General features: G+C 45.8%; 1 long non-coding RNA gene and 1 pseudogene across 1 annotated transcript; one reads left to right on the top strand and one right to left on the bottom strand.

Annotated features, from left to right (window-relative positions):
* The first annotated feature begins 3,853 nt into the window (after window positions 1-3,853).
* Window positions 3,854-23,339, top strand: LOC132001800 (uncharacterized). Its single transcript, XR_009399678.1, has 4 exons — window positions 3,854-3,981; window positions 4,076-4,158; window positions 20,112-20,297; window positions 22,206-23,339. It is a non-coding gene; the product is annotated as an uncharacterized LOC132001800 (long non-coding RNA).
* Window positions 23,340-60,241: 36,902 nt separating this feature from the next.
* On the bottom strand, window positions 60,242-60,415 carry LOC132002399 (U2 spliceosomal RNA; annotated as a pseudogene).
* Window positions 60,416-63,756: the final 3,341 nt, after the last annotated feature.

Here is a 63,756-nt window from a genome sequence, read left to right as displayed (position 1 = left end):
GCAGGCTTGGGAAAGTGGTTCTTTCACTTGGGAACCTGCAGGTGTTCAGTGTGAATAGAAGGGAGCGTGAGTGGCACCTTGGGGGAATTGAGACTAAGTTGGAAGGATTGGCAGAGGAATTTATTCACTCATGAACTAAATAATCAGTGGGCATCACTTTCAGTTTGCTGTTGGAGGGAAGTAGAAATAGTAGTGAGCAAAGTCCACATAATCCCCTGCCCTGGAGGAATGAATTTACATTCTAGTGAGATGATGGGCTTCTGGTGTCTATTACCGAATCAGAAGGGACCTTCCCTCTTGCACTGTATGTAATGAGAACTGGGAACTTTTGGATCATTCCTATGAATAAATATTTTAATTTTCATCTGTGTGGCCAAAACCACTGCTGACACATTTGGGGGCCTGTTCCTGACATCAGGCACCTACTTGATTGTACCTTGGAGCTGAAGTGACCTTTGGTTGTGATCACAGTACTAAAGGAACTATGACACTTTCCCACCATCTGCTGTCACTGCCCATCCTGATTTGGAAAGAAATTCTCTCCCTCTGGGTCAACTGAGCAGGCTAGGTGACCCGTGACTTTCCGGGGCCTGTATGGGAATTCATCGGCTCATCCTCAGGCTGTGACCACCTGCTGCGGTCAAAGGCTCTTTCTCTTCTGGCCGAAATACCAATGGAGTTGAGAGAGTCACTTAAAAATTATTAATGAAAGGGGAGCTCCATTTCTGGCATAGGGGTGGGCTGAGGGATTGCAAGAGCCTTGTCAGGTGGTCTACAGGTTGGAAGCTGTGTGGTCTGCTCAGTAGCTCTGATTCAGGTGATTGAAGCTGATTTTTAGGCCTGGGAACTTGGCTTCTTCCTCACTATGTGGTTGTGGGCAAGTCACTTCCTCTTTCGGGATACTAGTTCCTTCCTCTATTAACCAGAAGGTTTCACTTATTGAAATGTGAACAACAGAGTTCTTTGAACTCTTCTGTGGCCCCATAGTATATAATCCAGATGAAAATGGTGGTGCTGTGGTTGAGGCAGTTTGGGGGCCTGGAGTTCTCCTGATTTCAACTGCACCTTGGCTTTACCCTCTCAGGACTTTGGGCTCTACTAGATATTGCCCTGGAATCATAGTGGAATTTAGTTTGAAACAATTAGATTGAACATTTCCCCTCTCAATCGGCTCCTCTGGTCCGTGGGCTTAAGGTAGAGGTGAGGGCAATTAAAAAGTCTTGTGATCATTTTTATAATTTCACATATAAATTAAATGATTATCCAACTCTTTCCCCATTCAACATAAATATCATCCAGCTTATTTAGGTGACCCATCTTGACCCATCTTTCCATGGACAGACACGAGATTTTATATGAATGACTTTGGCAGCAGCCTGAAAACATCTAAAAGGTTCCTGATTTCACTTTCTATGTAGTATGTTTCCCAAACTGGGGAATATGTGATTTTTTTTTTTTCTTTTAAAGGGTTGTATCTGTTAGAAGATAGTGGCATAAACAAGTAGGAATTTATTTCTCTCATGTACAAAGTCCAGATAGGCACCCCAGGGCTAGAATGATGGATTCTCAAGTATCAGGATCTCAGATTTTTCCATCATGTTGCTCTATAGTCTTCAATACACACCTTCCATCTTGCGATCCAAGATTGTGGCCCTAGTTTCTGCCATCAAGTCTGTATTCCATCCAGCAGGAAGGAGGATAGGAGTAAAGGCAAGAGCCTACCATTTCCTTTTAAGGACAGAAGTTGCACATATCACTTCTTTTCACATCCCCCTGCCCATAATTTGGTCATGTGTGCATCCCTATGTTCAAGGGAGGCCAAGAAATCTCTTTAGCTGGGCATCCTTGAGACGAACTAAAAATTCTTTTGCTATGCAAAACAAAAGAGAACAGATAAAGGGGCCAAATAGAGATTGCTGCCATGGGATCTAGCCATTTCTCAAGCTTGAGAAAGACTAATTTCCACAGTCCTTTTTAGCTGTGAAATTCTGTGATGTGCGTAGACTCTAAGGACTTCAAGCTCTAACAGAGCTCAAGAGTTTAGCTAATCCACTCTCCTTCATCAAATGATTTTACAGATAAGGCCACTGGGAGTGTATAGAGGTTAGGCAATTTGCCCAGGGTTAACTCAGTAACAAAGGGAGAAGTCAGTTGTAGGAGTGGCAGGATTCTTTGGGCATGTAGAAGCGCTCTTGGCTCTGTTCTTTATATTCCTAAGTCTGTGATGTCCTGGCCCTTCAGACTATCCCTTTCCATTTATGCCATCATTTGAGGGATATAGTAGACTCTGCCACAGGCATCAGGTTACCCTGAAAGGAGGATGAGCTTTGGAGTCAGGTGTAGTTGGCTCTCAATCCTGCTTCTGCTTCTTATTGCTGTGTGGCCTTAGTCAGGACATTTCATCTGATGGCTTTCCTATCCTCATGTTTACAAAGAAGATACTATCCACCTTACAGGTTTCTTCTTTCCTTTCACTCTTCCTTCTTCTACCCCTGCCCTCCTCTTTTCTTCCACTCATGGAGTGAATTAGTAAAGTGTCCTGCTATGGGATTTCAGACATAGAAGGGAAACCAAAGGTAGTTTCCTTTCTCTTTCCTCCTCTTCTTTCATTTTCTTTCTTTTTTTCAGTCTCCTTTGATTTTATACTGCTTCCCACCAGCCTTAATAATCACAGAATCCAGAGGACTAAATACATGTAAGAGTTTGTATATGCCAGATACTCTTCAGAATCTGCGATGCCCAGAAATAGTTTGCCCTGGCTGGTGAACTTCTACTTCCTTTTACCATTTTCCCCCTTTATTTCCTATTTTTTAATCAGACAAGGAGAACTATAGTTCTTCTTGGGTTTCCCCCTTGACCATCTCATCACTGGCCCCTGATGTAGCTATTTCCTCTCCTTCTCCATGACTTCTGAGCTCTTCACAGTGTTGATGTAATATCATGCTTACTGTGGGTTTTTTCTCTTCCTTGTCTTTGGTTAGAGTCTTCTGTGAGCTCCTAGAGGACAGGAAAGGGACTTCTGTGTATCCCTGTAGCTTGGCCCACAGCCTGGTTACACAGTCATGTGGTGTCCCAGAAGTTGGTTAGGGAGCATGGGTCTGGAGAGGCCTTGTCTTCCCACCTTCGCGTTTTATTTTTATTTTTAAAAAATTTATTTATTTATTTGACAGCGATCACAAGTAGGCAGAGAGGCAGGCAGAGAGAGAGGAAGGGAAGCAGGCTCCCCACTGAGCAGAGAGCCTGACGTGGGGATTGATCCCAGGACCCTGGGATCACGACCTGAGCTGAAGGCAGAGGCTTTAACCCACTGAGCCACCCACGTGCCCCCACCTTCACGGTTTATAGGCACGGGAACTGAAGCTCAACTGGGGCTGAGCTTCCTCTGAGCAAATACCCTGTGCTCTACCTTGCATCTTTCACAGTACCTGTTAGGAACAAAGCTGGAAAGGAGTGGAGGGAATGGGGAAGAAGAGATAAGGTGGGAAATCACCTTTTATTCAGCACTAAAAATACCTGCTTTTAAGTAAATGCGTTACTTCATCTTGACAACAGGAATGTAAGGTAAATACCAGTATCCGTCCTGCGGAGGGTGAAATTAAAATGGAGGTCAAGAAAGGTAAAGATATTTGGTTGAGTTCACACGGTGCCTCGGAAGTGGAGTGAGAAATGAAACAAGGTCTGTGAAGCCAAGGCCATACTCTTATTCTTGAACCATGAGTCAGAGTTACTGACACGGTCAAGTGTGAGAATTAAATGGTCTGTGTAGGAAGCCAGATCACTTTAGGAAATTTCTCCTAACAACACTAATGAGGAGGTTCTGTGGCATTGACGGGACATGTGCTTTGTGCTATAAGACCCTTTCAGCTCTCGAGTGCTGGGATTCAGTCTGCCTCTCTGAACTCCTCCACCATGAGTGTGAGCTATTTAAGAAGGACAGATTCTTCCAGGAGCAGCGATGTCTCTTTAGCTTGAATCATCAAGGTCAGGCCAGGCATATTTGTTTGGGGTTTTTGATGGGATTTCTCTTAATTGATTGGGGTGAAGAGTTCAGAGCAATGTTGGATTGGCTTTTCAGCTCTAAGCTGCAAGAGACTGGGCTTGGCACGATTCGAGGCTGTCTGCTGAGGCTGCTCCTGACCCTGCTTCTTCAGCCCACTGGTAAGCACCTACCAGCACCCTCTATTCCCTGGTGCATATGGAGGTAGCTGCTACGCAAGGAATAAACATACTCTTAGTCTCCAGAGAAACCTGTCCAGTTTCTGGGGCTTTCCTGTTTGGATTCTACTCACTGTCTGGAGGGGTTTCTGTGTTGTTTTGCCATCTTTCTCTCTTTCTCTCTCTCTCCTCCCCACCACTCCCCCAGCATCCTCACTTTATCTTTCCCCCTCCTTACCCACCCCCTGCCCTTTTTTCCTTCTTTTCTTCCTTCCAGATATTTTATTATTCTGCTTTAAAAGTGTTTTAGGGCAGTAGGCAATTTTGAATTATAATGCTTCCCAGAGTCTAGCATACGGTAATTTTTGTCTTCCAAGTCTTGGTATATGTTCTTTCTCTTCCTTTTTCATTTAACTAAGATTCACTAATAACAGCAATAGTTTCAGTGGGAAAAGTTACTTACTGATGGGTACCAGGCACCAGTCTTTCAGGGACTAACAAATACTACCTTTATTCTGTCAGCAGTGTTGAACATCTAGCCATTTCAGGGCACCATCATGGACATGATCAGGGCTAGTCCCCTTTTTCACAGAGCATACCCTGTAGTTGGAAACACAGGTAGTGAACACATAAATATATAATATCCTTCCAGATTATCTAATTACATTTTCAAAAAGACCTCACACTGCAGTTGTTACAAGCCCATTTTAGATATGCAGAAATACTGAGGTGCAGGTAATGAACTTATCTGCCCACAAAGAAAGGAGAAGTTGTAATGCAGCCCAACCTGTGGTCTTTTTAGCATCTGGTGAGGCTTTGTATTATGAGCTTAACTCCAGGGTCCCTCACTTGCATGGGCCCTTTCTAAATTCATTCATACCTAATTGTTCACCCTTTTCTGAGGGCCTACCACATCTTATAAGACTCAGTCCTTGGGCTTATAAAACCTGGACTGGTCCTCACTGATGTAAGGATTCAGAGACCATTCTGAGTTTCCAAAAGACTTCCAGAGGAGACAGATATGAAAATAAATCATCCTAATTCATAGAGATAAGAACTGTCATAGAGGTGTTATGGCCTGAGATTTGTTCTCCTTTCCTAAGTTCATATATTGCTAAATGAGGTTAAATGGGGTTCATTAGGGTAAGGCCCAAGTCAATAGGATTGGTGTCCTTGTAAGAAGAGACAGAGTTGCTGGGGAGCTCCCTTCCCATGCACACACAGAGGAAATGCTGTGTAAAGTCGCTAGAGAAAGCAGCTGTCCCTAAGCAGGAAGAGGGTTCTCATGGTAAATTGAATTTGTTTACATCTTGATTATAGATTTTAGCCTTCAGAACTGTGAAAAAATAGAAGTCTGTTTTTTGTACCACTCAGTCTGTGGTATTTTGCACCTGGACCAGACAAATAAAGGAGGGATGTATGAGGCAGCTGGATTTGAGGAGGGGGGCACCTTCTGGACATAGACAACAGTCTCGGGTATGGAGACCCGAGAGAGCATGGAATATCTGCAGACCTACTAGTAATCCTCGTGTGCCTTGAGGCATGGGAGAGGCAGAATCCCAAAAGGTGTGGTATGCCATGCTGCAGAGTCTGGGTTTTATCTGGCAGGTGTGGGAGTGTCCCTGGCTTGCCCAGAACTGGGAGTGTCCCCAGAGTCATGGTGGCTGCAAAGAGGAAGATGCATTGCAGGGTGGGAGACCAGTTAGCCCACTAATGCAATAGCCCAGGGAGCTGAGGGTGTGGCTCTGGAACAGATCTGCAGTGGCACAAGGAGAGGGATGTGTTTTGGATCTGGCAGGAGACAACAGAAGGGAGAGGGAGGAGCTTGGATTGCACATGGGTTTCTGTTTGGGTGTCAGAATGGATAGTTTTAAAATATTTTGGTCACGTCTAAAGTAACTTGAATATATACATGGATTAAATTCGCTTCTGAGGAAAAGTGTTTGGAAGTCCCATATTTCAAAGAAATACCAGGTGAAGATGTGCTGTGATCCTAGATCTATAGTTTTGGTCAGCTGGCTGCTCTGCCATTACAGAGTTTTGGAAGGAATCAGGGTTAAACTTGGTTAATTACTTGGCTTGGTGCAAAGTACACTTCTCTCCTAACCTGAGTCTTGGTCCTGATCCAACTTGCTGTTTACCTTTGGGTGAATCATTTGCTCTGTCTGGTCCTTAGTCTCATGTTCTCAAAAAGGAACCACTTGGGTTAAGTGAGCCTTAATTTCCCTTTGAGTGCTAATATCTACACATCCATGTTTAATCGGCCTATGTACAAATCAAGACTTGGGCAAAGATTAAAGTCTAATTTCCAAGAACAATATCTCGTTCAGTCCTAAAGGACAAGCTTTGAGCCCCACATCATTTCAGCTCTGCTTAGACTCGTAGATTCATAGAGGACTCTAGAGGGAGGAGGATACTTGGAAGCTATCCAGTCCAGCTTCTTTATTCTGCACTTGAAGAGACTGAGAAATAGGAAGAGCACCGTCTAAGAGCACCATACAGCTAGTTAGAAGCAGAGCCAGGAATTGAAGCCAGGTCTCCTAACTAGGGGTGTGGGGGGCTGATAATGTGCCACATGACTGTAGGTTCTGATATGGTTGTAGCCCCTGAAATTATGGAAGTGGAGGTCCTGGTCATCACCCCCATTTTGCTACTGCTCTCACTCTATTTATCTGATTGTTTCAAATGCCTCCTACAGCCTCTGGATACCTGGTATCCCCTCTTCCTCCCTTTTACCTGCCTGGTGGTACTCTGTTAATCCTTTACAAACATCAGCTCTCTGATCACCATTCTTCCCTTTGTACATACCTCAATGGCTATATATAGTGAACACATTATGTGAAAATTGTTGTCCTTCTTATCTCCTTACAGTTGACCCAACAGGGGTGGAAACCATGTCTTATTTATCTCTGTACTTCTAACATCTAGCCCAGGTACTTAGTTAATGTCCATGGAAAGAATGAATACAACAGATAAATAATGATGTCATGAATGAATGAATGTAAACTGAGGTCTGCTGGAGAATATACAATCAGAAAAAGCTTAGGAAGCCGTGTCCCATGAGGGGTAAATGAGACTAGGGTTTTCCTCTCATCTGGTTATTTCTTAGACCTACAGGTCATCACCCTCATTAAGGATAGCTCCCCTAAGCTGTAAGCAGGAAATGCCTCGGTATCAGGTCCAATGGCCCATATTGAAGACATAATCCTTTGGCCCATGACTCACCAATGGATTCCAGAAGGCTCTGTGTGGGTGGCCTTCCTCAATCAATCAATGGTTGGGCGTCCTAGCTTGTGATTGGATCCCCTTTCTGCCACCCAAGCTTACAGGTCTCTCAGATGCAGCCTGTATGGAGACCTCTGGACATCAGGCCTGCTCAATTTCTAACCACCCACCAGGAGGCTAGGGAATCATCCATAAAAGCTAGGTTTTATGACCATTGACACCACTTGAGCATGGTCATTATGATTATTTAACATTTATGAGACACCCTCAGTGCACTGGGGGCAAGGGAAAGGCAGTTTGGCAGCCTCAGCACAAACGGATGTTTCTCTATAACCCCACAAAGGTGCTCCCTCCCACCCAGATTAGTTCATTTGCAACTATGTTCAGGAGCTCATATAGGCCAGGGCAGGATTCACTTAAAGCATCCTATGTACTTAACCCGGACATTTCCAAGAAAATGTCAGTTAGCCAAATCCCAACAAAGGAGAACTAATTAACCAGATTTTTGTTTTTGCAGTTCTCTTGCTTTGTTCTCTGAGAGATGTTGATGTGAAAAGTCCTTCATTCTTTCTCATTCAAAAAAATATATGGGCTTCTGACTTTATGCTAGACTATGTGTCTAGTCTTGGCATTATAGAAATAATGTAGGACAGCCTGTGGTCCTAGACAGCTCAAGCATGGAAAAAAAAATACAGTGCCACAGGTGATCTATGAGAGCCAGGTTGACGGAAGAGTGCAGGCCTACAGGAGGATGTAAGTGGTCAGCTCACTCTGTTGGCAGGGCACAGGCTAAGAAGGCTTTACAGGAGGAAAAGCTCAAGATAGCATTTGATTGATGATGATTTCAGAGTGGGTGGACATGGACCTCATAGGCAGAAGGAATGACTGAGCAAATGTATGGGAGGGTGAAATGGTAGAGCATAGTCAGGAAATTCTAAACCATACAGGCAAATTGGGATCTATGGTATGAGGGGATGAGATGGGAAATCTAGGCAAAGTCTAGATTATAAAGGGCCTTGCCCATTGCTGAAGAAGTGTGGTCATGACTGTTGCTTTGGGAAACTGTGTCACTCTCCTGGAAAGGCACTCCTCCTTTGGTTTGGTTGACATCACTCTGATGGAGCAGCTCCTGCCTCCCTGGTTGCTCCCCTCCGTCATTCGCATGGGGTTGTCTCTCTCTCTGCCCACCTTTTAATGCCAGTGTTGCTCAGTGTTCCTCCACTATTTGTCCTGCTCTGGACCTTCCTCTGGGGAATTTCCCATTGCAGTGATTCCCCACATGATCTCTCTCCCCAGACGCTTTCCTGAACTCCAGACGTATACATAGACCCCACTGCCTGGTGAAGTCTCTACCTGATGCAGGTGGCCATCTGCTCCCTAACTCTTCACTCATCCTCTGTTTCTTGTGCTTGCAGAAATCATCACGGTCTAGCTGCTCCAACTTGGAATTACACTAGACTCCTCATTTCTACTCATAAGTTACATCAAGTCCACTGAAGATTCATTCATTCAACACTACACAGTTTTTACTTTCTGCCAGGGCTGTGACTAGCGGGTGGTGTAGAGATGGGTATAACAGAGCTCTGGCCCTTGAGGAGCTCAGTCAGATGGGAAGAATGGCTCATGAGTAGCTGACTGTCATTCCGGGTGCACCACGTAACCAGAAAGGGCTGTGGGCTGATGACTTACCTGGGTTCTAGAAGGTGGTGTGGAAAAGGCACCTACCGTTGCCAGGTGGCTGGAGTGGGGTGAGGAAGGCCTGGCAAGGGTTCCTCAAGGGGATGATCCTTGTGCTGTGCCTCAAAGAATGAGTCGGAATAGGAGGCTGTGAGGGAGGGGAGATGTGCCCCAGGGAAAGGGAAAAACATGAGGAAGTGAGTGGTGATGATAAACGGTGGGATGCGGCTTTAAGCAGCTCACAGGTGCCTGAGAAAAAAGTGGAAGGCAGAAGTGGTAAGGAGGAGATGAAGCTGACCTCTGTGGGGCCTTGTGTTTCTTGATAAAGAGTTTGGATGTATCCCAAGGGAAATCGGGCGGGATTCAACAGTCAGAGCAGAGAACTGACTTGAACAAGGTAACTGTGCGGGAAGATCAGACCAGCAGGTAGGGTGGGTTGGCAGGTGGAGGAGGGCTGCTGTGGGGTTGACAGGTGGAGGAGGGCTGCTGTGGTGTGGAGGCCACGAGAGAGGCGTAAGACCTAGCCTGGGGCAGGTGCTCCAGGGGTGGAGTGGAAGGGATACTGGGGAGACATTTTTCAAGTATAATCAACCACCTCTGTTTATCGTTTGAATATGAGAATAATCTAGAGATGAAGTGAAGATGCTGAGTTGTCTTTCTAGCTCAATGGTAGGTGAATACTGGTGTATCCTGAGAACGCAGGAGTGGAAGTAAGCTTGCAGGGATAAGAGACCTCAGTCTTAGCCAGTTTTGAGATATTGTACACAAAAATGCTTTGTAAGCGTGAAAGATTCTTTTCACATGGGGACTCAGCGGCGACTGCTGCTCTGGGATCTGATCTTAACTTCTCCAGGTGGAAGCCATGTCTTTGACGTGGGCTCAGAGGCCCAACACAGAACAGAGGGCTGTTCTGTAATGTGGGCAGCAAGGATTGAAGTCCTGGTGATCTTCAGACTGAGGAGAAGCCTTAGTAACCTTCACTGACCCCCAGGCTGCTGGCCACATGGGGACTTGTGCTCTCTGCCATCTCCTGCTGGGAATGCTGGGCCATTTGGGACATGTGGTGAACCCCCATCCATGCCAGAGAGCCAGGAGCTTCTTGAGCTCTGGCCATCCCCGAGGTTATTACTCTAATCCACCTCCATGTGTTTCTCATGAAAGGGGTGATGGAGAGGGCTGCTTTGGTTGGTGGATGCATCTCCTCCAGCTCCATCCTCCAGGAAAGCCAGAGTCTTCCAGAGAAAGGGGCTTTGAAGAATAAAGTGCAGGGAAAAATGGATTTTAAGGTTCTGTCTAGATAATGGTTTTCCTTTTTCACTGTTTTGCTTTTATTTTGTTTTAAAGGGCAGGTGTTTCCTGCTGTCTTGGAACAGAGCAGCATTTCTCTGGTATTTGTTTGGAGTGAAGGGAATGAGGCTGGTCTTAAGGTGAGGGTGGTCAGCCTGGAGCCCACCCTTCTCCTTGTCTGTAGGAGGTTGGACTGGATGCAGCTGCAGGTCCTCTTACGTCTGAGCCTGTAAGATATGGTTCTCCTGGTCAGCGAGTTGTGGAGACTGCACCAGGAGTGGAAGGAGCAGGGGCTCCGGAGTCCTTATTCACCAGCGGCGAGACCCTTAGTAACCCCATACATCTCCCCAAGTCAAGATTTTCTTGTCTGTCCGATGAAGACAGTTAGCCTGTTTGCATGCTTTTCAGTGGTCAGAGGGTTACAGGCAGCTCTCACAGTGGAATCTGTAAAAGGCTGTGCACCCTCAAAGCAGCTTGAGCCTCCCTGGTGACTTTGCCCAGCCTGCTGTTTCACGGCTTGGGCCATGAGTGAGAATAGGCAGGCTCCCTCCTTGGGGACCCCCAGATTTGCTCCTCTGCTCCATGACTGTAGTAGTAAGTATCTTGTAAGGCTGTAGTGATGCATGACATGAATCCGCGTCGCTCTGCTTCTGTCCATGTATCCATCCAGCAAGCTTGTATCGCACACCTGTTCCACACAGTTCCTGTGCCACATGCTAGAGATACAGAAATGAGTAAGACTTGGGTGGCTCTGTTCTCCATGAAAGTACGGTGTGGGCACAGGGACACCAACTCTCAAGGCACACACTATACCCCCCCAAATTATGAAACAGTGTGGGAATTCAGGGAGAGCCCTGTCCTTGTGGGACATGGGAGCCCCGAGGGAAGCACATCTGGCCTAGCCTGCGGGTCAGCCGAGTCTCTGGAGGAGATGGCACCAGAACTGAGACTTGGAGGACAAGTCAGCCAGCTTGAGGGTGGGGGGCGGTGCAGGGGAGAGGCGGACCACTGTGCAGAGGGGCTGCCTATTCTTCTCATGCCACACTCCTTCTCCTCCTTCAGGCTTCTGCTCAAAATGTCCCCTCCTCACAGCCGTTCATTCTGAGCACCTTGGTCCCTGTCTATCCCTTTACCCTGCTTTAGTTTCCTTAACAACATGGTCATGAGCTGAAATGTCTTTCTGTGGATTTATAGTCTGTTCTCTGCGTCAGAATGTAAGCTCGCCATGGGCAGGGACCTTCTGTGTCATATTTAGCATGGTATCCCTGTGGCCTCGGGTCTGCTTGGACCACTATAACGAGAGACTACAGACTGCGCAGCTCAAACAATGGAAGCTTAGTTTCCCCTGTTTTTGAAGTCTAGTAGTCTCGGATTAAGCCATGGTCAGGGTTGGCTCCTTCCCACACCTGTGAGGAAGAAGCGGTTGCATGTCTTTCCCCAGTTTCTGGTGATTTGCCGGCGATCTGTCATGTTCCTCTCCTTATAAATATATACTCTGCTCCCTGCCTTCATCTTTGTGTGTCATTACCCCAAGAGTGTCTGGGTCCAAATTTTCCCTTTTTAGAAGGATACAATTCATATAAGATTAGGAGGCATCCATGCTATTTCAGTGTGACCTCATCTTAACGAATTGCTTCTGCAATGACCCTATTTCCAAATAAGATCATATTCTGAGATATTGGGGGTTAGGAATTCAAGACGTGAATTTTGGGTGGATGCAATTCATCCCACAAAAGGCATGTAATAGTCAAAATACATTTGTCGAATGAAGGAATGGTTGGATAAAGGCACAGAAGCAGGAATTAGCTTGCCGAGGGGCTGGTAGGGAGGCAGCCTGGAGGGAGGAAATCCCTGTTTGGGATTCTTGGAGCTTCAAGAGCAAGGCAGCAGCTGGTCAGAGCTGACACCCAAGAGGTATGCATACCTCCTCCTTAGTATGTGGGAAACACTCAATCCGAAGTAGCTTCTGTGATCTTAGTTTCTACTGGTCCTTAGGTGGATGCGTGAGTGTATCCAGCATCCCTGCTCCTGGAAGACTCCCTTCACAGGATAGTAGAGCTTCGTGTCAGCAGTTTGGGCTGGCACCATCCTGTTTACAGAGGGCCACATGGGCACCTGCTTAGTCAGCAGGTCCTGAAGGCCAAATCTCATATGAGACACTCTAACCCGGTCATCTTTCCTTTACATCTCCACAATAGGTTGCCTTCTGCCCCTCTGATAAACAGCCTGTCCTTCATGAACTGAGATCAGTGACGGGTTGGCGGGGGTTCTGGAACATTTCCTTCGAGGTCATAACCACTGAGACACAATTTCTGACTAATCAAGCCTTGTGATATAACATGGCAAGGTAACAGAACATAAATAGCATAGGAAACCAAGATTAATGTGGAAATGTCCCTGAGATATCAGGATAGGAAATTGCAAAGGAGCCATGGAGGCTCCTTGGAGAATGAGCTGGAAGTCAAAAGGAGATAAACTCATAGCAAAGTGGAAAAGGGCCCCGACATGAACCCAGCCTCTGCCACCCACCAGCTGTGGGATCTAAGGGAAGTCACCCTTCTGCTGTGAGTCTCCTTTCCACAGCCCAGAGGTGGGGATAATATGACCCATGGCATTGTAAGAAAGAGAGCACGTATACGGGACTGGAACACAGAGGCTGACATTTAGCAAGAGCTCAGTGCATGGCAACGATAATAATAGCTTACATAAACTGAGTGCTTACAAATGGGTGAGGCATTATTCTAAGTGATTTAACCTCATAAAGTAGGTGTGGTCATAAAACTCATTTTGTAGTTGAGGAAACTGAAGTTTAAATGGTTTAGGTAAATGCCCAAACCCACCTAGCTACCAGGTGATGAAGCTGAGCTTCACATTCAGGCAGTGTGTCCTAGAGCTTGTGCTTTTGACTATTAGGCTATAAAATTACTGGCATAATTATAACTGAGGTCAATATTCTGTAGCTAGAAAGTGAGAATTTGGGGCATTTTCCATTAAGAAAACTGGAGGGAACAGAAACAACAGAAGTCCAGGTGCCAGGTGATCAAATACTTATCTCAATCAGCCCTCATATGCAGTTTAGAAAAGATATATTGTCTGCTTGCATTTTAAAAATAAGTGAAAAGTGAACCAAGACTCAGAAAGCTCAAACAGCCTAGATTCAAACCCAAGTATCTCTGGGCCCAAAGCCCAGTCTCTGTCTACCACGCCCGCTGCCTCCAGGAAACTCACTCAAGTTAACATGGAATTAGCTGCAGGACATGGACAGTTCTGTCCCTAAGGGGTGACTAATACATGGAGGCTCTTTCTGAGACAGCTAGGTAAGGGAGACCATTAACCAGTTCACAGAACATCGGGTCCAAAATGAGTAACAAGCCAGACCACTGGAGGAAGTTAAGAGGTCAGTAGGAAAAATACTGCTGGTCTGATGGTCCGTGAAGTTCAGAGGAAACATTGGTGAATAAGGAAGATGGATAGGAGAGCCTATATTTAAAACTGGCTGGAGGAAGGGAAGGAAGCGATAAGCCTAATTTTAGAAAGCCTCACGCTCTCAGGCTCCTAAGGTAAGAGACAGGGAGTTCAGTGAGGATTACTTGTCCTTTGTCATCCATGGGTCTCTAGGGGAGGGGCTGGGGCTGATTTAGCTCTGAGGAACCCCCCAGGGAGTATAAAAAGGAATGCTACAATGCCAGATAGACCTAGTGTTGAGCTACATATGACCAAGTCATCTCTCTCAGGCTTGGTTTCCTCATCTATAAAATGGGACAGTAGTATCTGTCCAACAGAGTTTTTGTGAAGGATGAGGGGAGACAAGATTGAAAGAGCCTGTTAAATTGTCTGGCCCCTGCTAGGTACTCAACTAATGTTCACTGCGTGAATCTGATGGGGAGATGAAATGTTTGTTAACAAAAGCCCTTATTTAGTCACGGTACGAGTATACCAGTAGATTCTAATTTCTTTAGATCAGAAAAGAGATTTTCATGTCTACAGTGCTTGGCCTTTCCCTTATTCAGGCATATGATGTGCTGAAGTCTCTGAGAATGGTTAATAATGGCATGAATATAAACATATATACTCAAATCCTGGCCTGAGATATTCTTGCTAATCACATAGTGCACTCTGAAGTTCATATCATAACACCAATACCTCTTTTTTCCCCAATATTGAGGGATGTTTATGTTTTTTTTTTGATTCTAAAAATAAGTTGGTTGAAAAAATAATTTATTAATTCAGGATGATATGAAGTAGAAAGTGAAAGGATACTCTCCAGTTTGACTTCCTAGACATAACCATTTTTTGTTTTATGTATGTGCTTTTAGACTTAATTCAGATAAACATATATGTTGCATTCTATACACATGTAGACACACACACACCCCTTAGAGCAGAATCTTGATTTTTACTTTTTATTTATTTTTAAAGATTTTATTTATTAATTTTGTGTGAGAGAGAGAACAAGGACACAAGCAAGAATGGTGGAGGGGCAGAGGGAGAAGCAGACTCCCTGCTGAGCAGGGAGCCTGATGTAGGACTTACGACTCTGGGATCATGACTTGAGCCAAAGGCAGACACTTAACTGACTTGAGCCACCCAGGTGCCCAGAGTCTTGATTTTTAGCTGAGCACGTTGCCACCTGGAATAAAAACTACATTTCCCAGTCTCCATTCCAGCCAGCTGTGTGCCTGTGACTAATTTCTGCCCAGTAGCAGAGAAGCAGACAGATGGTGCAACACCAGTAAGATTGCTTAAAAAAGGCTAATTCAGGTAGGAGGTGTGGTTTTTTAGCTCTTTCCCTGCCTCCTTCTGGCCTACAAAACAGATGTAAAAGTAGAGTTCCAGCAGTCATCTTAGGCCACAAGGGGACCCTGAGGATGGGAGCCACACATTGGAGATCACAAGAAAGTGTCTGAGTCATTGACAACTTAAAGGAGTGCCATACCACTTCAGACTATCCTTCTGCCGGTTCTCTTTCACATTGGGGAATTATTTCCTCTGATTTCAAGCTACCGTGATGAGGTCTTCTGCAATTTCTAAATGATGCACAGTTCTCTCCTACCCTTTACACTTAACTTTATATTATAGGTATTTTCCCTTGTCAGTACATTGAAAAATCTACTCTACTCTTTTTCATGACTAAGTAAATATTCCCTTTTAAGGATTTACCATAATTTACTCAGTTCCTTATTGATAAATATCATAAGCTCTTGCTTCAATTTTTGAACATGATAAACAGTGTGAAACATAAATCTTTGTACACATTTGAGTATTTTCTTAAGATAAGAAGAGGAATTTTAGAGCTAAAATGTTTGTGCATCTCCAGTTGGCAATTTAGTTAATGAAATTGATAAATTGGTGCATTGTAATTGGTATGTCTTGCCAAATTATCTCTAGAAAGTTATTCTGAGTTATGCTTCTTTAAATAGAATTAAAGAAAAAAATTTTGGTGAATTTTTCATACAAGGCAAGGCACAAAGAATAGCATCAAAAGCACGTCTTCACTATCCAGTGGAAGGAGTCAAGCTTTTCCATGGTTCCCTGAAGTGCCTATGTGTCTCGCTCCAGTGGTATCCTCCAGCACTTTCCTCTCAACAGGCCAGGGGCTCACTTGATCTTTCACCAATGCTGGGAGCCAGTGGATGAATCTGTCGGGTTTTCTCACTTATAAGTGATAGACATTCTCCCGTACCCCAAAATAATGCCTTGGTTCATACACTTTCAATCCCTTGGGGGAGAGCTTGCTATAGGAAGGACTCAGAAGATGACATTGGGACCCCATGTGTCTTCCCTTCCTGGGCTTTTCTCTCCCTGCTGGCTTCATTCCCAGTTTCCACATAGTGCTAACATGGCAGCCAGCACCTCTACACCTGCATTCTCCATGTTCACATCAAACAGAAAAAACATAGTGCCTCTTCCCAGAAGCTCCCTCACAAAACCTGTATCCACTCTGATTAGATAAACCAGAGTGATGTGCCAATCCTGAGTATATCCAGTTCTCACTGTGACTGGAATCTGTCAAAGCCTTCTGATGCTCTTTTCTATTTGCTGCCTGTTTTGCGTCATCAAAACCCAGGGTTAACTACCTTTTTGGTAATGTGGTTCCTGGCCACAGAGGATGCAAGGATAATCATTGTTAACATCCCCTGAGTGCTGTAGTATGCTAAGCACTTTATCTCATTCAGTCTCCCCAACAAATCTGTGAGGCAGGTGTGATGTCCATTTAATAAATGAGGAAAATAGAGGCTTAGAGAAGATAAATAAGTGAGCTGAGCTCCTACAGTTTGTGTGTGTAGGGACTGGGATCCAGCCCTTGGTTTGTCTCACGCCGATGCCCGGTAGAGACACAGCAGACCATATTGTCTCTTACAAGAGGCTTGTGTTTACCTCACAAGTTGTTGGAAAATGAAAACATTGTATAAGCTGAAGACTCACAAACATTAGTTCATTAAACTCACTGATATGTCCTAAATTCACCTCCTTCAAGCCCCCCAGGGGAAGGAAGGGGACAGCTTGGTAACTGGCCCAGTCATCCTGAGTAAACAGATTAGGTAAGGGATGAGGGAGACAAGTTATTTCCTGAGCAATTTTTTTCTTTATTTCTACAGAAATGTTTTTGAGAAGATACCTACAACCGTTGAGGATTTTAAGAATAACGTAAGATGCTTTTGGTGAATATTTACTCTGGGCAAAGTGGTGTGATCCTACAGGGTGTGATGGAAAGTTGGATTCTGAGTGAACAGGTCGGGTTTCCAGTCTGCTTCTGGCTATTGTTGGCCCCACTGTGTGACTTGGAGCTGGCTCAGTCTCCTTTCTGGTCTCAGTTTCCCCATTGGTTCACTATGGGGTTTGGATAAAGACATCTCCTGTCCAAAAGCCCATAGCAGTTATCTATAGAATAAGTACAGGGTGAGAGTAACTAGCTGGTCTTGGGAGCCTGGGCTAACCAGGTATCATTCGTGAGAATCTCAGAGGGAAAAGAAAATATCTTCCATTGGTTTCAGAATAACCTCTTTGTGGGCTTTGGAGGAGCTGAGGAATGGGACCCTAGGGGTTTTCCTGTCTCTGGAAATATCTGACTTTGGTTATTCCCCAGCCAAAACTTCACAACTCCTACAAGAGGTTGCCTAGAGCACCTGGCCAAGCTCCAGTTTGAATGTGAGGAACATAGGTCATTAGTAAGGGACTTTAATGTCCCGTAAACTGGCTTCCTGGAGTGGAGTGCTCACCCCAGCATAATCGAGCTGTTTAGCGAGAAACCCAGCCTGTTTCCAGTCAGGAAAGGAGTTCCGTGGAAGACTGGAGGAGGTGTAGTGACAGAGGTTGGTGGGGGGGTACTGGACTGGGAGTCAGAATTCTAGTCCACACTGTGCCGTGGACCGGGACAAGCTACTCCCACTTTCTAGGCCTCAGTGTCTTCGTTTGCAAAATGAGGGGTGGGTGGTATTGGATGTACTTTGGGGCTTTCCAGCTCAGACGGAAAACATATGGGGAGATTAAGTGAGCAGATTCTGGAACCGCCTTGCCTCAGTTCTGATCCAGACTTGCTGCTCACTGTCTTTGTGTTCTTAGGTAATTTGTTTAAACCATCGGCACCTCTATTTTCTTACCTATAAAATGGGAATATGCATAGTACATATCACATGGGGTCTTGTGATGGTGAAATGTAAAGCACTTAAAATAGTGCCTGGCAGGAAGTGAAGGAAATGCCCTACAAGTAAAACAGTTACTGTGATTATCACCCAGCCCACAGCAGGCAATGCCCTCTGTTTTAGAGGGTAGGTGGAGATGACGTGTCACTGCTGGGACTGCAGTCCTGTGGGGCCCCGGCAGCGCACCAGGCTCCCTGTGCTGGTGGGAAGATGACTTTATCCCCAGATCTGTCTCTTTAGGACTGCAGAGGGGAGGATGTCTCTCACCAGGGAAACCCCAGGGTGTCCAGGTATAAGAATCAGAGGTCTTACGGCAGTGAAAAGGAGACAGCAAGAGAACAGAGGGGAAGAGGAGGCGGTCTACCCTGTACAGTCAGGGCAGGAGGGACCCCAGTGGGATGGCGCAGGAAGGCTTGGCTTCTAGTCCTGGCTGTGACCCTTACTTGCTGTGGGAACCTTGACCAAGTCCCTGGATTCGTCTGACATTCATGTTGCTCATCTGTAAGAAGAAAGCATAGTGCCCAGACTAAGAATCTGTGGAGGGTCTGAATGAAGCCCCTCAGTGGCACAGTGTCAGCTGTTCTGGAGATGGCTGACAAGTGTGAGTTTGATCTGAGTCAGAGGAACAGAGGATGCAGCTGGTGATAGCATAAGGGCATATGGATTAGTGCTTGTGGGGGTCTGTAAGAGGTGAGTGTAAGGGTGGAGGAAGAGGAAAGGTGTGAAGTTTTCTGAGGTTTGGGAAGGCTTTACCTAATGACCTGTTGGAATCTCATTACCCTAAACACCATTGCTGGGGTCCAGGCCTACACCCCTCCCATGGGGACATCTGCCACACCCTGTCAAGGGCCTTCCTGCCTCCAGTTCTTCACACTGTGATCCATTCTTCTAGAATGACGCTCCACTTAGTGCAGTGACAGTGTCACTACAGTGGCTCCCCACCACCCTCAGGATAAATACCAAAGCCTGGACAAGGATGTTTTTGGATTAGCCCCTGCATGTCTGCCATCCTCTGGGCCTCAGGACCTTGACCCATACTGAGTGTGCCAACAGGCCCACTGGTGTGAGTGTTTCCAGTTGGCTTCAACCAATGAAGTTCCAAGAGGTGGGAGGAAGGGAGGGGGAGCGGTTAGAGCGGTTTACCTCCCACTTCCCTCCTGCCAGGTTCCCACGGAGGACTGCACCCCTCTACCAAAGGCCATAGCTTCTATCACATCCCCATCCCCCTCCTTCCTCTTGTCCCCTTAGGCTGCAGGTGGTGATATTTGTTAGCCTTGAGCACCACAGCATCCATGATTATTTTTCTTATCCTGCCCACACTTTGTGCGAAGTTCCTTTCTTAAGCTTTTCTGAAATCCTGTGGGTGAGCATGTCACCTCCCTCCTGAAGGGACCTTATCTGACACATAGGGCTTCTGAGGCCCTGTGTGATCCATCCCAGTCTATCTTCTGCAGCTCCCTCCGGTGTTCCATGCACCAGTCTCCTTCTCACCCCAGGGTTTTCCTGCTTTGTTACTCCATATCCACTTCCTCCAAGAAGCCTTCCTTGATATCCCCAGGCTTGGTCAGAACCCCTCCTTTGGCTCCAGGATCCCTTGGTATGCCTCCCACCACAGCTGAATCATACTGTCATTGTCTCCTTACTTGTCTCTCTTTCCTGCTGGGCCATGAAGTTCCTGAAGGCAGAAACCACATCTTGCCCCTGGAGAGGGAGGTGTATAAAGGTTAGGGGCACAACTCTGGAACTATCCTGCTTGGGTTTGTAGTCCAGCTCTTCACTCCACTGCTGTGTCTCTGTGGCCTTAAGCAGGTCACTTAACCTCTCTGTGAACAGCTACCCCCTCTGTAACATGGGTATACAGAAACTGTCTGCCTACAGGCTTATTATGAGAATTAAATTAGTTAATATAGGTAAAATTAAGCTTTTTAAGAACATATGTTATCACATTTAATATATGAAATTCAATGTAGAATTATTAACTAATTTGATATATGGAATTAGTACCCAATAAATATTAGGTATTGTGGTCAGCTTGTGACACAAAGTGTATGCTCAGCAAATGGAGAATAAATGGATTCTTTCTTACAGGTAAATCATTGCATAATACTGTACTTTCCCCTTGAGTTTTTACAGCAGCCTTAGGAGGAAAAGAGGGTAGCAGTTCTGTATCCACTTTATAGAAGAGGACGCTGACCTTGGAGGGACTTGCCCAGGGACCCACAACTGACACAGAGCTGAGGAGCAAGTAGAACCTGGATGCGGAGACCCCACTGGGTGCCCTCTCCCTCAACTGCCACAGGGCATGAGAAGGTATGTAGGCTGCAGCTTAGGCCAGGTCTGCCCCAGGAAAGGGGCAGCTGTGGGGAGGGTAGAGTCCAGGGGCTTTAGTGGCCTCAGCCATGGTCACTTTTCCTGAAAGTCTCTGAGTCACCTTTGGGATTTTCCAAGTTATCAGCTCCTGGAGGGTTAAAAAAAAAAAAAAAAAAGTCCATTGTGTTGCAAGTTCTGCAACCAGCCGCATTTACAAATTCTGTTGGCCCAAGTGTCCATCTGAGGAATGTGGGATCTGAAGGGAGAGCCCAGGAAGGGAGACTCAGAAGGGAAATGAGCCTCTAATGTTCCAGTGACCAGCAATAATAATAATTTATGTGAGGTTTCTAAGAACCCTGAACATTTATCTGGTGCTGCTGGGTGCGCAGTCAGTGCCCTAATAATGCTTTGCATGTTGCCGTGGGCTAGTTGCATTGGGGTCCTTTGTCCTTGTCAGCAGAGACGCTCCTTCAGCTCCCTTCAGCTCCAGCTCCACTGAACAACCCAGTTCAGTGCCCCATATACAGGGGGAGCCCCACAGCTTGTTGTGGAATGACTGGCCAAGTATGTGAACCAATTATAATGTTCTTGGTCCCCACACAACTCCATTTTATAGAGAAGGAAACTGAGATTTGGAGAGGTTCAATACCTTAACCTAGGTGGCACAGTTAATAAGGGAAAGTGACTTATTAACTTAATGACATTCTTCTAGGAGGCCTCATGGTTCAGTGGAGGGTAGTGGGAGCATTCAGTCACAGACACAGGTTCACGTTCCCAATCTACCAGCTACCTGCTGTTTGATTTCATATAAATTACTCAACCTCTCTGAGCCTCGAGGGGCCAAAATGGTGAAGTGGCCATAGTAAGTATTTTTTATGAAGGTGTAGTAAGAGTTAACAAATATAGTATATGGAAAGGGACTGGTATGTAGAGCAAAGGAAGAGCTCTGGAAATGGTCACAGTTACTGTTCTCATTTGACTTTAGTTTCCTTTTTATTGCTATTACTTCTATTAGGTAAAACAAAAAAAAAATACTGTATTTGTTACTTTTATTGACTATGGTCCTGGTACTCATTTGTTTGCAACAAATGAGGTTTTTTTTTTTTTTTTTCCATTTTCTGGGTCTCTCATTGACTGTCCTGTGATTGGTGGCCCAGGACTGAATGTTTGCATGCCCTGACTCCTGTCGATGTCGGGGGCTTGAAAATTGGGGGTGATGACCTGGTAGTACATTTACTACAGGCACGTATGGAGAAAATATCACCTCGTTTCTCAGCAACCCTAGAATCACATTGCACAAGCCCCAGATCACCTACACTTTTCTTGTTGTGGCTGAGTGCCTTGGTGGCTGCATGAGCTGTTTGTGGGACTTTCCAAGGGTTTCTTGAAGCTTCTTGCTTCTCCCAAACACTCCTACATCCCAGTCCCCCTGCCAGCCTCTCCCTAGTGACCAACATAAATGCTTTTGGTGTCTTCTGAGATATTTTCCCTATACAAAGTCAGCTCAAGGACCAGCTACTTAAACAGTATTTATTTCTAACCCAGCCAGGAGCCAAGTTGTCTCTTTGACATGTAGAGACTATTCTGATGGGCCTCTTTTGTTTCATATTTACAAACCGGAGAGACTCTTGCTGCCTTTTCATTATTCAGAAGGGGAAACTGAGGTTGAAATTAGTGAGAGATTTGCCTCTGATTACACACTGGTTAGAGGTAGGGTTAGGAAGAGATCCAGATTTGGGGACTCATCGTCAGTGAGCCAGTGCAAGGGAGCGGAAAATGAGGACTAGCCTTGACTGTAGCCTGGTTCTAACTTTTATTGCATGTGTAACCTTGGGCAAACACTACAGTATTCTTAAACTCTAAACTCTTCTTACCTGTGAAATGGGCTTAATTATGTTTTCCTCATAGGAATGGTAGGAATAAAGAAGATAATGGAGAGGAAGTTATCCAGGGCATTGCATGGCAGAAGACTAATCTCCTTCTCCCTTACCTGCCCCTTCCTTCCTGAAGTGAACAGGGACTTTGGAATTAGTCCTCGGTTAAATCCTCTGTGTACTTGGGAAGAGTATTCATTTTCCTGGGTTTTAGTTTTTCTTATTTATGAAATGGTGACAGGAATAACCATATTGAGGGTTCTTTGGAGAATTGAAAGAGATGATCGATATAACATAGAAGGCCCTTTTAGACAAAGCTGCTCTTTTTCCTTCCACCCGCCTCCAGGATTCTGTCCGGAGCATCATGGGTGTGGGTCTCTCAACCTCAGACTAAGATGGTGAGACCCTGTATGTCTGTGTGTCTCTGCCTCCTCCTCTGGGCACAGAGCTCTGCAGCCAGCTCTCAGCAGGCCCGGAGGGTTCAGCCAGCAGAGCTGATGGCTTTGGAGACAGCTCTCAGGCCACTTCAGGACACGAATCCCTCAGGGGGCGTCAGACCCAAAGAGGGTCATGGCAGCAGCTTTCCAGAGGGGGTGTTGGAGACCCGGACACGTAAATAACCCTGAGGAGACAGCCCCTTGGCACCCCTTCCTGGTTGTCAGAAGTATACATTACGTTATCCAGAGAGACACTGAGGTTTCAAACCACTTCATATTTAATCGGCAATCATGCTCCCTTCCAGAAGCCATTCCAGGAAAAACATCAGTTTAGTCCTTGACGAGAAACAAAGCTTTCTGAAAACTTGCACACACAGCCCAGGCCTTGAGGGACCAACTCACAGCCTGTTTTGAGCCAGAGGTGGCGCCAGCCTCAGACACTGGGGCCAAAGCAGTGCACATCGGTCTCGTGTTTCAGTTGTCCTGAGGGGTGGTGTCGCCAAATTCAGGGACACAGGGCTGGACGTGGGTGGACACAGATGAACCTGTGTTTGAATCTTCCTCTGCCTCCCACTGATAACATGTCCTTCAGCAAGATGTGGAGCCCCGAAGAGCCTTTGTCCTTTGCTTTAAAATGGAAGGTTGCTGAGGTCTGAATCACATCTGCCAGTGGTTCAAGTTGAATCACATGAAATTGCTACTTTTGAAGGTCAAAAATGGTTAAATGTTGGTGATTTCATATACTTCAAGGTCTCACTCTAGAAATAAATAAACATTATAAATAAATGTAAATATAAATGTGTGTGTGTGTGTGTGTGTGTGTATGTGTATAAAGTGGCACATTTGAATCGTCCCCAAAGTGGACTATACATTTATGCAGTGAGTCTCAGAAGTTAGTAAGCATAAGCAGTGGGAAGAGGGCCAGTGGAGATCTGCATGGGGCCTAGAAATATGCATTTGAACAGATGTGATTCCCCACCATGGGCGATTTTGATGAGGCGATGTTTTGTGCTTGGTTGAACTAGGCTTTAAACAAGAATAACCTAGAGAAGGGGGAGTAGATAGGATGCTAATGCCAGTTCCATCTCCTATCTCTCATCTTCTTTTTTTTTGTCCCCGTGGGAGGTAGGATTAACTTGGTGTGGGGGAATGTGTGTATATAAGGAAGAGAAGGAGAGCATGGGAGAGAGAGAACTTGAGAATCCCTCTGGTCACATTAAAAACCCTAATCCTAATAGATGGGGCCTCTCTTTCCTTTTGAATTACCGATGCCCTAAATCTTTGCACCCTTCTGAAGTGGGGAGGGGGTTGGTCAACATGTGTTTTACCCTAAGTAGTGCCTCTAATATTCTAATATTTAGGACATAATTTCAGCTCTCTTTGAAGCATCCTTAGACATTGGAGCTAAAGGAATTAGCCAGTGGGAAATGTGTATAACAGACTTGGAAGCAAGTTGTGAAATCTACTGACCCCACCTCCTCTCATCCCAGGAAGGGCATGACACCTCCCCACGTCATGTAGTGGGAGATGGGGCAGCAGTGGGACTTGACCTCAGGTCCTCGAGGGTGAAACTTTTGCTCTGCTATGAGTTTGTAAGCAAAATTCACCTTAGTCTCCTTTTCACTGTTAATGGCTTAACAAATACTGGCCAGCAGTTACATCAGTGTGAACCCACATGACCTGTCTCAGCTGTTCTTCCTGTTGCAATTCATGCTGGACACACAGCGCTGCCCTGTAAAACAGGCTTCTTAATCATCTGTTCTTTCAGCACTGAGGGCATGGTGATCAGCACCTTAGACATAATTCTTGCCCTTATAAACTCCACAGCCTCCATGCTCCCACTGTGTATAATTCTCCGAGCTACAGGTAAATGCAATGGAACTTTGAGAAAGTGTAACAGGGAGGCCTGTGCTAGACGAGGCTGGGTAGGGGGAGTTGCCTGCTCCTTTCTTTTTGATGGGGGTTCTGGTGATGTGTCCCGGCTTCCAGAATACTTGGCAGATTTTTATTAAAACCGTGCTCCTTCTAGATACCAACTGGTCTCTCTGGCTTAGCTATGGATCAAGTTAAAAGGATGATGAGGCCAGGAAGAGTACCAACACCCAAGCCGAGGGGATGCTGGCAAAAGCTCTGAACCTCACGATGTGTGTGTGGGGGGTGGTCCTTCTGTTTCCCACAGGGAAGCATTTCTGGGGCCTCCATGTTTTATACCGGAAGTGAGCGCAGAGACTCTGTCATCAGTGGCTTAGTCTTGAGTTCTGTCCCACCTCTGCAAAATGGAGTCAATAAACATCTCTGCTCACAACCATTGTTGTGAGGACACCTGAAGTAACAAGACAGAAGTGCCTAGCACCAGCTGCTTTCTCGTAGTACCTGAGGGCTTGTCACTAGTTTCTTCTAGGAAACTTGTCCACACCATTGAGGCATTCTGTGGCCCCGGTCTTCAGCTCAGCTTGTGTGATTCCTAGTCCACAGCCCCTGCACTGCCATACCATGATCTCACCTCAGAATATGTGAGGGAAAATTCTAACAGATCTTAGCTTGGTGCTTTGCATTTGAGCTTCATTTGGGAGATATTAGAAACTCACTGAAGCTCTTTAAACTGAAAGTCCTCTGACAAAGTCGCTTTTACATGAGGAGTGACCAGGGCAGACGTGGGGGTTGAGGAAGGAATGAAAACTAGGAAGCACGAGTCTTTTATTTGACTGTTCCATGCATTCAGTTCTCACGGAATATCCACTCCTGAACTGGGGCAGGGCAAGGCTGGGAAGGACAGATGGAAGAGCAGTCATCTTCTGTACCAAAGCACTTAGTGGCTGCTGTGTCATTTGAGCCTGGTTCTGATTTAATTTATGTGGCCCATCAGCTGTACGCACAGCATCTGCCTCCAGTATCTGCTTGCTGCGATGTTGGCTGGTGATTATACTCTCTCACCCTTTGAAGAAGGTGATGGCTTCACATGCCACATTTAAATCGCTGCCACTCAGAATTAAAGTGGTAATCATTCTGCCAGTTACCCATCAAGAATAATGTCATAGTGGTTCTTCCCACTAGGAACTTTCCAGATACTCTCTCTCATTCTCCCAGCAACCCTGAAAAATGAGTATGATTATTTATACTTTATATCAAAGGAATCTGAAACTCTGATGTTCCTTTAAACCACATGCAAGGAAACAGTTGGCTAACTGGAAGAAGGAGAAAATGAACCTAACCTGTTCCAAGTGTGAAATTTTCTTTCTCCCCAGCCACCCTTTACAGATGACCCATTTTTCCAGATGAGGAAGCTGAAACTCAAAGAAGCTATGTAAATTGCCTAAGATCCTGCAGCTAGTACAACAGCTAAGCAACAGCTAATTTTTACAGAGTGTTCTCAGTGGTCTAGGCAGCAGGCTTAGGGTCTCACATTCATTCTCTCCTTTAGTCTACGTACTGCCTTGCTTTCCATCACAAATAAATGCCAGAACTGGTATTTATGATCAGGTCTATCTATGTTCAGAGCTTTCATCTGCCCAGATTTACTTTAAGGAGAATGTTGGGGGATTGATATAAATCCCAAGTCTTCAGTGGAGGAAAGCTAATGTTGATTAAGAAGACACATAATTAAAATTTATGGGGTGAAGTTTTTATGAGCCACCTCTTCCTCTGAATGCGGTTCCTGTCCATTTCTAAGTGAGGGATGGAAGTCGGAGCAGTGAGGATCAAGAACGTCTGGCCTCATGTAACGGACATTCATCCCAGTTAGGCACTGAGATCAGTGAGCAAATAAAATCCCCAAGACAACAGGGACGGCTGAGAGCAGACAAATGCATGCAGGCTGCTGCACTGGGCTCTTTCTTTCCCAAGGAAATTGATGGAAGATGTGTCAGGCTGAGCTCACTGAATTCCAGCCCAAAGGGTCAGCTGTCCAACACCTGTGAGTGTCCCACACCCAGAGGTGAGGGGGTTGGGGAAGGGTCCTCATGGGCTTGGCCTCGGCCCTGGAAACAAGGCGCTATCTCTCTGTTCTGTAAATATTGCAGACATTCCTGGGAGATGAAAGGCCGTTCCACCGGCAGTGCCGTGAGCCCGTCCAAACTCCAGGCATGCACTGTTCATCCTGCTGGCTCTCTTTCTAAACAGCTACATAAAATACAGAAGTCCAGGAGGCAGCAATTGTATTTTCTCTGTACAACCCTGGGAGAGTCATCGCATCATTGAGTTGGAATGATAATCATAAAATCAATGGACTTTGGTGGGGATTTTTGGAGTTACAACGGGTGCTTGCATATCAACAGTTTCCTCTCTTTCCCTCAGTAGCCGAGGGAGGAGTGGATTGTGATTACACCCATTTTTATTAATGAGGTGACTGAGGCCCCAAAAGCGCAAGTCGTTTGTCCTTGGGCCTCGACTGCTAAGTAATCCAGCAAGGTCTTTTGTCCAGGGCTCCTATCTGGCTCACATTTTTTCTACAATGTGATTTAGATGTGGTTTGGTTCAGCCTCTGGCTGCTTCTATTATATATGATATCCCAGGTCTGCTTGAATATCCAACATCACCCATTCTGGGATTGGACAACTGTAACAGAGTGATAAAAACAATAGTGAACATTTTTTGAGCCCCTGGTATAAATCCAACTGTACCAAATGTGCACTAACCCTCAGGTGAGCCTCATATGCTTTAAATTTGTAGGAATTAAGTTTCGTAGAACACAAGCGACTTGTTCAAGGTCACACAATCAGTAAGTGTTAGAGCAGGAATTCAAACTCAGGTCAAACCCATGGCACCACACTTTCTCCTTATGTGGAATGGAAATCATCTCTAATTTCCATATAGAAGTGCTTGCTTGCTTTTGCCTCGGGCAATCTGTTGTCCTGGCAGCTGCTGGAAGAAATTGTTGCTTTTGAAGTCTTCTGTCCGCTAGGTGCAGAATTCCTGGTTCCTCTAATTCTTCCTGATGAGATGTGGCTGTCAGATGGTTCCCAGTCCTGGCATTCACCTTGTAACACAAAGCACCGAGTGGAAGAGTGAGCTTGGGCTTGAAGCCTCAAGAAGTAGGCTCTGCTTTAGTTCTGGGTTTACCAGCTACATTTCATCACTTGGCTTCTGGGTTCCTCATCTCCTCCATGTGAACACTACTTCATTCTCACGGTTGCTTCAAGAATACAGTGTAGGAGGGGCGCCTGGGTGGCTCAATGGGTTAAGCCTCTGCCTTTGGCTCAGGTCATGATCCCGGGGTCCTGGGATCAAGCCCACATTGGGCTCCCTGCTCAGCATGGAGCCTGCTTCCTCCTCTCTGCCTGCCTCTCTGCCTACTTGTGATCTCTGACTGTCAAATAAATAAATTTAAAAAATCTTAAAAAAGAAAAAAGAGTACAGTGTAGGAAATTAAAGACGTGACAGTCCCTCAAAAAAAAAAAAAAAGGATAAAGTACATGGACGTTCAAGATAGCATTATTTATAACAGACCAACAGATAAAATTTATTTCCACAATAAAGTAGAAAACAGAACTAACTGAAACATTCATAGCAGGAAAGTGGCTCATTAACAGTGGTACATTCCTTCAATGGGTGGTTTGCAGACCTTAAGGCTTTTTTTAAAAAAAAGGCTTATGATAATATGCTAATTAAGGCAAGCAAGCTGTGTCAGTTATACCTCATTTAAGCTAAAAAACACACACAAACAAGGTATAAAGCATTATCTCCAGTATGATTTCAACTTAACATAAAGCAAGACTGGAATAAAATACACCCCCATGTTAATAATTATTTCCATAATTATCTGGAGATGAGAAGCTTATGAGTTGTGTATGTATGTGTGTATAAATGTGTTTGTGTGTATATGTATATATTCTTTACATTTTTCTATTTTCCAAATTTTCTGAGATGAGCATGGGTCATTTTGAAAATCAGCACAAAATACGGGGCTCAGAATGGAGCACAGTGAGCTCCCAAATAGGGCCTCAATGGCCCAGAGACCAAATTAGCACCTTTTCAAAACCCACTTTGTTTTTCCTGCTGTGCCAAAGTGCCATTTCAGCATCTCTCCTGTGCTCACTCATCTCTTTTGACCTCACTGTCTTGATTTGACTGGATTCAAAGAGGAAGCAAATACAATAGACTAAAGCCAATCTCTAGGAACTGCCTGGGCTCACATTGCAAAAACTCTGTGCCGATGCAGTCTTTAGAAAAACCCACAAAAACCAATGACCTTTTTAGCATCTCACCAAACAAGCAGCAGAATGAGAATTTACCTCAAAGTTGGTACTCTGGCCTTGTCTCCTGCTCCTGGAGGGTTAGCTGTTCTGGGCAAGCCAAGGCAGGCCAGGTCAGGGCAGGGAAGGTTGCCAAATAGATGAATCTTGCCTAAAATATCAATGAGTGACTCGGGAACAGGCAAGTCTTATCTGGACAGCTCCCTAAGTTATGTCTTCTTTGCCTGATAATATTCTAACTGATTGCCTCTAAGAAAAATGCTGCTCCCACTTGCTGGGTAGGGCAGTAGGGGAAAGGTGAGGAAGAGAATGTTTTCTGAAGTTGCTTCAATCACACGTTCAGAGTGACAGCTGCAAGCTGAGTCCTTGGTGAGTGTTTGTGGGACTAGCTCTAAAAATGGAAGAACCTTAGCTTCCTTCTTGTCTTGCCGTTGGTGTGGCCAGAGCTGGGTATTTGACTTTTTTCTGTTTGCACAATGTAACTATGTGAGAAGAAAAGGAACGTAGATATTATGGGGTGCAGGATGTATCCCATTTGTTGTTAACAAGAAGAGGGTGACAAGGTATTACCAAGGCTGTCTAGGTGCCTTGGTGGCAGTGTTAGAACTTGATACCTTGTTTGGTACCTCCCAGCCCCCACTTGTCCAGTAGAGCATATAAGGGAGAACTGGTGGTCATCTGCCCTACTATGCCTCCCTGGGATACCAAAGCCAATGATACCTACTCTCTAGCTAGTGCCTGCTGGTGTGCCAGGCATCATACAAGAATTTACAAGCATTATTCCAACTGTTATAGGCTGAATTGTATTCTCTTGAAATTTATATGTTTAAATCCTAATCCCGGGACATCAGAAAGTGACTATATTTGGAGATAGGAACTTCAGAGAGGTAATTAAATTAAAATGAGGTCATTAGGGTAAACCTTAATCCAGGATGACTGGTGTCCATCCTTATAAGAGGGGGAAAGTAGGACACAAAGGGTAGACCATGTGAAGACACAGGGAGAAGGAGATCATCTAGGGTCAAAGAGAGGCCTCAAGAACAACAACTCTGCTGACACCTTGATATCTGACTTCCAGCCTCTGGAAATGTGGAACTTGTTGTTTAAGCCCACCAGCCTGTGGTTATGTTATAGTGGCCTAAGCTGACTAGTAATGCACCATCCTAACCATAGCCCTGTCACTGACTGGTCCCAAGAGACAAATGAGGAAATTCAGACCAGAGTCGAGAAATAACTGATCTAAGGTCCCAGTTAAGCAAAAGACCGGAGTAGAGCCCAGTCCCACTGAAACCTAGACATTGGCCACTGCCCTTAGAAGAGTTGGGGCCTCCTGTATGAACATGCGCTACAAACTGTAGATGGTTGTTGAGTGAACACACCATAAGGCATCACTTCTTAGTTTTGCTATGGTAAGTGGCTGTTCCTTGATTGGGAATTCTAGGTTGAGCCTGGTCCTCCAGAGGGGCCCCTCCTCAGGTTGCTTTGTACTTTAACTCCCGGGTCCCATCTTTGTGCCAGAGAAGGGTCTCTCGAATCCCTCTGGCCATTGCAGGGCATCGTGAGGCAGCAGAGTTGGAGCCAGGGCTCTGGGGCTCCTTTTCTCCATCTCCATCTGCATGAAGGCAATGTTGGGCAAAGACACACTCTCTCTGGGCATTCGTCTGACCTTCACACATTCTTACTGCTCTGCCAGCTTCTGCCACAGGCTCTTTGTGGGCATTTTAGTGTGTAGGCATTTGTATTTTCCTAGCAGTCTTTTCACCTGTCTTTTGCCTTCTTCATGCTGGCTCATCCATTAGATCTTGGCTCAGCTGTCACTTCCTCATGGAAGTTCTCCCAGCCTGGACCAGTATCCTCTGTTATAAGCTAGGTTAGCTCCGTAGTGGACATATTCCCTGATGTGTCTGTCTCAGAGCCTAGACCTCTCACTGGTATACAGTGAGCGCTCAACAGATACTGATGCACACATTAATATGCTTTTTTATGGTCTTTCCCCATGCTTTCCAAAGCACAGCAAATACCATGATTTTTAGTTATGTGATTGATTAAGATCTGTCTCCTGGTCCCCAGCCAGACCCAGCAAGACCCTGAACAGAGGAGGCAGTTTAAGAATTCTAGTTGCATAATGTAAATGAGGGATACTGAGAGGTCAGAGAGGTTTGGGTTCATCCAAATTGGATTTCCATGCCTTAAGAGAGCTCATTCTACACCGTTCCTTGCTTTATTCACTCAACGAACTGTTCACCTATCTGTCCTAGGCAATGCATTTACAAAGTCATTAAGAAATTGTCCCAGCCTTCATGTGGTCCCAGTCTAGTCAAGGAGGCGGGCGTTGTCACTGGTGGGTAATTCAGGGGTGGTCATTACTGTAACTGGAAGCAGTGGGGTGGGTGGGGGGGGGGAGATGCACAGCAGGGTGCAAGTGGTCCAGGTGTCACAGGGTCACAGAGGGCAGAGAGGGAGCAGTTCTTGAGCTGGAGCCTGAGTAAGTGCACTGCAGAGGAAAGGAGGGGCAGGGTACATTAGGCAGATGAGAAACTTGAGGGAAGGCCTAGAAGGGAATAGAACATGGCTGGCAGGGGGAAGGACAATTAGGCTGCTTTTTCACTCTGCAGTGTGGGGAGGAGAGGCCTTTGGGAGGGGAGCTAGGAAGGTGGGGTGGGCCTCAAAGAACAGGGGTTGGCGGGGTGTGGGGGTGGTGGTGGTGGTGGTGGTGTATGCTCTCTGGAGACCTTTGCAAAAGGAGGGGGAGAGCAGGTTGTCATTCTTATCCTGCTGGGACTCAGCTTTTGTCCCTTGTCTGGCCTTGCTCTCTTTGATCCCAGCAATGCATTGTTTCCCCAGTGCTGGCTTCTCTGCTTTGCAGGGGAAAATGTGGTCTTTGTTCTCCAGAGACTTTTCATCCATGGCCTGCCCTGGTGGGGACCAGCCGGGGAGGGGCTCTGCATGAGGAGCCGGTTCCTGGCAGCTGGGGGACAAGGGCTACCCCTGTCCCCGTTCTCTGCTTTGTGCGGGTTGCACAGAGCTCTCAGAGTCCTCTCACTTGGTACAAATCATGCTGTGTTGGGGGTGGAGAGGGAGTTCTGGGCAAACAGTTTCAGCTTCTTTATTTTTAAAAATTGCCTTTGTTAACATTTTCCGCCTGATCTTAATACAAATCAGATGCAGCAAGGCCTGGTGAGAGCTGGGTTTGAATCTCAGCTCCCTTGTTTACTGGCTAAGACATTTCAGTTCTTGGGATCTCAATTGCCTCTCTGAAAAGTCAGAAAAATGATATTAGCCCTATAGCATGGCCCTGTGGTTTTCTTCATTCTGTAGAATGGGAAGCATGTACAATGGGGCAGGTGCTGTGACAGGTGCCAGAGGATCACTGGAGAAGGAGGTAGACTTGATCCTGCGCCTCATGAAGCTCCCCTGGGAAGAAAGACTCAACACAGTCTCGTAAGTAGTGCAGAAGCAGTGCAGCTTGCTAAGGGAGTGTGTAGCAGGACTTCAGCATCAGGGGGGATGACAGGAGAGGGGCCCCCAAAAAGGTGATACTCATGCTGAGATGTGTTGTGCATACAAGAAGCCTAGGATGTGGGGGAGGCTCCACCAATGTTCACTCCCGCTGCTGCCTTGGGTCAGATCCCTCACAGACACCTGCCAGGTTTATGTGGGTTTATGAAACCCCCTCCCCTCTAGGGAGCTTACTCAGAAGAAAAGAAGTGGAGACTGGGGGTGGGGGGTGGCTGCTTCTAGGGGCCTGGAAATTGATGGAGACACTCATAAGGGGATGACCACAGGGCCAGCTGTGACACTTTCTGTGGGCCTTAAGGAGGAGTGCTGTGCTGTGCTGCTCAGAGTTGAGCTGTTGGCCCAGGTCCCCAGGGTGGAGAAGGGGGGCAGCTTCCAGACCACGGTGCTTTGCGAGGGGAAACAAATGGACCTGTAACTTGATCGAGGTAGCCGGGAGGCTTCAAGAGCTGTGAGGATGAAGAATAGCTTTCAGAGATGTGTCAGGGGAAACAGGCAGCTTCCTCTCCTCCAATGAGGGGATGTGCAGCCCAGAGCTGACCCTTCGAGTGGCCTTGAACCCGGGGGCACGGGCGGTGCTGCTTTGGGCACTTTGGGCTAGAGTGCTTACCTGAATGGAGGGACCTTCTATAGGCCAGGTACATTTACAGAGAGTATGCATTAGTCCTTCAGCAACCTGTCTGCTGGGAGCCTTTCTACCCCCCTTTTTCAGATGAGAAAGCTGAGGCTCAGAGAAGTAAAGTAACTTGCCTGAGGTCACACAGCCAGTAGTAAGCTGTGAAGATGGATATGCAGTTTTGAATGTCTTAATCCATAGTTCTTCCACTCTGTAATACTATCAGATAATTTCTTGGACAATATTTCCTTCTGAATTATGTGTGTATAATAATGATAAGAATCCCTTTTATGTAATATGTATTACAACGCTGTCTTGCAAAAGCCATTTCACAGGGCCTTCATAGTGCCTTTTCTGGGAGGTGTGGTGTTATGATCATATTCGACGTGAGGAAATAGGAAATAGAAGCTCAGCCAGGTGGGTGGATCCCCACTGCCCACAGCAAGGAAGTCAGGGAGCCAGGGCAGATGCCAGATCCCATGCACTTTCTACCATTGTCTTGAGACCCAGGTGGGCTCCTCAGGTATCCCCTGATATCCAGGTCATCTCTTGATCCTTTAAATAAAAGCCCAAACACAAACTGTGTTTTTCTAGCAAACTGAAAGCCTTCACTTTGTTTCTATCTCTTGACAAAGCCAGCAGTCCAAATCCCCTTTCCTGGGGCCCCTCCTGCCTAGAAAGTGATGGTTAGCCATGTGCATTTTTCACTGGGGCTCCCACAAAGAATGTTGCATGTAATATGAAACATGTGTCATTGGTGTTTGCTAGAGTGCCCCACCCCATGCCCTTCCCTACACAGCTGGGAGCCCCTTCTGCCTGAGCTCTGTGCCAGGGGACTGAGCCATGTATACCTAGAGATTTCCCCCAGAACAGCCCCTCCTGTAGGCAGAGCCAGGGGCTGAGCTCACCCACCTCTCTTGACTTACCTCCCCACTGGAGGCCTTGCTCCAGTCAAGGCTCAGATGTGTCTAACTTCAAGCTCAAGATATTGAGTTTGCACTCAATATCTGTGAGATCAGGTGCAGAATAAATAAGGGCATGAACCATTCTGCCTTCTGTCTTCACGCAGTAGGTGTGCTGTGATGTTCATTGTGGGGAAGAATAGGTTTACTGCAATGGAGACCCTCACGTTGGTGTGTTTCTGAAGAACTCTGTATCTTAAGGAAGGGCATTATTATTTTGTCCTTTCTTTTCTTAGAAGACCAGGTTGTCTAGAACACTGGTTCTTGAACTTGAGTGTGCATTAATTAGTATCATCTGAAGGGCTTATTAAAGCACAGGTGCGGGGCCCCACCCTCAGTGTTTCAGATTCTGTGGGTCAGGTATGGCCCAACAATTCGCATTTTTAACAAATTCCCAGGGTGTGATGCTGCTGGTTAAGAGCTGCGCCTTGAGAACTACTGGTCTTCAGGGAGAAGGATGGAGGTCATGAATGAGTTTGTGTAAAGAGAGGATATGATATAAAATTGTACTGTGCTTAGAGACATCCTTCTAGAGCTCAAACGTGAACACATGACTAACATGCTCGAAGATTTCTATGGCTGCCTGCTGCCTGCAGGAACAGGGCTCAGTTGCATTGCCTGGCAGTGCGAGGCCCTTCCCACGTGGGCTCTGCCTTCCTCTCTAGCCTCACTGCTTCCGCTTCCCTCTTGCGCTCACCCCGCCTACCTCGCCATGACCCTGGGCTTCTCAGCCTGCCTCTAATGTAGGGACTTTTACATTTTTTCTCCTTACCCATCTTTATACATGCTGCTACCTCCATCTTGGCCAGCCCAATTCTCTTTCCTTAACCTAGCCAACTCCTCCTTATCTGAAAGAACATATCAACTGCCGCCTCCTCTGAGAACCCTACCCCGCTTCTCTCGGATGAAGTTTGGGCTTCCTTCCCTGTGTTGCTACAGCAGTGGGGTTGTCTCTCTCCCCGTGGGGTCACCCCCCTACCCCACAGTTGTCTCCTGTCCCCTCAGCCTGGGATCATGTGAGAGCAGGGGTTGCCATATTTATTCTTTCCTGGGACCTGGTCCAGTGTCTGACACCTTGTGGACACTGGATAAGTGCTGGGGACTGGCTGGAGTGATGATGACTTTCGGTGCAATCAGTAGAGGATTTGTTAATTCAGGATAGGTCATCCACGCACTTGCCCTAGGTAGGCACCAGGCTAGGTGCTGGGGATGGAACTCTGAAGAGCAGGAGAGACAAGCCCTAGCTCTCACACAATTTATTGTCAGAGGGGGAAAGGGTATAAACTGGTTCATTTTAGCATTGGTAAGAGGAATCATGGGGAAACAGGGTGCAAAAGGGGCTCCTGATAGGAGTACTTAGTCTGAATGTGGCTAGAGGCAAAGGCCAAAGGAAGGCTTCCAAAGGAGGTAACATGTAAACCGAAGCCTGAAAGCTAATGACAAGAAAGATGAGCTGGGGCATGGCCCATTTAGGGACTGAAGTCATCATTTTGGAGGGCAGAGATGAAGTGACATAGATTTTCAGGGAGCAATGGTGGGGTCGGGGAGGCCCTTGGAGAGTGATGAGACAGGGAAGATCAGAGGGCCTTTATCCAGGTGAAGTGAGGATGAAGCAGAACAGAAAGTGGAAGAAAGAGAGCGGCCATCTGATAGTGTGGTCCAGTCCGGAGACATCTTGAGGGCACCAGGTCTGTGAGGATTGGCACCATCAGAAGGGGCTTTCTGGAGACATTGTTGTCAGGGATTGGCAGGATGTGGAAGGTAAAAGGAAGAAGGGAGAGCTCTGGATGGAGGGAAGCCTTAAGGAAGGCACAGAGGCAGCACTAGCAAATAGCACAGAGGTGAATCGCCAGGTCAGCTGAGGAGACAGAGACAACCTTCCTTGTCAGGGTTGCTGGGAGTTTGCAATCTACGATGCCCCTGCCAGCCCATGCACACAGACAGCCTGGGAGGGCAGAGAGTACGCTCTTTGCTTCTTCCAGAGGAGGAAACCAGCACAGGGAGTCATGGGAATTGTGGGAGGGGGTGACGGGGCCACAAGGCTTGATGGTTTGTTCTCTTCAGAGAAGTTGACCTAACCACTGCTGTGGGAGCACTTCCAGCTGCTTTACCCTGGGGAACAATGCAGTTAGCTCTGTGGCATGCATCATGGTTTCTCTCTTACTTGATTTTTTCTTGTTCCATGATCAACACAGAAACAATTCTTATCCTCCTTAAGCCATTTGCCGCTGACTCGCTCTTCTTCCTGTTTCCCTGGAACCTGTTGGGTTCACCCCATAGCCATGGGGAAAGGGAGGGAGGGAAGAAACAGGGATTGAAAGCTTACTGTGTGTCAGAATCTAGCTAGGCACATGAATGCACATTAGTCCCTACCACCAATGGCTGATGGTGTTTATGGACGAGGACACTGAAGCTCATGACAATAACAAAGCTTAAGTCCAAGATGAAGCCCCTTGTCTGGACTCCTATTGTTTGGTGGTAGAGCTGAGATCCAGTCTCTGATCTGTTTGAATTCCAACAAGCAGAATAAACAATACCAGCTGGGACAAAAAGCTCAGAAACCAGAACCTTACCTGAAGGTCAGTGTGCAGTGGGAAAATGTTTCTGGAATGTGATACACTCTTCCCCAGGTCCATACCTGTTTACATGCTGGCCTCCTTACTGTCCTCTCTAACCCCCTCTCCCTATAAGCTCTTGTTCATCTTATAAGCATCCTTATGATGCCTGGGTTAGGTGCCCCTGTCCCAGCTTCTTATTTCTTCGTGCTTATCCTTAACATAGAATTTAGCACGATGTATCATAATGGATGTTTTCCTGGATTGACATAATGGATCGACATCCCAGAAGCAGGGTTGATGATGAATCTGAATCCTCAATGCCTAGCACAGCTGTTGGCATGCTGAAGATGTGGGAGTAGATTCTCGTTGAATGAAAGAATGAACAAATGGAGGAATGAACCTTGTCCTCAGATTCATTTGCACACAGTTGGCCTAGAAGTTCCACCCTCTACATAAGGAGGTTCAGGGAGATGTGGGGACGTGTCCAGAGGGTCATAGGGAGCCAGATGAAAGCCAGTGAAAACAAAATGAAACAGACAACAACCCCCACCATGGCCCAGAGTCCCCTGTCCTCCAATACTTTGCAGGGATCAACAACCCGGATTTCCTATCCAGAAGATCATATCTGGAACTGTAGTAGAGGTGGTGAGCCATCTGCCCAATAACCATTTTCTTTGGGTTGCTTCCTAATTTAAGTGAATTTGGAGTTACAATATGCCTAGTTTAAAAAGGACATTTCCCAGCCTCCTTAGCAATAAGGTATGGCCCTGTGATGAAGTTCTGACCAGTGAGATATAAGTTTTGGGATGGGATATATGGGAATTCTCCTTTAAAAAAGAGGGGTTGGGGAATGCCTGGTTAAGCAGCTACCTTGGGCTCAGGTCATGATCTCAGCATCCTGGGATTGAGTCCCACATTGGACTCCTTGCTTGACAGGGAGCCTGCTTCTCCCTCTGCCCCTGCCTGTTATTCTGTCTGCCTGTTCTCTCTCTCTCTCTCTCTCTCACAAATAAATAAATAAATAAATAAATAAATAAAGTGTTGTTTTGTTGTTGTTGTTTTTTTAAAGGAGAGGGGAAGGGTTGCCTGGCTGGCTCAGTTGGTAGAGCATCTGACTCTTGATCTCAGGGTTATGGGTTCATGCTCCACAATGGGCATAGAGCCTATTTAAAAAAAAAAAGCGAGATAAAGAGAATAAGGCATATAAAAGTCTTTGTGGTGATGGTTTTGTTTTTCCCTTTTCCATCCAGATTGTTGGCATAATGATAGAGATAGTTGCAGAAGTAATTTTGGACCATGAAATAACTTTGAAGGATGGATTTATGCTAAGGATGGAGGGGCAGAGAGATGGAAGGAACTTGAGTTCTCAGAGATGGTGAAACCATGGGTTACTTGTTTCTAGTCTCCTTACGTGGAGAAAAAAAATAGACTTCTATTTTGTTCAAGCCGCTCTTATCAGTTTCTGTTTATTTATTGGGATATGCAGGAAGGAAAGGAATGGGTCATTGGCTCTGGGCCTGGTGGGCTAGGCTATTTTTAGAAATGGAATTTAGAAAGCTGCCGGAGGTACACCTTGGCTGATTGGGCCTCCAGGCCAGAGGGAAGGTCAAGACTGTGGAGTGTGGGTTCATCCACTGGCACGACCTCCACTGAGTTCCATCCACTAGGAACAGGGTAGGTCTTGGGGACTGGACAGAGGGGGGTCTCAGTTCCTCCCATGGGGTTCTGCAACCTTGGGCTGATCGCATCATTGCACTTTGTGGTTTGAATGGACTTCAGAGATCCAGAGCCCGTGTCAGACACTGAAGTTTGCCTGCCCAGCAGCCATTTCTACTTTAGTTCTTGTTATTAGAATACTGACTTTATTGCTCATCATGGTCATTTCTTTTACTTTTCCCCCCTGTTTAGTTAAAAGGCATGTGATCACCCTCCTGCCCCTGCCCCCACCATGAAATACAAAGAGGCACATCTGGGAAAGTTTTCCTTATTTTTTTCTTAAGAAGAGGCCCAAGACAAATATGCACCTCCTCTTGCCTTTGGGCATTACTGAGTTGACGGTGTGAAGTTTGGAGCTGCAGGAGTTGTCTTGACACTGTTAAAGAATCACATAGAAACTGGCTTGTGGCCCCAGCCTCTCTGAGGCCCTGGAATAGGCAGCTTGGGACCCCTCTAGCTGGACTTCTTGCTGTGAGATAACAAATCAAGTTATCGATTATCACCTTTTTTTTTCTTCTTTCTTGAAGCCATAGGCTCGTAACTTAAAAAGAATCTCATTTCTTTATTTGACAGATGTAGAGAATAAGGCTCAGAGAGGGAAAGTGACTGTCCCAAGGTCACATTATAGGTACAATGGTGGCAACCTGGAATCCTATTTTATCCTCCTCCCTAATAAAAGAAAAAAAAAACAACCCGCTTTTTCCTGCAAAACACATGGCGTCACCTCAAGAATCAAGTGAGATTCCACATATATTTGGGATACATGAAGACCATCATTTTTTCTTTTCGTTTTTTTTTTAAAATTTTTAAATTTTTTAATAAACATATAATGTTATTATTAGCCCCAGGGGTACAGGTCTGTGAATCGTCAGGTTTACACACTTCACAGCACTCACCATAGCACATACGCTCCCCAATGTCCATAACCCCACCACCCTCTCCCTACACCCCTCCCCCCAGCCACCCTCAGTTTGTTTTGTGACATTAAGAGTCTCTTTTGGTTTGTCTCCCTCCCGATCCCATCTTGTTTCATTTATTCTTTTCCTACCCCCCATTGCATCTCCACTTCCTCATATCAGGGAGATCATATGACAGTTGTCTTTCTCCGATTGACTTATTTCGCTAAGCATAATACCCTCTAGTTCCAGCCACATTGTCGCAAATGGCAAGATTTCATTTCCTTTGATGGCTGCATAGTATTCCATTATATATATATATATATATATATATATATATATATATATATACCACATCTTCTTTATCCATTCTACATGGAGACCATCTTAATGGTTCTTTTCTTTTTCTCTGGATAGGTGAGTCATTGACGTGGGACCAAGTCCAATTCTACGATAGGGAGCATAATGGCACATGACAACAAAAAGAACAATCATTCTTCAGATGTACAGATGTACATACAGCATGTCAACATTTGCTAAAGTTTTTCTTATCCATAATTTCATTAGATTTTCACAACACTGTGGGCTGGGCCAGACAGAGATTATTTTTCCCATTTTATAGGTGAGGACTCTGAGGGTCAGAGAGGCTAACTGATTCTCCTGAGGGAAATCCTGGGTGAGTGGATTAAGTACAGACCCACAAGCAGTGAGTTCAATATCTGTGCTCTCTACTGTTTATAGTGCGCTGTGTCCTGTGGTCTAGGCTGAGACCACAAGAACTCTGTAAGGTAGGCCAAGTGAGTATTTATCCTACATGATAGAAGATGAAGAGAAGGCTCAGAGTGGTAGATGGAGGTCACAGAACCAGCTCATTATGGCACTAAGCTGTCATCCTTCCCTGACTCCTCAGCATTTTCTAGAATCATTCCTAATATGAATATCTGACCTTGTGGTGAGTAGGGCTGATATGGCCATCCTGCAGAAAGAACATGTCATGGAACAGAGGAAGCTACGTGACTTGGCTGAGATGCCTGTGCTGTTAGCCAAAGTATGAATGTGGGCTTCCTGGCTCCCTGTCCATCACTCTTCCTTCTCCTCCTCCTCCTTTCCTCCACAGTGACAGGTGATACTGGCTTATGTCACCTCTCTAAGGAATCATATTTCTTCTTGGCTGTCTTGGGAACATGCTTGTCTCACCCACTGCTGTAACCTGCTGCTTGGAATGGTGTCTGGCTCAATAAGTATTTCTTAAATGAATAAATGAATCTCTGCATTCCAAGCAAGTATTTATTAATGGTCAGATGCTTGGTGGTCCTTGGGAGGAGGCGAGGGGCAGGCTCAGCAGTAACAAGTGCACGTTGGAGTTTACCTTTTAGTTCTTGTCCCCACCATTCCATGTCCTCTGGGACCCAATGTGAAATCCTAGACAAGGTTCAGACCTGAGCCACTCTGGGGCAGCCCCAGCTCTAGCCCTAGTGGGGCTTAGAATAGACATTGTTGCCAATGTAGCCTGAAGGTCTACTGATTCACTTAAGTTACTCATGCCTTCATTCCTTCCATCCTTTCATTCACACATGCAATAAATAGACCTGCTCTCAGGTCCTGGGGATACCAAGACAGAGTTTCTGCCCATGAGTTGTTTACATCTAGTTGGGCCACAAATAAAGAGCAGATATTAAAACACTCAGGTGAGTGGCAACCCTAGAGGTAAGCACAGGGTGCTATGGGAGTCTAAAGAAGGGGCACTTAATCTGGTCTGGGTCAAAGGATCGCTTCCTGTGCACCCCCAGTTGCCACTCACTGAGAGCTTTCTACCCGCCGAGCTCTGTGCCAAGCTCTTTACTTTTACTACTTCTCATAGAAACTCTGTGAAGGTGTTATCATTCTCATTTTACAGATGAGCAAACTGAAGTTCAGATTTGAGAGGTGACTTTTTCAAAGTCACCCAGTTCATTAGTGCTAGGGCTAAGATTCGACTCTGATGCCTGGGCTCCTGACAGCTGTTCGGCCTGCCTGCCATGCAGACCACCTTTTTGTCCCTTAGGGGACACCTGAGTTATATTCTGAAGTATGAATCAAGTAAGCAAATTGGCTGTGGTAAGGGTGGTGGCTGTAGGGATCTCAGTGTGAGGGTGTGGTTTGGGGAATGGCTAAAGGCATTGCAGACAGAAGGAAACAGCACTGACAAAGATGCAGAAGTTGGAAGCAGCAGCTTGTGTCTATGTCAGGCCAATGAATGGGAGGTAGGTCCTCCCCATCCATGTTTATGGACAGTTTATACAGGGATCTTCCTGCATGATGGGGCCAGGGATGGTTTGCCCCATAACCCCAGCAACTCTATAGTGACTGTAACCTTTGGGTGACTGGTTGAGTTAAACATCATCACATAGGAAAGTCCTGCTGGAAAGAAAGACCACACCTGTTTGTATTTGAGTTTTGTAAAGGTTTTGGCCAGGAGGACTAAGAAAATGTGTGGACCTTGTGCTCACAGGGAGGAGTGAGGGTGTGGATTTGACTGGCAGCTGTGTAGATGAGACAGCTGGCTAGGTGAGTTGCTCTTGGGAGGAGGGGTTCTTACTCTTTCTCTTCCTTTTCATCTCTCTTTTTGCTTTCCACATGTTCTCACTGAATACCCACTGTGTCCAGCCTGGTGCCATGGTGGACACATGGGATGAATCAGACCTGGTCACTGCCCTTGGAGTACCTACAGTCTAGGAGGGGAGATAGGACATACTGGTAGATATTCCAGTTCATGATCACACAGGGGACACATTTGATCAATGTTTCTAGGCACCCACGTGTGGCCAGCTGATGGAGAGCAAAGATAAATACTTTGTAAATATGGAAGAATGGGCAAGGCACCATGACACATGGATGGAGGAAGGAGGACGAGTTAGGGAAGCCACAGATGTGCAAGGACATTTGAGTCCGGCCTTCAGCCCATCCTGGGGAAGTCCCATTCGTGTTTCATGCACACGATCTTGGAGGAAATGAGTTTTTCATATTATCTCAGAATCCTACAAGAGTCTGTGATAATCCATACAATGAATTCCGTTTTTCTGTTGAGGGAACTGAGGCCCAGAGAAGTAAAGTAACCCACTAAAGCTCACACAGCTGGCAAGTTGCAGAGCTGGGAGCAAACCCAGGCCTTTTGGCTCATGTTCGTTTTAAGACATCCTGCTGCCTCTACAAATAACACAAGGGAGAGAGTGACAAGTGCCATGTGCCCATGCGCTGTCTGCTTTTAGCCCCTTCATTGGACCAAGGCCCAGAAAGTGTCCCATTGTGTCACATCTGTTTAAGGCTGCAGGTGATCTGTGGGCTCAAGCTTAATCCAGTAGGAGGATTTAGTAACACAGGTTGCCCGGCCTCTCAATGGGGGAGCTGATTAATCCTCCAAAACCCCCTGTTCCAGCTCCATCCTTCAGTTACGCTGATCAGGATGGGGCTTGGAGACCCATTTTGGAGTCTTCGAAATGTGAATGGCAGTGGTCACCCCAAAGCTTTCCCTGAAGATGCACTGTAGTTCAGGGCATAAAGTGGGGCATGCAGCACAGCCGCTTTGTCCCAGGCAGTGAGGCATGCAAAAGTGGGTGGGGGCGCTTTGAAGCTGTTGCAAGAAAAGGGAAGGAAAGTTTTAACACTGACAGGCTTAGCCCCTGTGCTCAATGTTTTACATACATCAGAGAGGAAGACTTTGCTACTGAAAGGACTTGAAGTTTCTGCAGCAAGTTTAAAGGCCAGTCTTGTCGACATAGTCCCCTCCTTGTGAGTCAGGCCTCTGTTCTGCTGGAATGGAAATCTCTGTCCAGCCATGAAGGTGGAGGCATCCCATCCAACCTCACCTAGAGTCCTGTGACTCCTGTTTGGCCCAGAGAGGTCAGGTAGGAGGACAAAGTTAGTCACTGGTGTAGCAGAGACTTAAATGTAGGCCTCTGACTCCAGGATAGCATGTGTGAAAAGGGAGACCCTTCCAAGGGAAGTGCTGGGGCCAAGAACCCTGGGGAGGAGGGTAGAGTTGGGGGTCCAGGCCTGTACACAGGAATGTTTGCTGAATGCATGAAATCCAGATGAGGTGGCTGGGGAGCAAAGAGGCTCCTATGCCTGGCGCTGGGCTCTGAAAGCGGCTGTCATGGAGAGATGTGGGCAGCCCCCACTCCTTCCCAAGGAACCAGTCAGATCCTCACTCTGGAGGGCAAAGGCCATTTCTCTGAGAGAATGACCTCTTTCTCTCCCGAAGCTGCTGCTTTCAGAATGGCTGCTACCCTAGCTCCAGCGGGTGAATGCAACTGCACCAAGAAATCAGTGGTTCTCACGGCCAAAGAGACGCTTCCACAGGCTTAATTTGGCATAATTATAAGTTTCCTCAATACGTTTTATTATGTGCATTGTTGTTTCAGCAAAAATTGTTGTGACATGGAAAGTTTTTTTATTATCGGTAATTTTTTCAAGTTCTTTATCATCCCCTAAAGCTAGTTCTCCCCCTGCCCCCCTGCATATACATGCTTCAGTGATAGGCACATCCTGGGGTTGCTCTTTCCCTTTCTCTAGTTTATTCTTTAAAGGGGGAGGGAAGCCTAAATTACATGGTAGGATTCTAGAGGCTGCAAAGGCCAGGTCAGTGAGGAAGCCGGGGAGGCGTGCCTCCTGGAGATGGAGGTGACATCAGCCTTCCTGAGCCAGACTGTCTCTGGCCAAGGACCCTGTAGCCCCCAGGCCCCGGGAGCACTGCTTTGGGAGTCTGCTCCTTCAGGGATTGAATCCTGGCTCTGTCACTTGCTAGCGGCATGACACTGGACAAGTTCCTTAATGTAGCGCCATCCTTCAGTCCAGTTTGGTTTCCAAACTAAGGTACAAATGTTCTTGGAAAGAGCATGTCACTGTGCTGGAGGTTGTAGTCACCCACTCCATAAACACAAAATTTCCTAATGAAGCACAAGTTTGATCACAAGGATGGTCGTGGTGTGTGTGTGTGTGTGCCAGCAACAATAATATAATGTTTATATATATATATTTTTTTTTTAAGATTTATTTATTTATTTATTTGACAGAGAGAGAGAGAGATCACAAGTAGGCAGAGATAGAGGAAGAAGCAGGCTCCCCACCGAGCAGAGAGCCCGATGCGGGGCTCGATCCCAGGACCCTGGGATCTGACCTGAGCCGAAGGCGGAGGCTTTAACCCACTGAGCCAGCCAGGCACCCCAATATAATGTTTGTATTAAAACAAGCTCAGCGAGGTAGTGCAGAAGAGAGTCACATGCTCAAATTTAAAGCCAATTAGGGAACTTTGAAGATATTTAATACTTACCTTGGCCAGCTTTTATCTACCCATTCTCTCTCAGTTCTTACCTGTTCTCTCTTTTGCCCATTTAAAGATACTTCAGAGAAAAGTGTGGCAGGCAGCCATTCCCTCTACACGTTGGATGTAAGGCCCCTCTCTTCAGAGCTGTGGAGAGCCCTGATCATGTAAGAAAATATTTTTTTTTTTTTAAAGAAAACCTATTTAAAATCATTCAAGGCTTGGCCATGGGTTTGTAGATATAACACCAAAGGCATGGTCTGTGAAAGGAAAAACTGGTAACTTGGACTTTATTAAAATTAAAAACTTCTAAAAAATTTTTAAAAATTAAAAGAATTTAAAAATTCTCTGTGAAAGACATCATTAAGACAGTTAAAAAGTGAGCCATAGAATGGGAGGAATTACTGGCAAAACACATGTCTGGTAAAGGACTTAAATTCAAAATATACAAGAACACTAAAACTCAACAATAGAAAATGGATAAAAGATCTAAACAGATACCTCACCAAAGAAGGTTTACAGAAGGTAACTAATTACATGGAAAGATGATCAACATAATTTTTGTTAGTAAATTTCAAGTTAAAACTGTAACAAGGGTGATACCGGAGTGGTTCAGTTGGTAAAGCATCTCCCTTCCGCTCAGGTCATGACCTCAGGGTCTTGGGATTGAGTCCCAGATTGGGCTCCCTGCTCAGCAGGGAGTCTGCTTCTCCCTCTCCCTCTGACCTCCCATTCATGCTCTTTCTCTTTCTCTCTCTAAAATAAATAAATAGGGCACCTGGGTGGCTCAGTGGGTTAAGCCGCTGCCTTCGGCTCAGGTCATGATCTCAGGGTCCTGGGATCGAGTCCCACATCGGGCTCTCTGCTCAGCAGGGAGCCTGTTTCCTCCTCTCTCTCTCTCTGCCTGCCTCTCTGTCTACTTGTGATCTCTCTCTGCCTAATAAATAAATAAATAAATAATCTTTAAAAAAAATAAATAAATAAAAATCTTAAAAAAAAAAAAACCAAAAAACCCAACAACAACAAACCCAAAAGTAACAAGATAACACTACACACCTATAAGAATGGCCCAATTTGAAACACAGACTATACTAAACCCTGGTAAGAATATGTAGCAACAGAAACTCTCCTTTTTTGCTGGTGGGAATGCAAAATGGCCTGGCCAATGCCTGACCAGACAGTCTCGCAGTTTCTTATGAAACTAAATATAGTCTCACGCTATGGTCCAGCTCCTGCATTTTTAGGTATTTCTCTGATGTGGAAACTCTTGTGCAAACAGACACCTGCACACTAGTATTCATAATTGCCAAAAACTGTATCTCTCCCCACCACCCCACACCCAAGATGTACCCCAATCAATGGAAATCTGTGGTACATAATATGCAGTGAGATGCTATTCCATAATAAGAAAAAAAGAGCTATTAAGCCTTGAAAAGGTACAGATGACTCTGAAATGCGTATCACTAAGTGATGGAAGGCAGCCTGCCAAGGCGGCATACTCTGTGATTCCAGTTATATGCTCTTCTAGAAAATGTGAAATTAAAGTAGGGCTAAAAACATCTGTAGTTTCCAGGAGCGTGGGGGGTGGGGGTGGGAGGGTTAAATAGGTGAAGCTTAGGGGTTTGTTTTAGGCTATGATACTGTAACTGTGGATACATGACATTATGCACTACCAAAACACATCGAACATTATGGCACAGAGTGAACCGTAATGTATACACATTAAAGGAAAACCATTGAGTCATCAGGTGGTCCAGGATGGGAAGAGAATGTGACAGAAAAATCTAATTGTATTATACATGTATGACACAACTTTAGTGAAGAGGGTGGAGGGAAAAGTCACTGAACTAGGTAACTTTGGATATGAACGGAGTTTGTAAAAGTAAAGGCAGAAGGAACTGTGTATTAGCACTGCACTTCCGTTAAAAAGTTGGTTCCTATGGAATATGGGTCAACAATCCTGACACTGCTTTACAAGTACAGTTCACCCTTGAACAACATGGATTTGAACTGTGTGGGTACACTTAAATGCTGATTTCTTATAATACAATACTGTAAATGTACTTTCTCTTCCTTATGGTTTTCCCCTCTAGTTTACTTAATTGCAAGAGTAGAGTCTATAACACCTATAACACACAAAATATGTATTGTTAACTTTATTTTATTGGTAAGGCTTCCAGTCAACAGTAGACTAATAGTAGTTAAGTTTTGGGGGAGTCAAAAGTTACATGGGAACTTTTGATTGCATGGAGGTTGATATTCCTAATCCCCACATTGTTCAAGGGTCATCTGTGTGCTGAAATTGAACAATTAAATAAATGGATGCTGGGAGCTGGCTTTCTTCTTACTGGAGTAAGAGTACACAGTTGAGCAAAAGGTGGAAGCCAGAATGACACATGTGGTAATGGGTTAGAGCTGAAGACATGAGTGTCAATGGTGTTCAGCTTAATATAGATACAGATGGCTACATATGGAAATATGTATAGGTATGTAGAAATACATGGGTTACTGACTTTTATACACACATCTATCCCCTCTGTCAGCTGAGAGAGTCTAGAAGCAAGGACATTCCAGTCACAGTGAGCACACCTAGTTCCCAGATCTTGGTTGCTAACACCATTCTACAATAAAAGGAATCAGTTCTCTTTAGACACATGGCTGACTCTAAGACTGGGGCAGGAAATTTATAAGATGAGCTTAGGCACGTCTCATAGTACCAGAGAGTAAATTCCGGAAGTAAGCAAAACCATGATGGGTTATGTCAAATGGATGCAGGACCAAGTGGAATGACCAAAGCTGGAGTAATTTGAACAACAAAATAAGTAAGTTTTTGATTGTAACACAAAATTCCAAACAAATACCCAGGTGCTATATTGGCATAAACAAATGACTCAATAAATAAATCAGTGGAGGAGAGTATATAAATTGCCCATGTAAGAGAATTAAAAAATAATATTTATTTATTTATTTATTTATTTGGGTGTAGGGAGAGAGCACAAGCAGGGGAAGTGGCAGGCAGAGCAGGCTGAGGGAGAAGCCGGCTCTCTGCTGAGCAAGGACTCCCGGGAGAGACTGGATCCCCTGAGGCAAAGGCAGCTGCTTAGCTGACTGAGACACCCAGGCATTGTAGATACTCTGCAATGGAGGATTGAAGCACTTCTCCCTACTCAAGTGTGGACTGCAAATAGCAGTTTTCTTTTAAAGAGTGTGGGATGGAAAGGGAGAAAAAAAGAGTAACTTTACAGTAGATAAATCTGGCAAGCATTACCTCAGCTAGGTGCTCAAGGTCAGTGTCAACAATGAGAGGTCATATTGGTGTATGGTGAAATGATAGGAACAAAATGGCACTTTGCCTCTATAATCTTCCTTTCCAAACCTGTATGAATTACAAGAAAAATATCAGACAAAGGCTTATTGAGGGACAGTCTATAAAATACCTGACCAGTTCTCCTCAAAACAGCGAAGGCTATCAAAAGCAGGGAAATCCTGTGAAACTGTCACAGACAAGCTGGGCCTTAGAGGCAAGGCAACTAAATATAATGTGTTATCGTGGATAGGGTTCTAAAACTGGGAAAGGACATTCGATAAAATACAAAGATGTTTGAGTGAATACAGATTTATCAGTTAATAATAATATGTTGGCTTTGGCTCATTAATTATAACAAATGTACTGCATTCATGTGCAGTGTTAATAATGGGGGGATCTGAGTGTTAGATATATGGGAACTCTGGACTGTCTTTGTCATTTTCCCATAAATCTAAAGCTATTCTAAAACATGAAATTTATTTTTTAAAATGAAATAATACCATAAAACATCATTTGGTGAATGGGTGCTATTAAATGGTAATAAATGATAATGAGATTGAGAAATTTGTATTCACTCAAATGGCCTATAGAGAGAGCACTCAGAAGAATGCCCTGACAAGGCCTGCTCTCATAGAAGCTGAAATTTCAAGGACATGGGTACTGGCTGATGCCAAGGTTTCAGATAAGAGGTACCATTATTCTTCATGAGACAAGGAAAGGGCTTCCCCCTGCCCAAAAGGGAGGAGGAAGCAGAATAAAACAATAATGAACATTTATTGAGTACTGAGCTGTGCCAAGTGCTTTTTCTGTTCTAAGTGCTTTATCTCATTGAATCTTGATGAGGTAGGTACCATTATTCCCTTACAAAGAGGGAAAGAGAAAAAACTGAGGCCTAAGAATTTGATCTGCGTGATTAACATATAGTTAATAAGGGTGGGAGTATAAGGTAGGATTTGAATCCAGAAAGCTTGGCTTCAGAGCCATCTCTGTGAGTCTACTTGCCAAGAAATATGTTCGTGCCCTGTGACCACTCAAATTCCACTGCTGTGTTTCTAAATTCCCGGAATGTGTGGTGTGAGCTTATTTTCTGTACAAACAAGAAAAGGACTGAATTTTCTTTCTTGGATGACTTTGGACTATCAGAGGCCAGTGAGAGTTTAGGTCAAGTTTACTTAGATCCGAGTTTTAGGACAAGCTGGTGGGATGGGGGCTTAGTACTTAGCTGACACTGGGTAACATTATTATTATTACTACTAGTCATCGCCTTCCTGCCTCCACTGACTCCCCACCCCTCACTCAATTCCCTAGAGTCTCCTTCAAGTCAGGCTACTTCCTTAGGGGAAACAGGATGTCATCTACAGGCTTGGGACAGGTCTCTGGGGGCTTGGGGTGGGAAGAGGCTGCCTGATTGGCTAACACGGAGCTAGGCACCAGAGAGGAAGTAATGTTTCCGGGAGCTGAGGAAACTGCCATTTCCTCCTCCAGCAGGAAGTGGCCTTGGCTATTCTCAGCACCCTGTGGCCATGTGGAGCAATGGAAATCACAGCCTGGCAGTGTCTTGGATTTGCCTCCTGCAGTTTAACAATCTCTCAGTCAAAATAAACTGGCTCCTTCAGTCTCCAGGGCATGGTTAAGGTAATAATTGAGAGAGAGAAGCTGGAGACCTGGCTATAGCACAAAGGCGTGGAAAGACTTTTATATTAGACTGGTATTGGCTGCTTGTGCCTCATTAAAGTGCTTTAATTGAAGCATTGTGAAGACAAACAAACCAAGAGATTCAGTTATGGTTTCTCAAATAGCTAGTCTCCACCTCAGGAGAATCTGTACTGTTGGAGGTAAGGGAGGCTGTTGCTCCTTTAAGTGTGTATGTGTAGATTTCAACAGGAAAGCTGCATGATTCAGGAGAGGGAACTGGAAAATGGTCAGAGAAATATGGGTCCGCATTGGAACTTCAGCAGACATGCTATTTTGAGACAACATGGCCGACCCATGCTTTCGTTATGTAGCAAAACCTGCCCCGTTGTCATGCTCCATGAGGCAGTGGCGGCCCCCCTGAGGAGGTCATATTTGAATGGTGCCTGACTCATGAGACAAAACCAGCCCTTTATGGAAGTGGGTTCCTGGGAGGGGGCAGGCCGCCTGTTCATTCATAATGAACAGGTATTCACTGAGGGATTCTTGATACCAGAGATGTGGTGGGGAGGCAGACAGTCAAGGTCTCTGCTTTCATAGAGTTTATACTTGGGAAGAAGGGACAGAGAAAAAGAAACACAGAGGTAAATAAAATCAGTTATTGATAAGCACGCTGCAGAGAATTAAGACAAATGTTGGTCAGAGGGCAGAGTAACTGGGTGATCAGTCTGGGGAAGCAAAAGAGCAGAGGGCCTAAGGCAGGAAGGTCTTGCTGGTTAGACAAAGGAATAATATGTTCCTCTGGCCCACGCCTGGTTGTTCCCTATGGCTCACTGGCTACATTCATTGCTACCCAGTTCGTAATGGCTCCGAGTCTTCTCCCCATTTACTTGTGGGATTTCCATCCCATTCCAGAGGTTTTCCTTGGGCAGGGGGGTTTGGAGGATGTGGCAGGTAGGTGAGCTCACACAGTCTGTAGTTTAGGCACTGCTGGGGCGGCCCCCTACTGGAGTGTCTGGCAGTCGGAGGCACTTCTTGACATCCTCACATGCAGAATGGCTAAGCCCTCCCTGATGGTGGTCTTCCCAAGGATACTGATGGGGGAGCTGAATGTCTAATAAAACTGATATCTAGCAAAATGCAGTTGACTTGCAGAGAGGTGGGTCCAGCATGTGATGCACCAAGACCCCAGCCAGACTCCCTGCCTTTGAGAAGCAGATAATATACTAGAGGGAGACCTAGGTCTATGGGCTCAAAAAAGGTTTTTATTTTTTTTTCTTTCTTTCTTTCTTTCTTTTTTTTTTTTTTTAAATAGAGTGCCTGCTATGTGCTCTACTGCCAGGGTAAATGAAAGTCTAACTCTTGCCCTCACCACTCATTGATCTTGGAGGTTAGTGAGTCTTTAATACCAAGGCAGGGCATCTGGATGCAATTCAAAGTGCACTGGGAGGCATTTGAACCACTCAGGAGACTTTCTGTGGCAGGTTATAGGGAACCTAACCCACGCTGGCTTGAATAATAAAGAGGGTTTATTAGTGCACAATAGCTGAAAGGTTAAAAGGTAGGGAGTCCTCAGATGTGGCACACTCAGGGCTCCAGCTCTGTCTCTGGGATTCCCTTGGCGCCATTCTCCTCCCAGGATAGCTTCCAACAGGCACAGAGGCTGTACTCTTTCATTCATGTTCTGGAGAGAGAGACCGTGACAGAGAAGACACAGGGACAGAGAGACTGCTGCAGAATGAGAACAAAATACCACCTTTGAGCTTCTGACTAAAGGCTTCTCCTTACACCTTGCCCAATGTCTGCAGCCAAGAGAAGGAAGTGCCTGGGTTACCAATTCCTGCAGCAGCGCTAATGGGACTCCCCAGATTAGCTAACTAGGCTCACACAGCTTTACGGGCAGGATGGATGCTGGGAAGTAGCAACAATGCCTGTTAAAGTGAAAATATTTGAAGAAGGTCACATTGAAGAAGGGAAAAAGAGGAAGAAGAGAGAGCCATTAGGAGCTCTTCCAAAGAGAGCTGCTGGCTGGGGGCCCAGGAGAGGGATGGAAGGTGAGACAGAGCACAAAGGACAGATGTAAATCCTGTCATTTAGCAGTTGAGTGGCAGTGACATGGGTCTTAACTTCCCTATATCATTTTCCAAATTCATAACATGGTTGTATAATTTCTTAGCTTTCAGGATTATAGAGATAGATTAAATATATCTATTATGATGAAGGTCCTTAGTAAGTGGCATTATTGGTATCAATATCCAGACTCCTTATATGACATAGAACTCCCTTCCTGTTCTGGACTCAAATAACTCTGGGTGGGAGAATGAAGTGGGAGAGAGTCTTCCATGTGTAGCCAGTACACATGCTCTTCCCATTTTGTGGTGGAACCTTCCCAAACGGGAAAAAGTTATCCTAGAGCCAGTCATGAAACTTCTTTTTCGTTCCCAGGGGATTTTTGTCCTCAGTCCTATCAATCAGTGTCCACATCTTGACCAGCACAGAGAGCAGTTTGTTATGTTTTCAGTTAGTAAATATTGGTGAAAGAATGAGAGTTGGCTCAATGTACTTTAATGAGTAAGAAACAAACCAGCTTGCTCAAATTCCCAGGAATTTTCTCCTGAACTGAATTGCAGTGTGGTTGTTGCCACTCCCCAAAACCAATGTCCTAAGCCCAGGAAAGCCCCATTATCACTGTCACTCCAAAATGTTTTCACCAAAATCAGTGGGTTGAGTGTTGTCCTAGAGAATAATAATTTTGCACAATACAAACAGAGCCTTCGTCTGCAGGAGGGACATGAGTTTCTGACAGGAAGTGAGTGCGTGCCTGGTAGGAAGGCTATAGAATGTGTTTGTGGCAGGGGCTGCAGAGGGGCTGGTGAGAGATCAGTGGGGCAGACTACCTGTCTTTAGTTGGGTTTTCGTGGTGATGGGGGGAACCCATGAGTTTAGGAGTTAGACTGCCCTGGGTTTTAACCTCATTTCTGCCATTCATTAGCCATGAGATTGTTCATTCGTTTAAAACAGGCCAGATAGTGGGGACAGAAAGTACAAAACCTGCTCCTAAGAAAGGACTTTGAACAATGGATGCAGAGAAGTCGAATAAAGTATGGCAATGGGGAAAATATGGGAGTGTGGTAGTGAGAACACGGGGTGGGGGGCACAAGCTCCAGTCTCACTGTGAGGGAAGAGTCATGAAGAACATCCTGAAAGAAGCAGAGAAGCGTAGAGCATTGGGAAGGCGAGCAGCGGGGCAGCAGGGTCTGTGTTCTCCGTGGAAGGGCAGGCGAAGTTCTAGAGGCAAAAGGGAGGTCAGCAGGGCCAGATGGTGAAAGCCCCGAAAGCCACTGCTATTTCAACTCTAAGGACAAGGGAGCTATTGCAGGGTTGAAGCAGGGGAAAGGAAGAGGCATTTTGAGCAACTGAGTGAAGAACAGACGGAAGGGAAACAAGACTGGAAGCGGGAACCGCAGTGCTGACGCTGTCCCGGAATCCAGGGGAGAGAGGACGGCAGCCAGGTTGGGTAGTGGCGTTGGACAGTGGCAGTAATACATGCAGTCGAGGGATATTTGGGAAGTGGTTACTTGATCTTGGAGAAGGAATGTGCCAGACAGTTGAAGCGCTTCATTCTATTTCTTAGAATGTCCCTTTGAGGTAGATACAGTTCCAGGGGGTTAAGCAACTTGTCCACAACTAGCAAGTGCAAACAGAGACTTCAAACCCAGGTCTGCCTGCCCTCAAACGCCTCGTTTTTCACCACTAGATTATGTGGCTTTCCTAAGTCAAATATGACCATTTATTGCTTATCATGTTTACATTAAGGACCATAGAAGTTATACCAATTCTGAAGGATTGAAGTGGAGTGATAGAACGCAGACTGAAGAAAGATGAGGACTGGTGTCTTTGGGAGTATCATACTGGCCATCAGTGGCCTCCTTCTGTCACCCCCTCCCACACCCCCACTGTTGTCCTCGCTGAGGGTTTAACTAGGTCAACTGCCATCTTCCTGAGGAAGCGTCCTGGGTGGACCTCCTTCCCCATCAGAATTAATAGCACTGCTAACCTTCCTATCCTTGCCCCTTCACACTGGCCCGGAAGCTCCTCGAGGGCACAGACAGTGTTGTCATCAGTGAGATATTCCCAGGGCCTCATCTCGGAGAGTAGATTCAGTAAATATTGGATGATTGAGTGATTGTGGGAAGATCATGGTCATACCAGGAGAGTACAACCTGTTCGTTGTGGTAGAATGTGTAAGTGAAGGCAGCTACTTTGCCCTTCTTTATGCTGACACCTGTTCCTTCTCTTGTCCTGTGAAATCATGCTTTCTCTCTGTGGCCCCACTTCTCCCTAGGGGCCAACACTGCAGGGTCCCTTTGGTATGTGCTCCCTGCACTTCGTCCTTAGCTGTGGGTCTCTTGGTTCTTTTGTACAAATTACATGTTTCTTCCAGCCTGGCTTTAATCATTACAACCTTGAATCCTCATCAGGCTCTCTGCCCCATCTCAAACCTAGTGCTTAAGGGACACTCTTACCCTCAGAAGAAATGGTATAATTTTCATAAACATGGGTCATTTGCCCCCTTGCATCAGTGTCAGATATGAAACCACCACTTAACAAGACGTACCAGAAATGCAGAATGTCTGAACAAAGCCTGTGGACAACAGTATTTTTTTTTTTTTCTTTCTCTAGTTCTGTGAAATTGCTCTCCCAAAATAATCCTAATGCTTTATTTACTTCAGCTTTGGGTTTATTTTGAGATGAACTTTCCTGAAGCTGAGTCTTAGGATGTGATTCTTATCCTGGTCACATCCTGCGAAGTTGTTTTGTGACTTGTTTGAATGGGCTCTGGCTTTTCCAGGGAGCCCCTGGTACCGAGGAAGAGGCCAGAGGATGTCAACTCCCACGTGCAGTCCAAAGACCGAGATGACAGTGCAGCAGCTTGGGTGGAACTGCTCGCAGGAGGAAGGGCCCCGTCGCCTTGGCTCGCACACCACAGACACAGCAGAGGCAAACTCAGCTCAGATATTATCGATGATCTGTTCTGGGGGCCGATGTGTCTCATGGTTTCCAGCATCTGAGTGATTTGTGAACGTTAGGAATTCAGACTCTGGATGATTAAAACTGCCAGTGCTGGGAATTTTCTCATTTCAGGAAATTTTGGTTGTGAGACATGCTGGAACCTCACCAGCAGGCGGACCCGAAGGGCAGGAAGTCCAGACTGGGGGTGGGGATGGGGCTGTGAGAACTGACCAGAAGGCAGTGCAAGGCCCTTGCTATCATGTCAGACAGATCTGCATGGGAATACTCCTTCTCTGAACCTCAGTTTCTCCACTGGCAAAATGGGGTTGATAACATCTACCTTGCAGGAGTGCTGTGACAATGAAACGATATAATGGCCTGCCTGGCACGCAGTTGGGGCTTGGACAGGGGAGTTCCCCTTGGCTTCTGTAGGAGTGAGGGGAGCTGAAGTGCAGTCCAGGCTGGATTGGTCTGGTTGATGATAGAGGGCAGTCAGTGGTCCATCTAAGTTGGATCCTGGAGGTCAGGGGACTGGGTCTGATGCTTAGAGGTGCAGGAAAGGGACTGGCCAAGACCACACAGCTTATTGAAGTCATGAGGCTCAGGGCAGGGCTTTAATCCAAACTTTGATCTGTGGGCAGTAGCTCCTGGAGCCCCACATTTATCCCTGGTGGTAGCGTATAAAACAGTGGTTCTCAAAGTGTAGTCTGAGGACCCTGGAGAAATCTGACACTCTCAGGGGTCAGTGAGATCAGAATTATCTTCATCCTACTGCTGAGATTTTCTTTTCTTTTCATTGAGTTGGTGTTTGAATTGCTGGTGCAAAAGCAACAGTGGGTAAAACTGCTGGTGTCTTGGTACACATCAAGGCAGTGGTGCCGAACTATAGTGGTAATCATCGTATGACTCACCACCACACGTGCACAGTAAAAAAGGGGGGGGAAAGCCAGTTTCACTTCAGGGTGTGCTTGGTGAAGCAGGGAAAGTGACTAAATTTATTAAATTTCAACCCTCGAGTACTTTTTAAATGTTTTGTGTGATGAAAGGGAAGTACATGTAAAGTATTTCTGTTGCTTACCAGGGTGCACTGGTGGTCTTGAGGAAGTGCACTGGCACGGTTGTTTGAGTTGGGAACTGGGCTAGCCACTTTTTTCTCAGAACACCATTTTCCCTTGAAAGAATGACTGACATGCATGGTTATCAGATTTGGATAGTTGGCCGATTTTGGAGGCCATCACTTCACAGAAAACAGTTGACCATGTTTGCTGCCAGTGATCACGTGTGAGAGTTCAAATGAAAACAGAATTTTGGAAAACTTGTGTCCCCCACCCTGAGCTGTCAGATCACACACTGCAGCTGCCCTTTAAGAAACCACGGCTCATCCAGGGTTGGTAGGGTATCAGAGAAGAACATCCACAGTTACCTAAAGAGGCTATTAAAATGGTTCTCCCTTTGCCAACCCCATGTCTGTGGGAGGCCCTGTTTCTTCATCTAGTTCAATTGTTAAGCTAATTAAACAAGGAGGAGAAGATAGTTCTAATGCCTTAGTAGCCTAGGCAAAAAAAACAGAATTTAAGCCTGTAAATACCTCAAGTTTAAGAAATCAAAAACCTAAGGACAACCAATCAGAGCCAAATAGGCTTTCCCAGATAAGGTGGCCACTACTTCAGCTCCAGCCAATCCAGTAATTCCCTTGTTTTGCTCCCTTGTCTTCTCCATGAGCCTTGCCCCTAGTTCCTGGTGCTGCCTGATTCAGACTGATTGTTGCTCAGATAAGCTCTTCACATTTCTGCCATGCCTCAGGTGATCTATAACACAGCCAAATACCGTATCACCAGAGACTGAATGCCAAAGAGGATACAGAAATCCGCCTGTATGCTAAGTCAGACATTAGAGAGATTTGCAAATATGTGAAACAAGGCCATTCTTTTCATTCATTTTATGTAGATTTTTCATCTAAAATGTTATTTAGAGGAACATGTAGTGGGTTTATTAGTTTTTTAAAAAATAAATTAGTAAATGTTCTTAAAAGCATAGAACAACTACAAGTATTATATAAATAGTCCATATGCCACAGCATTGTAATGTCCCTGCCAGTGTTCTCCCAGACTGTGGGGCCCCCAGAGCAGGGCCTGTCTCTGATTCATCTCTGTATCTGAGCACAGAGCTGAGTATCCACTGGGTAGGCGTCAAGTTTGGAGAGCAAATGAATGAGAAGCTGGAAGAAGCCAGGGCGGATCCCAGCTGGGTTCATGATGGATAAGCAGACTCATGAGCCAGGAGGCTCAAGTCCAGAGTGGCAAGAGTGGGACATGAACAGGACCTGGAACGAGGTGGGAGCAGCAGGATGAGAAAGGAGGGTCCCAACGTTGGCAGTCAGTCTGGTGAGATGGCATTTCATAAACCATGTCTGGTGCTGGCCAGTGGCGTAGCAGGCTGTGTGCAGACACAGGATGGAGACCGGCCCCACCTGCTGATGGGGCCGGGTAACACAGCCTGCCTGATGCCACCCCCATGGCAAGACAGACTTGTCAGCCCAAGGGTCTCCCCGCGTGTGTGTCCCACCACCTCGTGGGCTTGGAAAGATCAGGGCTGAAAGAGTTAAGCCTGAAGTATTAAATATGAGTCTTTCCTAAGTTTTCAGATGATATTTTACATCATTAGGTGCATGTTTGACCATCTTGTCTTTGTGAATTTATTCCTAGGTGTTTTGGGACATCCAGGGAGGAAGGGAAAAATGTCATCAATGTCTGCTTGGTGCCAGGTGCTTTATTTATGGTTCTTCATGTAATCCTCACAAACGCCTCCTGAGGAAAGTGCTAGTATTGCCATTTTAGATAGGGGAAAAAGGAGACTCAGGGAATAGGAGTAATGTGTCTGTGGTCACAGTGCTCATCATTGGCCGGGCTGGGATTTGAACCAATGTCTGTGCGAGTCCTACGTCCATACCATTGGAAAAACCAAATTTTGTCTTATTTTATTTATTTAATTAATTTATTTATTCATTTCACCACTGGAGTAATGCATATGCATTGTTCAAAAATGTGACAATTCTGAAACAAGTGAAAAATAAAAATTACCCATTAATTCTACCATTCAAAAATAAGAATTATTGTCATATTGGTATGTCTTCTGTGATGTTTTTCCCATGTGTATTTCTAACCTGTTTTTCTGTTTAACGGTATATATTGTAAACCTCTTTCTGCACCTATAAATATGTTTCAATGTGATTTAAAAGGGCTGCATAGTAGTTCAGTATGTGAATGTGCCATTTATTTAACCAATCCTCCATTATTAACTAATTTAGTTGGCATCTGGTTTGTCACTAGTATTAAAAAATATTCCAATGAACATCTTTGAGGTTTAATCTTTATGTGTATCTTTACTTCCTTAGGATAAAATCCTAAAAATGCAATTGATGATTTAAAGTACATTTGGGTTTCGGGGCACCTGGGTGGCTCAGTGGGTTAAGCCTCTGCTTTTGGCTCAGGTCATGATCTCAGGGTCCTGAAATCGAGCCCTGCATCGTGCTCTCTGCTCGGCGGGGAACCTGTTTCTTCCTCTCTTTCTGCCTGCCTCTCTGCCTACTTGTGATCTCTGTCAAATAAGTAAAAATCTTAAAAAAAAAAATAAAATGAAGTACATTTGGGTTTCAAAGACATTTCAATATACTATATTGTCAAGTTAAATTCCCATTAGTGGTAGGTGAACAGTTGTTTCCCTGCTCCCTCAATAAGTGATATGAACAGATCTCTTCTGGTTAGATAACCAAACAGTATGTCTGTTTTAGTAGATCTGTATTCTTCCAATGCCACTTTCTTGTTTCTTGATCCAGTTTGAGTAATGCTCTGTATTAGGATATGAAAATTTTTTACTACATTAGTTATCTAAGGAGACAGTTTTCTATTTCCTCTCTGAGCTGGGTGGGGTGGCAGTGGGCAGGGAGCCAAGTGGGAGTGACTTTGGTCAGGCAGTGGGACAGGTTGGATGAAGAAGGATTGGGTACGGGTAATTATTCTCACCAGTGGGGTGTTGGCTGGTGGTTAGAGTCTTCCCCTACTATAGAGAGGAGGGGTGATTCCTGCCAGGGGTAATTCCGTGTGCCTGTTCCCCAGGGATGTGGTGGGCAGTACAGGTGCCAGGAAGTCCACCAGAATGACTGGAGTTTATGGGCAGAGGTGTGGACAGGCAGCCCAATAGGGGACAGACAGTAGGGGATATAGACCGGTGCTCTTGTGGATGGCAGTTGCAGGAGGGTCAGGGAGAAGTGGAATTTTGAATGTAGGAACGAGTGCTCTTTTTGACAGCTGCATGGTCTAGCCAATGATCCCCAGTGGCCTGACCACCAAAGGGTCTTACCATTTGTCATTCATTCCCTCGGTGAATTCTCTACAACTGCACTGTCTCTCAGATGTTGGTATCTACTTTGTGAGGTCTCTGGTAGTATGTCTTTGACTTGGGGGTAGACTCTGTTAAGGAGATAGAAGGAGGTCTCAGAAGCCAAACTGTTCATATAACTTGCTAATTAAGGTTTCAAGAATGGAATGTTCCCATTGGCATAATAAGCTCATGCTCGCCCTGAAAGCAGACCTACCGGTAAAACTAACCCCTGTATGCAAGGCTGTGTGATGTGCATGAAATAGGAATAAGAAGAAATGTATACATGTGACAGCCTTGTAAGACTTGTCAGTTATTTACCACACAGTAGGGGCCATTGGGGCTGGAGGTATTATAGATGGTTGGCCGAGTCTTCTCCGTAGGCAGACCTTCTCTCTTTTTCAGCTGAAAGGGTTGACCACTTGCAGTGTGACTCGCCTTCCTTTGGAAGTCATGGGGATTTTTAGTCTCTCCTGCCTGGGAGCCCTTCTAGCCCTTTCAGGTGATGTTGCATTTTTCTGTTCTGACCCACCGATTTTAAAGGTCAAATCAGAGTTGAGTCTTAGTGCCTTTACTTCCAAGTTCTCCCACTGTGCTCATATCTAAAGGTCATGGGGTTGGCACCAGGATGGGGTCTGACAAGAGCAGAGGCCCAATCCCAGTGGAACTTGGGGACTGAGCTGGAAACCTCAGCCAGGGGTAGGCATAGGGACAGATGGGAACCGAGGCTCTGACAGTGGCCCACAGAAGCACCAGGAGCACCTTCACTGAAATTGGGACTACCATCTGAGTGAGGTCAGCAGGCTGACCTGCTTGTGCCCCCAAACCTTGACTGCCCATATTGGGGCTCCCCAGTGTCCCTAATTAGAGATCCTAGAGGGAGACCCAGAGAGGGCGAGTGGTCCCAGCTACAGAATGAGATGGTTTCAAGGCAGGAGTCTCACAAGAAGTGAAAATTGGAATCAGTCACTGGCCAAGCGGTGTCTATACTTGGCCTGTCTACACTTAAGTAGAGGGTAGAGTAGGGAACTGCCCCATCCTCAGCCTTGCTGCAAAATATATGAAGACAGCTTACTTATACAGATACACTCAAGACTGTAAGGTAAAGCACACTTCAAGTCAAAGGCTAGCACAGCGAAGGGAAAGGTGGGAAAGAAGTGGGAACTGGGCAGGGGGTATGTACAGACAAGCAGAGGTGTTCGAAAGTCCTTTCTGCTTGCTGCTGGGGGGCCACTAACATGGGTCAGATTCGCTGGCTCTCAAGGGGAAAAGGGACATATCAAAGCATTCTTCAAAGCCCAGCCCATGTGTCTCACCCCAAGTCTCTATTGAATGAATATGGGCACAAGACACATATTTTTAGATGTAAACATAAATCTCTCAAAGACTTGAGTTTGTTCAAAGCAGAGACAACATTTGCTTGGGAAGGATTAGCCTTGGGATATATGATTTGGGAATTAGACAGAACTGAGCTCCATCCAGGTTCTGAAACATTGGCTGTGTGACCTTGGAAAGCTCTTTAACTTCTCTGAGCTTCAGGAAGTTGCTGAGAGGATTTAAGGGGTCTGATTTTAATAGATGAAGAATCTGGCACTCAGTGAAGGCACAACTTCTCTGGTTCTCTCCTTGGCCATATATGGAGCATATTGTATCTATCTGACATCATAGTAAACTGATAAGAACAGATATTACACTTGATCTTAGCCAAAAGGCTGAGAAGCGATTTTATCTGACCTCAGACCCTTGCTTGGGAAAGGGGGCTCCAAAAACTTCAGGGTCTTGTCAGAGATCCCTCAACTGGGTGCGAGGACCCTGGGTTCATAGCCCTTGCTTTTTCTACTATCCATACTGCCTCTCCCCAATGCCCTCATTTCAGCTGCCTGCTAGAGAAGTTTCCTTTCACATAGGGTCCCAAGTTAGCAGAAACGTCATCGAGTCCACAAGACAAGTGCCTGTTTGTCCTTGGGGTGCTTCTGACCTTTGCTTCATGTCTCTATTCTGGGCTATTTTGGGCCTTGGCCATGTATAGAGGGTCTGTGGGAAGATGGCTAGTACAGCTGCTTCATGCTGCCAAGAGTCATGGAGAGAATCCTTGAATTGGAGCCTGCCAAGGGCCTTAAGTATGCCGGCTTTGCGAAACAGCAAAAGGATCCCTCATTCTTGGGAGAAAACGTAGATGTAGAACCTTTCTATGAGGCATTCTGGAATGAAGGCAAGGGGGAACAGAAGCTAGACCAGATGCCAGGAGACCTCATTGTTGTGGAACGTGGTGGAGGAAGTGGGCGTCAGACCGCCGGGTGCTGGGGAGTAAGACAGGGGTGGGCTTGGTGTTGGGGCGGTCTCCGTGGGGAGTCGAGTTCCTGTGTAAGCGGACGTTCAGTTGCCCTCAGGATCTCTTGGGACTGTCTGGGTGTGTGGGTTCAGACTAGAAAAACATCTCCTTGGCTGCAAACTCCCGGTGGCTACCAGCTATTTTCCACTTCTCCAACCAGGGCTGGCTTTAAGTGCTCCAGGACTCAGCCTTGCAGACCCTGACTGTGGAGGGAGTCCCAGCCCAGCCACATAATCCTGCAGATGCATGGACTGCTTTCGTGTGGTCCAGGGCCACTGTAGTTCGGTGGCTGAAAACACAGTAATGTCACTTAGCTTTTTTCCTTTATAGAAAGATGAGAAATGAAATAGGATTAGGTTCCAATCAAGAGCACTTGGCCTGTGATATGAATTAGTTAACTGATATAGTCACTGTTTATGGAGTTCATTATGTGTCCGTGTGTCTGGGTGATAGGGACACAAAAATGTAGAAGATATGGGCCCTGCTTTAAAAAGAGTCTCGTGATGGGGACAGGTATCTAGACAGGTGAGTGGGCTAGCCCTGGTCCTGCAGGGTCTGTGTCCAGACCAAGGATGCTTTGAGCTTCAGTAGTGGTGGAACCCCCCTGTGGGTGCTAAGCCAACAAGTGGCAAGATTTCTGGCTACTGAAGGGTGGATTTGAGTGAAACAAGTCTAGAAGCCAGTAGATTCCTAGACTTCAGAAACATTCAGGAATTTAAGAAAGGTATGCAGATACAGGCAGCCTAATCCCGGAAGTATTAACGGATCATCAACTTTAAGAACCTATAGTGATTTTCCACTTGATATTTTATGAAATGTATTTACAGCTCTTTTGAGCCTCCTAAAGCTTCCCTTGGGCATGACTGAGGTTTTCCCAGTAGTCTACTGGTATGGGGGTTCATACTCTATTCCCAAGCAGTTCACGATGCCTTTCTTCACAAGTGGGGTTTTCCCCTCGTGAAGAAAGGACACCTTTCTGTTCCTTCCAGATTTCACTGAGTTTCCCCTTAGTTCCCCTTACTCTTTTCTGGTTCCTGAGGTTGGGTGACCTCTTGGGTATATAACTCATGAGGGGTGGGGTTGATGAATGTGTGAGGCCCCAGGGCACTGCAAAACCGGTAGAACTATTTACCCCAACAGTTTAGGCTGGGAGGAGGGAACCACAGTGTTGTTAGCTGGGAGGTGATCTCACAGCTGGTGGGAGCAGGTGGAGGGTCAATTTTATTAGGCACGTGAAGATGTCCATGGAAAGTGGGCAATGAAGTCAGAATCTAGGAGCTTCAAGAGCAGGGTATAGTGAGGTTGGAGAAAGAGACAAGGACCAGTATTTCAGGACTAGGTACGCCAGAGCCAAGATTGTGCTTTGCATGCCCCCATTTTGTGGTTCCATGTAGTAGATAGGGGTTCAGTCTGTAGATAGGGGTTCTGTGACTCAGCAGAAGCACGCATGTAAACAAAGAGGAATGTAGGTCTGATAGTGTCTTAGACAAGGACAGAAGTAAAAGAAAAGTTTAATCAAAGAAAAACAGATTCTAGTAAAAAGCAGAAAGAAAGGGACAAGTAGGGTTAACATCCATTTGTGTTTAGGAATCCTAGTGGCTGAGAATATGTGGCTCGTATATGATTTTAAACACCTACCTCTACTCATATTATATACACATGTAATGGAAGGACCTGTAAGTCCAGTCCTAATGGAGGATGGCCTAGGAAAGAGGATGCTAGAGGGAGTTTTGTGAAAATACGTAAATTCACACCAGCCGGTTTGAAGATTAGATAAAAATCTTTGGTTTTTCTTGATGGTGCAGACATTTCCACTTGAGTGGAATGTCAGTGAAAGCATATTTATGACTCTCTCCTATGCCTTTCTCCATGGGCACGAGGATGGTTTCTAGATGGGGGTTGCTTACTGTGGCTGTTTTTAACTTGAATTGGGAAGATAATGGTTACAGCTGCCTTGAATGCTCTTCTTGCTTCTTGTTGTCACCCATGCTGATTGAGACCACTCTGTGGCCCTCTGAAAGGGGGCCCTGGCATAGGAATACCTCTACCCAAGGTGGTAGAGGTATTCCCATGCCAGGGTGCCTAGCTGACGGGAAGAAATGCAGCCATGCTCAGCTTGCTAACCCATGTGTGCTGGCATAGGGGAAGTGGTACCTTTTTCTAATTTACATGAAAACATCATACATTCCAGGGTGGCCTTGCCCTGACCTCATGTGTGATCTTTTCAGCTGGTCACATTTGCTATTCTTAGCGGCATAGTGAATCAGAGGGACATGGATGATTATTTGGTCCTCTTTCAGTTGATGAGATGGGAAGGCAGGGAGTTGAACTGACTGACTTGGGCTAGTCTCTCAGTTTGCCGGAATCAGAAGTTGAACCCACTGAGGATCATAAATCCAGTGTTCTTCCCCCCCGCCACCCCCAGTGCCTGCCACCGGCACCTCTCCCTCCCCATACTCCAGTCATGGGAATTGCCAGCGACGGAGCCTGTGACTCCGAGGAGCAGCCAGGACAGGGATCCTCGCTCTGCAGCGTGTGGCCTGATGGCAATGTGCCCTTCCCAGAAGCACAGCACCAGGCTGGTGTGGGTACCTGCATGGGAAGTCCTCCCTGAACGTCTGACCTGGTCAGCCTCAAATTCTGTCTCAACCCTTTTTAGCAACTTTAAGCTCTTTCTTTACAGGGTGGGGTAGAGAGAGGCCACGGGAGTGGTGGGGGGCAGGGCCTGGGTGG

Source organism: Mustela nigripes, chromosome 14 (assembly GCF_022355385.1).
Source record: "Mustela nigripes isolate SB6536 chromosome 14, MUSNIG.SB6536, whole genome shotgun sequence".
In the NCBI taxonomy this organism is placed as follows: domain Eukaryota; kingdom Metazoa; phylum Chordata; class Mammalia; order Carnivora; family Mustelidae; genus Mustela; species Mustela nigripes.
Note: the sequence above shows the minus strand (reverse complement) of the source record. Positions and strands in the feature narration are given on the sequence as shown.